The sequence below is a fragment of the Natrix helvetica genome, assembly GCF_964273705.1.
Source record: "Natrix helvetica genome assembly, chromosome: 4".
NCBI classification, from domain to species: domain Eukaryota; kingdom Metazoa; phylum Chordata; class Lepidosauria; order Squamata; family Natricidae; genus Natrix; species Natrix helvetica.
The window spans coordinates 132,722,640-132,785,650 of NC_138550.1; the positions used below are offsets into that span (position 1 = coordinate 132,722,640).

A 63,011-nucleotide genomic window follows, 5' to 3' on the forward strand; every position below is an offset into this window, starting at 1 on the left:
TTCTATTCTATTCTCTGATTTGACTTTTCTAATAAGGAATGGCTATTAAATATGCATAAGCACTGAATTATAAAAAATGCTTCAGATGGTAATAGAAGCAAGTCTGAAAAAAATCACGTTATCCTGTGGTATTTCTATGCAACAAAATAAATAAAAACTGTATTCACATATAGTAGTTTTTCAGTTCTACTAACTCCTTCCTTCTACAGAAGCTACAAATGGAAAGCTGTTAATTGTTTTTACAAAGGTTTTTTTTTTACAAAAATTCTAACCAAGAAGTGAAAGTCACTTTCAATGTAACTTTCACTGTAGCTAGCACACTAATCACAAACAGCAATCAGACAATTTTCTCAGAATGAATCTATCAGGACCATTATAATTGAAGTTCCCTAAATCCTCTAAAAGGACGTTGGTACTTACCTGATACCCCTCTTCTAATAGAGTGGAGATAGCATCCATGTATGGGTTAACACTGTCCGTTCTCTGATTGGACTGAGTCTGATTACTAATTAATTAACCACCCATATAACCCATCCCTGTGAGTCACTCCACCCAGCTTACGACGAAGAACAAAGACACAGACTCCACGTGTTATCCAAACTTCAACTTTAGTAAACCATTCAGTGCAAATGCAAACAAGAAGTTTCATAAGAAATGACATAAACCAACTGAGCAATCATCTCCCCAGGCGAGAATGGAAAACTGTCTCCATATAGGGCGGGGCTGGAGCTATCTCCACTCTATTAGAAGAGGCGTATCAGGTAAGTACCAATGCCCTTTCTCAATAGAGATGGAGATAGCATCCATGTATGGGACATACTGAAGCTAGTCCCCGTTGGGAGGGAAGAGATTGTCGTACTACCTGTCAGCATGTACTGCCTGTAGAACCCTACGGCCAAAGGCAACATCTGCCGAAGCAAATTTGTCCAGTTTATAATTCTGAATGAAGGGCGAGGGGATCGCCCACGCCGCCGCCCCTGCAGATCTCCCCCAGGGAAGCCTGGGTATTCCACGCCGCAGAGGTGGCAGAACTCCTTGTGGAATGGGCCATAATCCCCTGTGGAACTGGCTCCTCGTTGGAAAAATAGGCCGTGGTGATACATTTTCTAACCCTCCTGCCTATGGTAGTGACTGATACCCTCTGCCCCAGGGAGGAAGGTTGGAAAGAGACAGAGAGACGTTCCGTCTTCCTCAAATCCGATGTCCGCTGGATATGTTTGGAGGGCCCGCCGGATATCTAGCATGTGCAACTGCTCCTCTAATAACCTCGATGGCGATGGATAAAAGTCCGGTAATATAATCTCCTGTGCCTGATGGAACCATGAACTGACCTTGGGGCGAAAGGAAGGGTCCAGCCTGAGGACCACCTTATACTCTGTAAACCACCCTGTGTAAAATGTACACAGACCCTCCCTAATTGATAGTGCCTGGAGCTCTGATATCCTCCGAGCAGAGGTGATGGAAACTAAGAACGCTACTTTCAGGGAAAGAAATTGCAGAGGAATAGTACCGAGGTGCTCAAATGGGGGCTTCGTGAGAGCGGTGATAACCTTTGACAAGTCCCATCTGGAGTATCTGTGCACTACAGGTGGCCTTAGATTAGATGCCCCTTTTAAAAACCTCCTAACTGCTGGGTGATGGGATAATGACTGACCTCCTCCCCAAGACAACATGATGAACAAGGCCGCCACTTGCCGCCTAAGAGTATTGGGTGATCACTCCTTGTCCAGACCGTCCTGGGGAAACTCCAGGACCTGGGGAACCAAGGCCGAAACTGGTGTTATCCTATTAGAGCAGCTCTCACAAAATACCCGCCAGGTAGCATTATAAATGTGGTCCGTGGAGGGCTGCCTGGATGCCTGTATAGTGTCTATGATTCTAGCTGAAAATCTGTCAAGCGTCAGATCCTCCCGCTCAAGCACCAGGCGGTCAACTGGAGCCACTGGGGGTCCGGGTGCTCCAGCGACCCCTGGCTGAGGGACGCTTTGTCTGGCAGGATCCTCCAGGGCCTCTCCACAGACAATGTCTGAAGATCTGCAAACCATGGCTGGCGTGGCCAATGCAGGGCAATTAGTATGATCTCCACCCTGGACGAAATGGTCTTGTGCACGACCCTGGACAAAAGTGGAAGTGGTGGGAAGGTGTATTGTAGTCCCTGAGGCCAGGGCCAGCGGAGAGCATCCGTCCCTTTTGCACCTGTTGCAGGGAACCTCGTGAGGAACCAGGGCAGTTGAGCATTGGCTGGAGAGGCGAAGAGGTCAATGATCGGAACCCTGAACCGTCGCTTAATCTCCTGGAAGAGAGAAGGGTGTAATCTCCATTCTGCCTGATCCAGGGTAGAGAGGCTGAGCCAGTCTGCCCTCACATTGTCAATCCCTGAAATGTGCTCAGCGGCGAGGGACAGGTTAACCTCCACCCAGTGATCCAGCTCTTCCGCCTCCCCCATTAATTGTCTCGACCTAATGCCCCCCTGCCTGTTCACATGGCCTTGGCCATAATGTTATCGGTCAGAACCAGTACATGGGTCCCCCGATCAAGTCTACGAAGTGGAGGAGGGCAAGACGGATGGCTCTGAGCTCAATGAGGTTAATACTGAAGATATCTTTCTCCTCCGACCACCTGCCTTGTGGAAAATGTGTGTCAAGGTGGGCGCCTCAACCTTGGAGTCTCACATCAGTTGTGATCGTGATCCAGTCCTTCACCCCAAACTGACACTCTTTTTTGATCGCAGGGGACCTCCACCAACGCAAGGAGTGCCGTACCTCACTGGGCAAGGTAACCCTAGCCAGGGAAGTGCTTCTCCATTCCTTTTGGAAGGGCAGTAGGAGCCATTGTAATTCCCTGGTGTGTAGTGTGGCCCAAGGGACAATCAAGATGGCTGAAACCATCTTCCTCAGCAATTTCCTCCTTTCCCTCTCCACCTGAGACACTAATTGGTCTCTTATCAATTAGATACTGTCTTATCTCCTCAGAGAGGAACACATGGGTCGCCTCCGTGTCAATGCAAGATGCGAGTGGTAGGTACAAAGTGACTCTTGTTCCTGTTGATGGAAAAACCATGGGATTGGAGGATTTGAATAGTGGTGTCGAGGTCCTTCATGGCCTTATCCCTAGAGTGTGACAATATCAAGATGTCATCCAGATAAGACATAATCCTGATGGGCACTGTTCTCAAATGGTCTGTCAGGGCGGCCAGGGAACAAGATCACTGTGGACACGAGCCGGGGCGGCCGGTGTTGGTGTTGGTGGCACTTGTCGTTGCTGCAACCCAGCTGCAATCCCCTGCTTAATGGCCTCCGCAATGAAGGATTGGTGATCTAGTGGCATGGCGGGGGTCAGGTATTCAGGGCGCAGGCCAGCAGCCGTGGGCGTAAATGTGGCCTCCACATGTCTAATAGGTAGGCAAGGCTCCATAGGGACTGGTGGTGCAGATTGCCCCCACAGCCCTGAAGTATTAATAGACAGCATTAGGCTAAACGGGCCAGGGCCAGGATCCAACTGCAGAGGAGGGCTGCAGCCTGATTTGGAAGTGGAGGAATGGTGATGAGGCCTGGTCTTGGTCTGGGGGATAGTCTCTTTGTCTGCTGACGTAAGAGGTCTTTTTAGACTTGGAGTCCTTGCTGGATGATTTAGAGTCCTTATCATGTGGCTTAGTTGTACTGCTGCCCTGGGACAAGGAAGGCAAGGCTGGGAGATCAGGCCCTCCAGCTAACAACAGCAAACCCCTCTGACTGTCTCTCTCTACGCCAGGGAGATGGTATGCCACGCTGCTGTCTGCCATCGGAATGACCGTTATTTTCAAAATGGCGACAGCGCCAAATTTCCCCTTTCAAAATGGCCTCCGGCGCTCTTCCTAGGCTTCTGAGAGCCTCATCAGGCCAATGCAGCCATGCGCACTTTTAATTGCTGCCTGAAAGCCTTCAGGGTGTGAAAACAGTTTAAAGGGAGTCATTTGCCTCCCCGCGGCGTCTGAGTGACTTTCCTCAGAGCTGTGGCGGTTCCTGCAGGCAATCCGGCCGGGAGACGCCAGGGGCAACACTGTCAAAGCACGCTGCGGTCCCTGAAGCCTTCGGAACGCTTATAACGACCCTCCGAGCAAACCGAAAGTCACTTCTGGTTTGCTCGGAGGGTCATTTTAAACGCTCTGAAGGCGTCAGGGAAGCCTCCGGATGGTCCCTGAAGTCTTCGGAATGCTTAAAACGACCCTCCGAGCAAACCGGAAGTCACTTTCGCTTAGCTCAGAGGGTCATTTTAAGCGTTCCAAAGGCTTCAGGGAAGCCTCCGGACGGTCGCTGAAGCCTCGGGGGAGGGAGGCTCTTTTCGCCCTCCCCAGGCTCCTATAAAGCCTCTGGAGTCTGGGGAGGGTGAAAAAAGCATGTAAAAATGGGGGGGTCGCACCTGTTGTGCGCGCATGCGCACTGGGGGTGTCACGCATTGCATTATGGGTGCGTCACACCCGCACACGACCCCCCTGCGCTCTCCACACTTGTGGCACGCGAGCCAAAAAAGGTTCACCATCACTGATATAGATGGTTAATTAATTAGTAATCAGACTCAGTCCAATCAGCAAACAGACAGTGTTAACCCATACATGGATGCTATCTCCATCTCTATTGAGAATATGAGGATTCGTCAGCTTTCCCAGATTTCTCAAGAATTCTCAGCAATGGTAATGTTAACTAAGGAATCTGGAAGTTGAAGTCCAAGCATTTGGAGGGTGCCAGACCTTCAGAGAGTATGTTTCTTTGGTTGTTTATTATTAAACAAATGCATCCAGCCATCCAACTCACGACGAATGATGAAAAGGCAGACCAAAGTCAATTAAAGAAACAGAAAATGTAAGGAATTGACTTTTCCATCTCTCTAAATGAAATAATCCCTTGAACAATTGCCTTAGGAGTGCAGCACCAAAGCCGCTACAATCTGCCACTGGAAGGGAAGCGAATAGCAGCAAGGAGGGAGATAAATCTGGCTGTTCCAATCAGCCAACAAAGAAGCAATTTTTTTTCATTTTGCAATTCTTAGTCTTAGTACTTACACAGTGCTTAGGAATGATTGGCTTCAACAGCAGAATCTTATTTTAGAATGGCAGTTTGGGAAATTTAAATCCAATCCTACATCTAAAGTGGTCCCAACCACTTGCAGCAATCTGCATGTGAATGTACCTAATCATTATTATCTAACATAAAAATAGGAAATCTCACTAAGCCTCAACATTATGCTTTCCTCTTTCAACTCACAAGTGAGGAAATCAAAACTTTTGGTTGGGTTTGGTTTGGTTTTATTGGACTTATATGCCGCCCTTCTCCCAAAGGACTCAGGGCGGCGTACAACATAAAAACATGTATGACAAAAGTTTAAAAAGATTAAATAGGAAATCCAATAACCTTCAATTAACAATTTACATCAAATTTAGGATTAAATTAAAAATTGACAATTTAAAATTAATAAGGCCGGCTTGCTGAAAAAGCCAACTTTTTAGGGCGCCCCGGAAGGACCAGAGGTCGAAGATTATGCGAAGCTCCGTGGGCAGCTCATTCCAAAGGGAAGGTGCTCCCATAGAGAAAGCTCTCCCCCTGGGGGTCGCCAGCCGACACTGTCTGGCCGACGGCACCCTGAGGAGGCCAACTCTGTGGGATCGCACTGGACAGTGGGAGGCTACTGGTGGCAGTAGGTGGTCTCGCAGGTACCCTGGGCCTAAGCCATGGAGCGCTTTAAAGATCATAATTAACACCTTGAATAGAACCCGGAAAACAACTGGCAACCAGTGCAAGCCGCCTAAAAGGGGTGTAACATGGGAGCACCTAGGTACCCCATGACAACCCACGCAGCCGCATTCTGGCCCAGCTGGAGCCTCCGGGTGCTCTTCAAGGGCAGCCCCATGTAGAGAGCATTACAGTAGTCCAGGCGAGATAGGACGAGGGCGTTAGTGACTGTGTACAGGGCATCCCAATCCAGGAAAGGGCGCAACTGGCGTACCAGGTAAAAGGCCCCCCTGGTCACGGCCATAAGATGTTCTTCTAAACTAAGCCGCGTATCCAGGAGGACTCCCAGATTGCGGGCCCCCTCTGAGGGGGCTAAAATTTCTCCCCCAATCATCAAAGATGGTACGTGATGCACAAATCGGAATGACGGGAACCACAGCCACTCAGTCTTGGAGGGATTAAGCTTGAGCCTGTTCGTCCCCACCCAGATCCGCACAGCCTCCAGGGCATCGTTGGGGTGGTTTGGGGTAGAGATGAAAAGTTGGGTATCATCAGCGTATTGATGATACCGTACCCCGAAACCACGGATGATCTCGCCCAGCAGTTTCATATATATGTTGAACAGGAGGGGTGAGAGAACCGACCCCCGGGGCACCCCACACGAGGCGCCTCGGGGTCGATCTCTGCCCTGCAGTCAACACAAACTGCGATCGATCCAAGAGGTAGGAGGATAACCACCGCAAAATGGTGCTCCCCACTCCCAACCCGAGTCGTCGCAATAGGATACCACGGTTGATGGTATCGAAAGCCGCTGAGGTCTAATAAGACCAGGACAGAGGAACAACCCCGTCCCGGGCCCGCCAGAGATCATCACCTAGCTTGACCAATGCCGTCTCCGTGATGTACCCGTGCCTGAAACCCGACTGAAACGGATCCAAGTAGGCAGCTTCATCCAGGTACTGGGGAAGTTGCCGTGCTACTGCACTCTCAACAACCTTCACTACAAAGCAGAGGTTGGAGACCAGACGATAGTTGGCTAAAGAAGCTGGGTCCAGGGAAGACTTCTTAAGGAGGGGCCTCACCACTGCCTCCTTCAAGGTGGTGGGAAAGAACCCATCTCTCAATGAAGCATTGGTAATCGCCTGGAGCCAGCCTCATGTCACCTCCTGGGAAGCCGAAACCAGGAGGGACACGGGTCCAGCACACAAGTGGCAGCACTAAGTCTCCCCATAACCCTGTCCATGGCCTCGGGAGTCACCGGATCAAATTCATCTCAGATAGTCTCCACAAGATTAATCCCCGTCGACTCGCCTAAATCTACCCAGAGTCGAAGCCTGTCCGAATCTGAGCAATTTTGAATTAACCATAGCTTAGGATATCATTCTAAACTGGGTTCACATTAATTATAATTAATTGCAATAAGCCATCTTCAAATCCTAATACCATAATTTGAAATATAATTTCCATTAGAAGTTATTGTTATTGTTTGAATTTTCCCCCCAACAATAGTTAAGATAAATAACACATTGTGTTATAATTTGTAACACAATCTTTCCTGAACCTTGAAATAATATGCTGGAGCAATGGGGCCAGGACAGAATCTAAATTTATTTCATTTATATTTAAATGAAGTTAAAATAGTTATGTATTAAATCTCCAATACATTACAAATATTATTTGGTAACTGCTTTCAGAAATGTCGTAGACCACATCTAAGACTTTGGGAAGAGCACATGTGGACCTGCATCTCAGACTATTCACATCTAAATGAACATAAATTCATCTATTATTAATAAAAATAATTTGAAATCTCGAGACTTAGTTTTAAACTTTATTATTTTGAATCCTTTCTTAGAGTTTTATAGTTATAGGATTAATTTAGAATATAAGAATTTTTCTATGTATTTTGATCTTTCAGAAAGCCTCTTGACAAAATAACAGATTAACAGAGTTGGAAGGGACCTTGGAGGTCTTCTGGTCCAACCCCCTGCTCAAGCAGGAAACCCTATAAATAAAAAGGAGAAGAAAGCAGAAATGATTAAAGAATTATGCATTGCCAAATGTTTCAGTAAACATCTTCCTCAGGGGATATTTAACTTAACAAATGCAGAATAAAATCAGTGTGATAGCAATGCCAAGATAAGATAATATTCCTTTAAAAAAATCAGGCTCAGTGTGAATAGAACAAATATTTCTTTTCAAAGGGATTCTTTGCAATACTGATGAATAGCAAGTACTTTAAAACTTTATCATCTTTATCTGCTTTTGATACTGGTATTTTCAAAAGTAGCATTTGTCCCCAAGATAAACATTCATCACAATGAATGGGCACCTTTGCTTTATTTAATTGAATCAATAATAGTTTCAGGCTTATTGCTATTTTTTCCTAAATTAAATATTCCACATTCAAATACTGTGCAAAATTATGCCCAATAACAACTACTGTGGCCACTTGCCAATAAAATAGACCCAGTTGCCAGAATGCATTCCTTTCTCCATTATGTAGGATGGAAGATTTATGCAAAATGCAGCGGGAGATTCTGGAATATAATCAGTCATTTGTGTTCCATATGGAAGAACAAAAAAAAAATCAAGATCCATTCCTGATTTCACGCCTTGAATCCCTTCTGAGAAGAGAACATTGACTAAACAAAACCTTAATTTAGCAGCATTTTATAAATCATACTGGTTTTCTACTGAAAACAGAGCAAGCAAGTTGCAGTATCTCAAACAGAGATAAAATGAGACAAAGAATGTTACTATCTTATAAAACCAACAATCCACTCTTTTACCAATTGCCTGAATTGGGTATACTGGATAGAAAATGAAATCATGCAAATTTACTTTTCCAACCCTGTCATAATTGTTTTGTCACCAATACAATATTATGTATACATTTAAGGTAGGAATACATAATGACCTAGGAGTTCATCAAAAATCTCTATGTGGCCTAGATTATCTAAACATCAATAGGCATAGATAACAACTATCTTGCTAATAAAAAAGCAGAAAAATAAGAGCTCCTTACTTTACTGCTTTTTGAGCAATTGCTGAGAGTTCAGGATGACTCTCAACTTGTATATATAAGCCTCATGGAGGAAAGTATGATTCCATCCAAGGCCAAAGATGAAAACATCCCAGACCCGGGGGGGGGGGGGGGGGGGGGAAGGATAACCACAGCCAATCAGGGTTCTGTCAAGGTTGCCTATTTCTCTCCATGCAGATCTAAACAGGCTCCAGAAGCAATTGAGAGTTTCATAGCCCAAGGCTGGGATGAACAATGCCCAGGTCATCAGTATAATGATGATACTAGGCTCCACACTGATTGGCAATGGCACCCAACATGTAGGTTCATGTAGGTGTTAAACAGGATCAGTGAGAGCATTAAACCCTGAGGCACGATGCACTGAGGAGCTGCAGATGCAACTTCTCCCCTATGTAAATATCTATTAGGACTAATCACTGAAGAAGGAGGCAAACCACTGGAACATAGAATTTCCAATTCCTAGCTTCTGCAACAGTCAAAAAGACATCAATGGTCAATGGTACTGAAAATAGCTGAGATATCAAGAAGCACAAGGATGGACATACCACCCTCATCCCATCTTCACCAAAGGTCATGAAGAAGTGTGACCAATGTTGTTTCAGTGCAATATCCTAGCCTGAAGTGGATTCAAATAATCTGCTTCCTTCAAGACCCTTTACAAGAACTATCTAACCTTCCCTTTGTAATGTAGATATTTCAACAACCTACATTAACGACAATAACTATCCAGAAGAAAAGAATCCAGCAATGGTCTCTTAAAAAGGAGCTGTACTACCTCCTTCATCAAGCCAGAAGGATCACCTTCTCCCTCAAAGATGTCAATACCACCACATGGACCTAGCCAAAAGACCCAGGAGGACACTGGACCTAACAAATAGGTGACCAAATTCACAGTTCAGTGGAAGGTGTCAACCTCACTGGAAGTCACAGAATCAATTTCAGTCCAGATAAAGCCATAATGCTGTGCATGGGCAACTCAATCAGATCTACCCAGAGTCCAAATCTATATGAATTTACCCACCAGGTAGTATGAATATTCAGCTCTATACCATTATTAAACTGGACTTTTAAATGGATTCACATCCAATTTGTATCTTACAAGTATTTGCATTGAATTTGCATTGACCTGGTAGAACTGTGACTCAGCTGAATCTGGATGGCATGAAGTACTCTCCCCATGTCTATGGCACCACTGACTACATTATCTTTCATCTACTGACTTTGGTTTGGGAGCTACATACCTTACTATGGTAGCACTGTTAACTTTTTCTGAACAATCAGAAACAATCATAATGTAATTTAAATTAGGTGGGTTCAACACTATTGCTTTTGGCTTTCAGAATGGTCCCAGGTAAACCGTATAACGTCTGTACTGAAACACTCTGATTAGGAAATTAGATAAGCTTAATAGTGGTACGGAGCTACTTTCATTTTAAGTTTCACCTTCATGGAAGGACCAGGTGAACAGAGAGGAATGCCTCTGGATTTGTTGCCTTATCTGGCAAAGTGCTGGAAGTGCTTTTTAATCAACTAAGGCTTATTAACTTAAATGAAACAATGAAAATAAATACTTTCCTAGTGTTGCCAAATGCCAACAAATACCACAGAAGGAAATTAAAACAAGCAGGGAGGTGAGTGTCTGTGGCACAGCAGTAAACAGGGATGAATGAAATTTGCCAAATTAGTCTGAACTTCCCTATATAATAAGCAGAGAATAATTGTGTAGATACCAGAAAGGAAATCTAGAATTAATTTATTGTAATTATTTTTAAGGAATCATTTACTTTCAATTTCACATATGCAACAGGATTACTTTAAAAAAAAAAAATCTGGGGATACAGAGATTCTATGATTTACCAGGCACTAAAGTAGAATAGTCTACTGATTGTTCAATATTAACAACTGAACTTACTTTAGGGTTCAGTGCTCTAAAAGCCACCACCAACGCATTTCTGCAAATTTTATAATAATGAATAACCTAAACAGAAGTTACTGTAAAGGGTGCAACAAGTAAATCTCTTATGACGATGTATTTCTCCTTATGTCTATGGAACTAATCTGAATAATTTACATGAAAATTCCTTCCACATTTTTTTCTCTGTTTTGAAGTTGCATTACTTCAAAATTGCTAGCACATAACAATATTTAGTTTACAACTTAAGTTGAAACTCATTCCTATACAAATATTTGTTCATGAGTCATTCCAACTATCTTTAAACATAACAAATTTCTAATCTTATATGTATTTGGCATTTGCTGTAATCTCTACATGTTCAACACAGGAACTATAACTACAAGAGCTAACTTTAACACAAGTAACAGACATTAAAATAAATATATGTATACAATTTATACATAAATGTAAATGCATGGCACTTCAGTATCATATATTTAATATCTGGCATGTTCTTCAGTATTTCTCTTATGTATTTGTATCTCTACTCCCATATTTTCTTCCCACTGAAATCTGAATTATAGGACAGCCCGTATTTTCCTTTTTCGAAATCATCTTCATATGTATTTTTAGTGACTGACTCAACATTAAAATAGCACCAAATTAAATGTAAATACTTAGAAGCATTTGAAAGAAATGGACCAAAAAGAACCAAAGTTATTAAAGTGCATTCTGCTTATTGTCTACTTGACAGAGAGATCTCGTATCTCAATAAACAACCACACTTACCTAACATGCGAATGTACAATGCAGTTTGATCAGAACTGTCATAGGATATTGCTCCACGTCTCTGAAAATTAAAAACATACATTATTTCTATTTTTTAAATAGAATTTAAATTTCTCAATTTCTAATTTAATTTAAAAACCATTGTAAATAAATGTTCCAGTAAAGGACAAAAGTTCAAACTTTAATCATGTTTAACGAAACTAGCCATGGATGGCATACTTTTCTTCACACTCCACTCATCTTAACTCTCTAAAATCAATGATATGTGAATTTTGATAAAGCTCAAGTGATGACTATGGAAAGAATGCAGAAAGACCTTGTAACCAATCAACACACTATATGCAGTTGAAGAGGTTTTTATGTTATATGTCTTGTGTGTTTGTGTCTGTTTTTGAAAATAAAAAAAATATTTTAAAAAAATCAATTATAAAATGACGCTTCTTAGTTAAAAAGTCAATGGCACATATTTTGGCTACATCCAATCATATTTTACAGTGAACTTACCAATCTATCTCTGCACAGAACAAATAATTCACTCAAGGGGTTTTAATTGATAAACATACTAAAACTAGTTTCTTCCTATATCCCTTACTAGAACTAGTTCCTCCCTATATACCCAACTCCTCCAAATGGCTGGTTATTAGTAAGATACCTCCCCTATGATAATTAGTCCATAATAATTCAAGATTGGGAACCTCTGTTTTAGGCAGTAAAAATAACTGGATCTTTTGTCAGTAGTTGAAAAAAAGAATGAAAAAGTGACAGTAATCCACAATGGGGATAAGATAGATGTGTAAATATAAGGAAGGGGAATACTCAGAAAAAATTCCAGTATCAAATGTGAAGGACTAACAAACCGTTTCTGTATTATTACCAAGACAAGTGCATTTAAATGTGTGTAATATTAATTGAGCAGGAGTGCCAGATGACAGATACTTCCCAGTCAGAAAGCACCATTCTAATTATAACAGAAGAGTGTAGAACTTCCATGAACAGATCTGGAAACAGTGGCATGACCATGCCAAAGTCATAAAAGTGTCTGATAATTGACAGTGCCAGTATTGAAAAAAAGCTCACTACTTTCTGAGGATACATACAAACAAAACAGGAAATGTGAAGAAGACATGAAACTGTAAAAGCCTGACTAAACAGAACTTCAGTTGCATACAAAAGTTTAGACACCTTGTACATATTGAAATTATGTATTTCAATAAATCCCTAAATAAAATGAAGCTGTTACAATCTGTATATGGTACAAAGTTAAATGACAAGATATTTATGCCATGTTTCTGTATATTCGAATGTACGGTTACAATTGTTTACAGATTCATAAGAAAAAATAGTGAATATGGCAGGTGCAAAAGTTTAGAGACTTCTTCAGAATTCTGTAATACTATGTAGTTTTCATCAAGCGAAAAATCTCTACTATCTGAAAATGAAAATGGCTTTCTGAGGCAACAAGAGGTACAGCTGCATATGCAGATTTAAATCAAGACTTCCTGTCCCCATTTTATAAACCAGCAGCCCCTTTAAAAGGAGTATTTAGATGTTGTAAAGAAACCAATTTTCTGATGGCCCCTGAAGAAAAAGGATGGATTGGAAAAGTAAGACTTAGAGAACAATGCATAAGTATGTATATATTAGCTAAAACATTTCACATATTCTGAAAAATTTAAATGTTCAGAACTTTGGTTCATGGATATATAAAATATTTTGAATTCAAAGTACTCTGTTCACATTCAAACCAGATTGGTGTGAACCTTTGGGTAGAGTTCCAATCTTACTGAAGTATTTGGAGCTCAAAATAATTTTGTTTCAAGTTCAGAGCAAGATGCCCATTAAAATACACTGAAATATAGGAGAAGAGACAAAAAAGATAACTTATGTGCCCATAGGTAAGACAACAAACAAAACATCTTCAACTGAGTTAATATTATCACCTATTTACATTTTTATAAAATAACCTGTACTATTTCCAAGGATATTGAACCTTAGAATTTATTCACCAGTGAGTTAATGGGCTTTGTAAGGGGGATTTTATACCATCAGTTCTATTTTTGGTATTCTGTAAGGAAACAAATTAGATGACGAATGTTGATAGTATTCATATAGTAATACAACTGTTCATTTAAAAAAAAGTTGGACCTTGCTCACCATAATTTTGCATCATGGATTATGGCTCTATATTAGAGATGTTAATGTTCAATTTTTGCATCTCATTTTCTAAACCTTTATTCTTAAATGCTGGTAGCAGTTATCCCCCCTATGCACTCTGCATGGAGCTACCCTTAAAAGAATATTTGGAAGCTACAGCTAGTACAGAATGCAACTGCACAGACAGTTCTAGGGGCTCCTAGGGCACTTCATGTAACACCACTGTTGCATAAGCTACGCTGGTTGCCAGTGTGCTTTCATGTCCAATTCAGTGTGTTGCTTTGTGACCTTAAAGCCCTTTACTGCACGAGTCCAGGCTACCTGAGCAAGCAATCCAATGGGATTGGCCTAGCCACTCGTTCCTGCAGAAGAGGTATGCTGCAAATCCCGTCAGTGAAGGAATTCTGGCTGGCAGCGTGCAGAATAGAGACTTTTTCTGCCAAGACTCCCACCCTCTGGAACATCATGCCTCTCAAACTGAGATGTGCCCCCACTCTCTTGATCTTTCATACGAACTTCAAAACCTAGCTCTGCCAACTGACCTGGGCGCTCCATGTTGGAGGTGGTTATTACACTAAGATCACACCTCCACATCATAGTACTCTGCTGTTTTAACTTTTTAGTCTCTTATTTAATATTCATTGCTTTAATGTTTTGTACCTTTGTTTTATGATGTTTGTAATCCATCCAAAGTCACTTGACAGTGACCTGGGTGGCATATAAATTTAATAAATAAAATAATACATAAAGTAAGTGAGTACATCTAAAATTATAATTTACTATCAGCAACAGAGGTCTTTCAGTATTTTCTGTGAATTGCTCTACTTAAAAAGTTGTACTAATTGTAACTAAATATTATAAGAAACAACTTAGAATCCTAATAACTGAAATAAAATATATCTTTTATATATTCCATTAGTAATTACATTATCCGAATGGTTTGTCCTTTAGAACTGTCATTTTGTAAAAATACAGTCAGATTATTTACTGAACACTGAGACTTTGTAACAAACATTAAACATTATTCAGTATAAATAATTGTGGAATTATTTATAAATTATAAATTCCTTGTAAGAATGACTGTTTGCAAAAGAAATAGCAATGCCTACAATCATTTAATTTACAAGGTTCAACAATTGTAAGCAAAAGCTATCAATCTTCCTTTCAAAGTTAATACTATTCTGCATAGCAATTTCTTTTGATAATATTCTAGCATATGATTTATAGTATAATAGCTAAACTGCTAAGCAATAAACATACAAATAATTTTTCTTGTATGTATTTTCTATTCCCAAAGGATATAATTAATGGAACATGAATTCCACCGTCAGCCAACTTAATTATGTTAACAACTCAGGTAACCAAATGCATTAGAATCAATTGGAAGTAATTTCTACTATTACATAAAGGTAGAATTTTGATCCAAAGTCCCTTGCTTCAAATCTGATTTTACTACATCAGTTCAATTGCAAGTATATTTAATGTTTGAGATTAAAGGATATTATTGCCTAAAGCCCCAGAACTAATGCCTTAATCTCAATTCAAGAATATCTATGGGGTGGCACAAAACTTCAGCTATATTTTGTTATGGATGAATCCATCAGCACACAAGCAAAACTCTACATCTTTAAAGGGGGTTCTATTTTCCATACACCAAACAACCACATCTTCCTATCCTCAGATTTTGAGAGTACGTGACAGGACTACTTCAGTCAGCATTCTTTCAATACACCATTGACATTATATTCCGCCTATGCGCCTCTGAATTCTTTGAAACAAGCACAAACATATTCCTTCTGAATAATTTGCAATCTTGTATTTCACATAAATTTGGAGAAATTATATTAGTTTCTATCTGTGATATTTTCTTTAGACACAACCCTAATAAATTTAAGTTTGACTCTCTTATCAAACTATTTTTTTTTAATAATCCACATTCTGTAGCATATTTTGTTGTGCTATTAAACTCAAAAAGAAACCAAAGAATAACTGACTTCCTCTTCATTTGCAAATGGTATTAGCCAAGACTATTTCAAAATTTTAAAGGGACTTACACCCTTAGAAGTTTCAATAAAATTATGGTTTGCCCAACTACATGGAATACTAAAAATAAAGCAAAGATGTAACTCTAATTCTGGGCAAATGCCTTAAGATTCAGAGATTTGTTATCATTCACAGAGAAATCTCAGCAGACTGCATCAGGGCAATAACAGATGGGTAACCCAATCCTCAAAACATTTGAAGAGTGCCAAAAATGGCAACAGAATCTATTTTCTCACACTTTACCACCTACCTACATTTGTTATGGTTAAATTTATATGCATCATTCACATTGGACTCATAGTGTATTTACTTTAAAAACCTATGAGACATATTTAAAGTGCCTGAAAAAGGCAGAACGAACAAACATACAAACATAGATACATACATACATACATACATGGCAATATTTTGCAAAATGTTGTAAGGGATGAGCATGATTCAGCTGAAGTGAAAAGCAAGAGACTCCTCACTAAAACCTGAAGCGTTTATAACAGCTTCATTATATCCTAGTAACTCTTGTAACTGCTATAAGTATCAAGGAGAAAAAGACTGAACACCTCCTAAAACACCCCAGCTATCAACCAAATAAGCAATTTCATCCTTTCTAGCCTTATGACCAGGATAAAATTACTGATCGTCTCTAGTCCGTTCTGGGGAGAGGGGGGAAATCAACAAGAACTCATGAATGGCAATCTTGGCGATCTACTACAGAATTACTACCCAGCTACAGGTGACAAAGAAAAAAGCGAGAGTTAACAAAAATAAAAACGGGAGACGAGAGCGATAAGAGGGGCAATTCCTCAGAGTCAAGCGGTGCTCGGGTGCGTCTTTCGCCTGTTCCGAGTTTTGCCAGCTTGCCTGTGCCGCTAACTGAAACCCTCCTCTGCTGCACGTTATCTGGCCTAATCTTCCTACCTCCCGCTTTTGTTCCCTCTCGCCTGACCGAACAGTGCTGGAGGACTCGAAACCTTTGCACGTTGTAGCCTCCGGGGGATTTGGGGGTTTTGCTTTTTTTTTTTTTCAAAGCCATCCCGTTTTCCCACTCGGGATCCCGCATGGATATTCCTGGAGTTTTTTTTTTCTGCCCCTCCTTGCAAGATCTCTCCCGAGGGCCGTTTCCCACCTCCGCCTCGGGGGAAGGAGCGAGAGGGGTCCTCACCTGAGAAAGCTGTCTGGGGTTGGGGCAGCCGAAAAGCGCAGAACTGGAGCTGAAGCTGATGGCCCCCCGGCGACTGAGGACGTGCTGCGGGACCGGCCTGTCCAGAGGCAGCACCGGCAGTTGGTAGCATACTTCCATTGAAACGGGGGCAGCACCGCCGCCGCCTCCACCACCTCCTCGTCTTCTGGGGTGCCAATCCAAGCCAGGCCCGGCTCCGGCAACAAGGCAGGCCCGGCTCACCGCTTTCACCTGCCCCACGCAAACCCCGGGCAGCGCCTACAAACGACTTCTTCCTAACCGTCCGAGCTAGGCTCGGCGAGCTTCGCGCAGGGGAAGCGGAGAAGCAGCTCGAGAGGATGATGATCCGGAAGAAACCAACATCAAGCCCCCACCCACCCACCCCGGCTCGAATTAACCGAGTCCCTCGGTCAGCTCCGCAGCCGGGACGGCGGCATCCCCGCCGCTAGTTCAGGTCGTTTGCAGGCGGGCCACGGCGGCTGCTTGTAACTGCGGCAGTCCCGGCCTGATTTGGAGGACACACAACTCGGCTGCGGCAACGCCGCTATTGTCCAGCACGAGGCGCGGCCCCGCGCACGAGGGGCGGCCCCGCGCACGAGGGGCGGGGCCAGGTGCTGGCTGGAGAGTGATGGCGGTAGTGGCGCCGGAAGCTAACGGAGGCAGGGGAGGGGGGGAGAGCGAGAGAAAGAGCGAGAGAGAAGAGTTTCGCGTGCAGCAACCCGTCCTCCTCGCCCACACGGAGCACGTTCTCCTCCCTCGGTGTCACGCGAGTGCACGCCTCTCCAGAGGAAACCTCGTCCTGGAGCGAGCGGCGGGCGCGACGATCCCCCGGCGGGAACGTCTATACGCCGTGACGTCATTGCCCGGCCTGATGGCCCTTTGTTTTTTGTTTTTGTGTTTTAACCCTTTTCGCTCGCCAAGTTTTATTTTTATTTCTCTTCGGGGAGTTGTGTAAGGAGGAGGTGCCCAATAATCCTATCTCCACTAGGTTGTGAGGTCCGTTGTTTTTCTTTATTTTTAGATCAGGGCAAAGGACATGGAGTACAAAGTGTTTGAAGCCTCCGTAAAACTCTCTATGTTCAAACCTTGACAAACCACCTCTGCCTCTCTGAAGAAGTGGTTCAAGTTACTTCCTTCTTGTCCCCTAACCTGTCCTAGCATGCGTTGGTCTTTAGCGGTCCTGTTCTGAAGCTATGATGCTGGAAACACTACCTATCTATATTTTATCTATATTATATCATATCTATAGATATAGATATAGATATTATATATACAGGGCCACCAAGAAGATTATTAAGTGCTGGAACAAGACTCACATGGGCACCCTCACCTACACAGGGACACATAAATCAATAATGTCATAACTGTACATTTATTAATTACATTCAAACATACTTGCAAATATATTAAAAATTATTTTAATATATATTTAGTAAATATATTTTTAAATATATCCTCCTGTTTTGTCAGTGAAAGGACGCACTGCCCTAAACATCAATAGCACAATTTTTTTCTCCATTTTTTTGAGTGTGTGTGTGTGTAGGTGTAGTTGTGGGTGGATTGACTCATTTATTCACTTACGGTCTATGGTTACAAATTTTTTAATACTGTTTTGGTTACCTACAAAACCTGTTTGTTTAAAAAAAAAGGATTAGCATTGGGAAAGGTGTTGTAAGCTACATAAAATAATGCTCCACAGTAATACCTACAGGTGTTAAAACTGATAATCTGCATACAGTTTTGCATAGAAAAAACTGCTTTACTTCTGGGCTTTTTTTTTTGTCCCGAGGAAAGCAAAAGCAGTCAGATGGGCCTTCAGGACAATGACGCTACTGTGCACCTGCACTGTTGATATAAGACACTAGCTCTTATCCTTTCTTTGGCCACTCTTAGTTGATAATATCTCAAACAGTGGTTTCCTTGTACTTCCTTAACAACCCCCAAGTTACATGAACTAATTTTGACCTCAAAGACTGAAGTGATATACAGAAAGATACCACTGATGAATTCACAAGATTACGCCACTAAATAAAATGCCACTAAATAAATAATGCAAGGCCTATGTCCCTTCAACACCCAAGGTTTACTTTCATGATGAAGAATGAAGGTGTTTCCTCCTGGTTATGCAGTGGAAACTTTCCCATGGAATAAAATGGGACTTGCCCACTATCGAGTTTTATAACTGTTTCTCTTTTCTGGAATACTTGAAGCACATCACATTTTCCCCATACTGAAAAAGCAGTAGTGAAGAAATGATAAAGCAGGAAGGGACACTGGCTGGATTGCCAATTTTTGAACTCCCCTTTTAGTCAGCAGAATGATTTATTTTCCCCAGGAAGCAATGCTGAGGGACACTCACCATGGTGAAAACTGCTCTACAGGGCTGAGGGCAATGGTTTTATGGAAGTGGCTTACAAAATAATTTGGATGAATCAATTCTTTAGTGGGAACCAAATCCCAATATAGGGTTGCAAGTCATATATATATTGCAATGAATTTTACTATAATTAGTCATAATTTTAGTATATTAACTGAAATCAAATGTGACTTTGAAATCATGTCAGCATCCAGTTTACTGCATACCAGTTCTCTTACTATGAATTTATTTTTTGCTTTAATGTACAATAATATTTGACCATATATGAATGAGAAAAGTGTGCTTTAGTAGACGATAAATATGAGAATGTTCTAAAATTGTTAAAAGTATAAGCTTCTTTAGCTAGTTTCAGAAAAGACTGTACAATGAGAAACATTATTGCTGATGCACTGTGAATTATTGAGATAGCCAAAGAATACTAAAAAGAAATCAATATGTGCTACATTGAATATAGAGAGGTCTTTGAGTGTGTCAACTATATCAAGCTGTGAGATATGCTTAAGAAAATGGGAATGCCAAAACAATCTGATTGTGAAGCATATCCACAGGTCAGGAAACCACAATTTGGATAGGACAATGTTCAACAGACTGGTTCAGTCTTTTGCAAGTCAGTAAAGGAGTAAGACATGCCTTCATATTCTCCCCTTATTAATTCAAATGCTGAATATATATTGAGAAAATATGGATTAGAAGATGATATTTTTTTTAAATGGAGAAAAAATAATCAGTAATCTGCACAATATTGACAACATTAGTAACTGAAAATGAAAATAATCTGCTGTAATAGAAACCAAAGAATAGAGTGAAAAAAATGAGATTAAATATAAAGAAGACCAAACTAATGACAACAGGTATACCGACTACCCTTAGAATTGAGAGTGGAAATACTGAATTGGTGATTGTGCCTCTTAAAATCATTAGGATGCACAATCAATCAATCAATATGTTACTGTATAGACTATGACGTAGTCAAGTAGCAATGAAGACATTAGAAAATATATTCAGATGACAAGATGTCTCGATACTTGCAAAGGTCAAAATCAAGCACACATTTGGGGTGGGTGGGTGATATTTTAAGGAAGTGAATGCTGGAGATTGACAAAACTGGACAAATAGGCTTGAAAGTGGATGGATGCTTTTGAAGGTTGGTGTTGGAGAAGACTTCTAAGAATACCAAGAACAGCCAAAAGAACAATTACATGAATCATTGAATAAAAAAGAGTTTTCACTTGAACAAATTAGCAGAATCAAAGTATCATATTTAGTACATATACAAAGATCTAGGTCTCGGATAGGTGGAAGGGAAGAGAAAAGAGGAACTACTAGCAGCAAGAAGGATGGACTCAGTCACAGCAGCATCAGAAGCTCTGAGGATCAGTGGTGGGTTGCAAATATTTTTACTACTGGTTTGGGAACGTGCCCGCACCCGTCTCCCGCTGTCACTACTACCGGTTCAAAGGAGGAGCAACCTATCACTGCTGAGGATCCAGCTGACAACAGATTACCCTATGCAAAATATATCTATGTAGTTGCTAAACCTAGACACCAACTAGATAGCATATAATCATTAGTCAGTGTACTTTTTCCTTTGGTTTTTTTTAAAAGTCACATTAGAGACATAAACACTTTTACAAACATCTTAAGAAAAATCAAGTTATTTTAAATGTCTATGGAGATTTTCAGTCATCTAGGTCTTGGTTGTCCCAAAGGTGCTTTTTCAAGAGGCAACTGGACTTTCTGGTTTTTCTTTGAAGATGTTGCATTTCTCATCCAAGAAGCTTCTTCAGCTCAGAAGCACTTTTGGGTCAAATTATTTTATTAGAAAAACAATCACATTTTTTTTCTTCAGTTATGTATGCAGCATCCATCTTGTTTTTAATTTTTATCGACTGTTTTTATATTCAGTGACATTAATGTACTGATTGATACATAATACTGAATTGCTAGGTTATAGTAACTAGAGACTATATTTCCATCCATGAAAGTTGTTAAGACAGAGCAATAATAAGTTCTTATCTCTAGTTATGCTGCAAGATAAACATTTGGTTCTTTGTTTTATAACCATGATGTTCATATTCTGCCTATATTGCAATAGCGCATATGTAAACAATGTAGTCACATGTTCAAAGCCAGTCCAATGACTCTGAGCCCCCTCAGTTGTTTTAAAAGATCAATCATACTATGCACTTTTTTGTATTAATGCCGATATGAGCATATGAAATATGGTTGTGTGTATGACGTAAACACTTTCCAAACATAACCTATAAATAAAATTCATGTGTGTTGATGGGTGCTAAACAAATGTAAGGGAAAAAGTGTTCTCAGAAGAAAGATAAATAACAGAAAGATTCTAAATTGGCATATCCATTTTATTTTACCTACATCCTGCTTCTGGTGCCAAAAGAAATAACTTAAGAGCCAAAATAGGATAATCACGGGTGTGGAAGGCTTAAAAAGAAAGAGAGTGAAACAGAACTCCAGATTGTTCTTTGTAATTTCAGGACATTGTGACACCTCAGCTGACAAGGCTTTTTTTCTTCATTTTTAATTTTTCTTCTTCATTTCCTTTTCCCTCCATGCCCAGTTGTGCACCTGCTAGGCCATATGCAACTTTTATTTTGTAAAACGGGGAGGTGGGGGAGAGAAATACCACAATCACTCATATAATGTTAATGGTTCATAGTAGGAATTATCTGTGCTCAGCTACTTGTATTACCCAAGTCTAATGGAGGATTATTAAATAAAACTATTGGGCAAATTGTTATCTGTAAGTTTGGACTAGACTACTTACTTAATTAGTCTATATTTTGTTGCTTCCTGGCAAAACCATTTTTCTAACTCTTTGCCATGTATATTTTCAAACGTTTGAATGGTAACATGAACATCCATCATGTAAGTGATTGAAAAAAGCCATTCAATGAATCTAATATACCAATAAGCTAAATCTAAATCAGTGTGTCAATTCCTACAGTTCTGTGACTTGATTTTAAAGCACTTGGACATTAGAATCATGTCATCTAAATATGCTATTTCTTATGGAAGCACTTTTGTTTGATGGACTATTGCTCTTAGTACAACTTTAGTCAATCAGTTAATGTGACTAACTCCCTTAGGTAACAGAAAGGGAAGGATGACAGTAAAACGAGGGGGGGATTGTATTTCATTTTCATTTTGTTTAAGTTAAACAGTACCTTTTTTGTGGAAATTTAAATATTTAGCAATCTACCTAGTGGCTCAATAGGAATAATGCAGATAATTAAGTTCATTAGTCTCTCTGTGTTAATGTTCTGGTTTTCTACACTGTGCTCCTAATCTTTTTGCCCTCTTATTGGAGTTGGCTTTGAAAAAAAAGGGACAATTCTTCCATTTTACCCAAAATCCAAATGAAAACATATATGTATTTGAATGCTTAATCTTTGATCCAATTTTCTTTATTTTACACTAAGTTATAGATACAGTTCCAGTCTTTGCTTCTGATAACTAAATAGGAAGTTCAAAAATACTAAATAGGCCAAACTATGAATTATATATTAGCTACCTGTATCTTTATGGCTCTGGAACTGCATGATTTATCAAGAATAAAGCATTTTCTTTGGAAGTAAGCCAAAGCTCAGATTATTTTTATTGGTTAATGAAGTTGCAATATCAATATCTCATACTATTAGATAGCCACAATTATAGTGCTTTAGTTTTCTAGTTATTTATTGTTACTTTATAATTATTTGATAGACTTTCCTTTTAAATAGTAGTCAGTTATTGTTGCTACTATTGTTAGATCAGGCAATGGAAAGGCAGACACAGGCTAACAATAACAACAGCTCTTTATTAACAAGACAACAAGTGAGAATAATTCAGCAAAGGCTGGATCTGACAGCAGCCCTTTTATACGGAGTTGTCAGACTCTCAGCCAATAGAATCAAACCTCTGTTCCCACCGGAAGAGAAGGACCTTGGTGGAAACCATATCTACTGTTGTAGATACATCTAACACCTATTATTTTGGTGATTGATCAGTCTCTAATCCAAATTCCCTATCCCACATCTCAATCAGCTTTCTCTTCCTATTGTGACAAGCTTAAATGTGGAAAACCTTTCTTAAATGTTCATACTTTTTTCTGATAGTCATAGCAATACACAAATATATAAAATATGGACAAGAAAAATGGCTATATGGCTAGTAAATTTAAAGCAGCATGATAGTCAACAGCATCTGGAAATATAAACAGATAATTATCCAGCAAGCCATCTTAAAATGTTTCCTAAAGGTCATCAGCCATTTCTAGATTGCATATTTTAAGTATTGCTTCATTTTTAGTTTAAGTGAAGTCTTGAAATACCTAGGATCAATTGATGAGGAAACATTACATGGTTAAAGGAGTGAAGTAAGGATGTGGGAATGTGTGAAGAACTGCTTCCTCCTGCCTTGGACAGAAGTGGATAATCAGTCCTCCCCACCGTTCTTAGTAAGTGAATCAGGGAAAGAAGGGGGATCAGCCTTCTTTCTTTTGTTATAAGTGGCAGGATATATAGAGGAAACAGATAAGTTCTTTTTGGTGCTATTTCCCTGATCTCACAAAGTAATTATTACATTTTTCAGAATATAAGATGCTCTGAAGTATAAGACGTACTTAGCTTTTGGGAAGGGAAACAAAAAAAAAAATCTGCCTCTGCCTCCCAGCAATTTGCCTCCTTGCAGAAAACAGCGAACAGCCTGTTTCAGTTTCAGCTTCAGCACAGCCTAATTAGCACAAGCAGCTGATTGTCAGTTGGATTGGCCTTCTGACAATCAGCTGTTTCAGGCTGAAGAGATTGCCATAGCCTATTGCAACCTCCATGTACCCCACTTTTGGCCTCTACATGCTCCATTTTTGCCTGTTCCGGGCAGCGGGGATCGAAATGGGTGGAAAATGGGGTGCGCAGAGGCCAAAAATGGGATGCAGAGGCTAAAAATGGGGCACGCGGAGGTAGCAATAGGCAATGGCAATCCCTGCAGTTTCAACCTAAGTCATGGTGACTTCAGAGATGTTTCCATGTGTTTTTCTTTGCAACAATGCAGCAGCAATTACTCATCTCCTTTTGTCAGGATACTACTTGACTTTCCAGTCTAGTTTACAGTTCTGATTTTTTCTGATGATCCTGCATCTAAGCGGTCCAATGCTACCCAACTTTTTCAACACAAGCAAAGGTCAGCATTTAGCTGGGCTTTAAAATGAGCTGGAGTTATAAAATAATAAATGCATGTTTATGAATACGTCAAAGTCTGACGTCTGGTACAGAAAGGGGGATATGACTCAGAGCAGAGCTCAGTTCCTTGAAATAATTTCTTATTTACTAGTTTGTGAGCATGATTAACTAGCATAGTTACTGGAAGGCATCAAATATTGAGTTAATAGTTGTGTCAAATAATGCAAAACTTTAAAATCGATAGAGTGAAGGAATCTGAAGAGCTGTTGATGTTTACTCAAGATCTAAGTAATTTATTTTTGTTAATTTTGAATTTTATAGCTGAAATTTAAGGAAGGAAGCATCCACAGTGCACTCAGTGGAAAATGCTACTAATAAAGACCAATGTGATTAATGTCTTAATATAATCTAAAATGATTCATTTGCATTTTTATTTTGTATCCTACATATCCTAAGAAATACAATCAATTTGACATTGATAGGATTTATTTGCTCTTTTTTAAAGATTATAATTATAATAGTAAAAACTAATGCAAAATAAAAGAAGGTGTAAGAAGAAAAAATAGGAAAGACATAAGTAGTACAAATTTTGCCATTTTTCCTAGAGGTTCAATAGGCTTAATTTCTAAATAAGCATGCATAAGATTACACCGTAAAATATTTACAATGGGAAACAACTGTATCATAGACATCTCTCAGAAAAATCCAATTAAGATTATTTTCAGAGATTAGTTATGGTTTAAACTACAATTTCGGACCCATGACTGAATAGCCTTTCATCCACAAAAGGCTTAAGATTCAGTGCAGCATTTCTCAAGATTTTTTTCCCTATTTCTATTTCCCCTGTCCCTTCAATTGATCATGTTCTCCAAAATCTGACCCAGAGTAGTGTATTAAAATCCATAGGTTTTTCAGTTTCATCCCTGGATTCCAGACCAAAATAAAACATGTTTGTACATTAAAAAAAACATAAAGAGTTTACCCTACTTAGTAAGAATATTGTAATGTTCTTGAACTTCACTGGTGCAGTATATCTTCAGGTTTCTTTCATCCACATTAACTTACCCTTCTATTAAGAAGTGCAAGAGATATGCAGGAGCTGGAATGTTTATTTTTGTTATTTATTTCTAAGAAGTACTATCCTTTCTTTTCTCCAGGTAGTGTAGTTGAAGAAATAGAATAGAATTATTTATTGGCCAAGTGTGATTGGACACACAAGGAATTTGTCTTTGGTGCATATGTACCAGTGGTGGGTTCCTATCAGTTTGGATCAGTTCAGATGAACTGGTAGTAGTTTGGCGGCCTGGGTCGCTGGAACTGGAAGTGACCCAGGCCTACCATTCCCCCGAACTGGTTTTCCGGGTGCCACCATCTTGTTTTTTGCTTCTGCGCATGTGCAGAGTAATTTTTATTGCATTAATGGTCAAATGCACACACACCGAACCGGCAGTAATGCCAACAGCAACCCACTCCTGCAGTGTACATAAAAGAAAAGATACATTAGTCACTAATCATAAGGTACAACACTTAATGATAGTCATAGGGTACAAATAAGCAATCAAATCATACTAGGAAACAATCAATATAAACCATAAGGATACAAGCAACAAAGTTATAGTCACATTGTCATAAGTGGGAAGAGATGGGTGATAGGAACAATGAGAAGATTAATAGTAATAGTAATGCAGACTTAGTAAATATTGATCATAAGCTCAGTTCATAATTGGAATGTCTCACTATTCCTTAGAACATTTAATTTTATAACAAAATTATTAGATAATTCCACCCAAAAATCTGGCTTATAGTGTTTTTCTGGTCTAATAAATTGCTAGAAAAGTATGGATTTGCTACAGGGCAGTCTATAAAACAAAATTGACAAATCCATGATAAAAAATGACATAGAACAAATAAAAAGATATTGTACAGTACCTAGAATATTTTACAATAATACAATGATACAATGATACAATGATACAATGATACAATAATAGAATAATAGAATAATAGAATAATAGAATATACAATATACAATATACAATATACAATATACAATATACAATATACAATATACAATAATACAATAACACAATAATAATACAACAATACAATAATACAATAATACAATAGTAGAGTTGGAAGGGACCTTGGAGGTCTTCTAGTCCAACCCCCTGCCTAGGCAGGAAACCCTATACCTTTTCAGACATTTTATTCAAAAAAATCTGAAACATCAGAATAGAAAGCAAATTGATGTGTCCGTGGGCTAGAAGAAAATGAGAAAGATAATAACACGATAATTCTGGTGGTGAATGAGATTTATGAGATCTATCCTATTTTTAACTTTCTAACTCTTCTGGTGGAAGAGCTTGTCAAAAATTGCTGCAACATTTCACTGAAAGGCTTCAAGAAATTGGAATTTCACACTGAAAGAATTCTGCTGTGTATTAGTAAACTGAAGTTTACTAATCAGAAACAAGTAAATTAAGTTTCTCCAAACTTTTCTTATTCCTGTTGGATGGTTCTGATAAGATATTTTCATATAAAGTTGCTAAAGAAAGAGAAGACAGAAAACACACAAAAGAATTAAACAATAATTCTTTGAAATTTTCTTAGCTATTCTGTTCCTCTGATGAAGACTGTATAAAGTATGTCTTTAAACATAAAGGTACTATGAAATCATACTGTATTTTACACATCTAAAGTAATCAAAAATCTGACTTCTCAGTAGATCCATATCTTACAAAACTAAAGAGCAGAATATTCTATTAAAAGGCTTCCATTTTGGGGCAATGAATGTGTTTTATTCTCCCAATAACTAACTTTTGAAGATCTTTTTCCTCACAATTTTAAAAATTTAGGAAGAGGTTTTAATTCTGGGAAGACACCTGGATAAAGGAGGAACAAATTAAAAAATTACTAAGTGGTTTTAATTTTGGGAAGACACCTGGATAAAGGAGGAACAAATTAAAAATTTACTAAGTGGTTTTAATTCTGGGAAGACACCTAGATAAAGGAGGAACAAATTAAAATTTTAGTGAGTGGTTTTAATTCTGGAAAGACACCTGGATAATGGAGGAACGAGTCATATATAAGTGTTCATATAACTTTGAGGGATTCTAAATCTTAAGGAAAAATATTATTTGTATTAAATTCAATGTCCTGTCTCTTCTGCAGTAAACTAAAAATAATATAGATGGAGGAATAGTTTCAGTTTCAGAAAGTGTCCCCAAATACTTTCACTTTCAATGATGACATCATACAACCTGTTTAGAGGAATGCTTGTCAGAGAATGAGGATAAGCCTAAACTATATTCATCCTAGAGCTAGAGTCCAGAAGATCAGGAAGCACATATCCATCCACAGATCACCATAAGCCAGAGAATCCATCAAGCACCAGGAGGACCAAAGTCCAGCCAAGCCAAAAGAAATAAGTATACGTTTTTGTGGGTTCAGAATGAAAACTACATAATTTGTTTAAAGAACAGACTTCTTTGGAAAGAATCCTGCTTGCAATAACTTACTTCTGAGGGATTTATGGTTGATAGAACATGATGGAGACCTGAGAACGTTGGCTTTATTCATGATGAAATATTTTCAGGCCATTATTTATCTGTTCAATCATCATTAAATTTCATTTTATACATCAGTTTTTATCCACAGTTAATTGGCATATTTTCACTGTAACTTACAGTTCACTTACAAGCCAGTTACATTTAGATAATATATTTGTTATTATTACAAGTTTTAGATAGATTAAGCTATCTTAAAGGCACCTTCTGTGAAAAGCCAGGGTGATAGAGAAAGAAAACAAAAATGTCTTAATTATATGCATTGCATTATCTGTTATGAGTTGGATTGTCTTTCTCATTTCTTAATGAATGTGATCATAAGGCCATCACACATACACACACATACACAACTACACATCTTGATACTTAAAGTCTCTGCCTGTATCTCTTGATGTCTGTTGCTTTGTTTGTATTAATTAGAATGCTCACACCATGGCCTTATTATACCTCTGCATTTAATAGTCTAATTCTCATGTACTAGATGTGATGCTATCTTCTTGTGTTTGATTCATGCTGCATATTACCTTAAAAAAAATATTAATCTTAGGATGCAAATCAATCTAAAAGAATTTGCTACAGATTGTCACCAGAGGGCGATGCCAGCTCACAGAATGTAGAATTTATTCTAACAATTGGCAGAACATGTTTTAATTTTCTTGAAACATCATTCAAAATACCTCAAACCAGATGTCCAGAAACAATATTTACAGAATTTTAATTGTATTAAAAACTGTTAGAAGAGTATTTAATTCAACTAATACTATGTAAATACTATGCAAATTTTGAGAAAAAGCCAGAAGGCTATAGTGACAATTTGCTGCCCTCAATACTACAACGTTAAATAAATAAATCAGAGTATTAACAAATAACAATCAGAAGGAAACAGACAATTAACAAAACTAAGTTGGGTAGAAATGATAAGATACAGATAGCATTTGATTTCTTACTTGTATATGTCTGACTTTTCAGTTATAAAACTAGAAGGAAAAGTTGACTTAGTTCCTTAGATGAGAACATGCCATTTTATAAGCTTCCTTTATCATTCTACTTTCACATTAACATTTTACAGATAATTTTATCCCACATGTAGGAACAGTCCTTCAGAAGAAAAAAACAATACTAAGGCAGCTGTGTTCTTTTTCATATTCACTGTCATCAGAAATGTAGTAGATCTATTTAACAAACAGGGTTAATAATAACATTTCATACAAACATTGTTCCTTATACAGGACAACTGACTTGTGCGGTCCTGTCCAAACTGCAACCACAAACACATTTTGGCTGTCTGGTTCCATAGATCAAAACCATTTTATTTTTTATTTGCATTTAGGCTACAATATGATGTCCCCGCCGAAATTGGGTGAGAAAGTTTTAAACAAATCAAAACTGAGGGATTTCCTTGGTGACTACATGTGTAGACATTGGTGTTGAAAGTGGTGGCAGTAGACAGGCAAGAAAAGGAGCACACTAGGAAGATCAGGGGACAGGTAGGCCAGTAAGAGATGCCACACAGCAAGACTTTGATGGTGATGGCTCAAAGAAGGTGCTGAAAGGAAGTGGGAGCCAGTAGGCCAGCATATAGGCCCATGATGGCGAACCTGTGGCACGCATGGCATACAGAGCCATTTCTGCGGGTACGCGAGCTGTCACCCCAGCTGAGTTCCACTGTGCATGCGCACGTGCCTCCCACCAGCCAGCTGGTTTTTGGGTCTCTGCTGCGCATGCATGGGGGCGGGTGCACGCAGGGAGTTGCAGGCACATGTGTGGGCGTCACACGTGCATGCACAGAGGACGAAGGGCACGCAGGGGCGAGGCACATGCAGGGGCCATGTGGGCATGCGCAGAGGGCTGGGAGGAGCATGGAGGGGGGTCATATGTATGGGTCAGGGGATTGCACGCGCATTACATTATGGGCATGCACTTGCTTTCAAAATGCCCATGGCCTTTATAAGTTGCTAGTTCTGTCATTTCTGCCTAAGAGATAAATGCTTTAATTGAAATGTTATGTTTGCTAGGTTGCTTTATAACCCTTGAATTGAATGAAATTAATCAGTTAAACTAAGGCTCCATAACTGATTCAGAAGCTAGCAATCCACTTTTTCCTATGAATATAATCTGACATGCTTCATTGCCCATTTCATTAGACACACTAGGTCACTACAAGCCTGTCCCCCCTCACCTCTGGCCATGGGCATTGGCTTTTCCTGGCTTGAGAGATCAGAATCCTGACTTTTGCAGTCATTAATCTTTAATTCACCTTTTCACTAACCCTAGGAAGCCTGACCACTTCTTTCCGTAGTGCCTTTTAAACATTGGTGAAGGAGTTATTCTTTTCAGGGTTAGTCCTGTGCAAGGAAAGAAATGGAGTTAAACTGGGAAAAGAACTGAGGTTCACATTACTAATTCTGTTGCTACTGGAAATATTGCGTATGGACTAGGACCATTTTTGCAGTTTTTATACTTCCCTTATTTCTGAGAATTTGAGCAGCTACAGCCCTGATTAGTCAATACTAATCAGTATTAGTATCATCCAGATGTAGTTCCTGTTTCTGTTTATACAGGGCACCATGGTTGCAGAGCAGCATCCTGTTGTAATCCTTTTGTAATCACACACCAATTTTGGTGGAACTAAGTGCTACAGTGATCACAGTTGTTGTTGTTATGCATGGGTAAGTGACAGCTGCATGTTCTCTATTGCTTTCCACCAATTAGTACTGGATGCTGCCAGTCAGAAGAGCCTTGGCTACTCATTACCAGCAATTCCATTCCCTGACAGCCTTTATTGAACATAAAGCTCACTCAGTCGTTGCCTCCTGGTTCACTCAGTCCCCTCCACACCTTTTATCTCTCAGCCAAGTTAGTTTTGAACATCCGAGTGCAAGGATGCTCCAACAAGGTTAGCTGTAGAACACTGAATCTGTGTAATATTTATTTACTAGCCGATAACCTGGCGTTGCCAGGGTATTTATTTATAAGGGGGGAAATGTCTTTAGATGTGTTGCTTCAAGATCTGAATACCACCCAGAAGCTGTGATTGTTAATCAGTCTGGAAATGAAATCTCTCTCTCTATAAAAATGGCTGTGTGTGTGTGTGTGTGTGTGTGTTCCAGCACAACTCTGGAATGAATCAAGCAATTTCAACCAAACCTGGTACACAGATGACCTACTCTTTGGAAACAAATACTGTGGGGGGTAAGACACCCCTAAAATCCTTAAGGGTGTGTGTTCTGTTACGATAAGCCTGTTGTGCCTTAAAATGACTTCTACTGTACTGCCGTAAATGGCTTCTACTGTGCAGTGCAGTGGAGTTGCCATGGTAATGGCTTCACGGTACTCCATAAGGGAATGGGAGAATGTTGGGGGGAAATCCAACATTAGAAATTACGTTTGGTCCAGACATTTCCCCCCCTATAAATAAATACCCTGGCAATGCCGGGTTATCGGCTAGTAAATAAATATTACACAGATTCAGTGTTCTACAGCTAACCTTGTTTGAGCATCCTTACTGAAATTAAAGCCCAGTTAGAGATCATATCCCATTCATGAGATGTGGAAACATGTCAATAGCATTGTGTTATCTCCTAAATGTTCTGGGCAGAAAGATCTTCTTCCCTATTGTTTGTTTATTTTAAACTTCTAATTTTTAAAGAAAACTTTGTTGCTTATAGATGCTACAAAGAAACACGTATCAATTCTTAAATAAACTCAACAACGCTGATGGAGGCAAAGCAAAGTAAAGCTGAGAATGAAGCATAATAAAACTGGGATGCCATGCTCTCTCTGGTGTCACTTACAATTGTGCTATAGCAACCTGTGCACTCATTAATCTTTAATTCACCTTTTCACTAGCCTACAGAAGGGACAACCAATGGAATATTGGAGCAACAAAAAGTAACCAGATGCCACTGACCTCCATTGGTGAAAGAAGAACAATAAAAACGGCTTCTTTCTATAGAAGCTTTTCAAATGCAGAAGTGTTTAGCTTTCCATTGCATTTTGTCTTTCATTTTTGTCTAATTATTGTTTAAAACTTATTCTTTTATATTTAAAAAATCACCACTATAGAAACTTGCTAATATAGGGCATCAATATATATATAAACTGTAAATATACAAGACTTCTGTTTCAGAAGCAGGTATGTTTTCCCTCTTTTTCTAGAACTCTTTTGTATGTATTTGAAGCAAATAGTAATATGCTTATAAAATGTATTACATCTGGAATTTTGGGGATATTTTAACTGCACCTGTAAATGTTTGCATTTGTTTTAGTACTATATGGACAAATCAAGATACAGTCTACCCAGAAATACAAATAAGATGTTGTTTTAGTAATAAGGCCTAATATTTTGTATATGAGCTCATTTTATTAATTTCCCATTTGATTTTGGTGTGATATAGAATAGCAAATGTAGATTTTTTATTACCTTTGGTATTGCATGTAAGATTAGGAATCTTCGTATATAGTCTTGGGAGTAATGACAGTAATTCTCTTCAGAGTAAACTTAAAATGGATTGGGATACGTGTATAAATAGACTACCACTGAACTTATCATCAAAATGATTTAAACATAGTTGTCACTTCCCAAATTAAATGACATGTATAGCTTTACTGCATTGTTGTCCATAGTTAACAAACTGTGTTTTAATAGACAGACAGTTTCTAACTAGACAAATAACTCTACAGGCTGCTTGAAACCAATAAAACCAGTGTGAGATAAAACTCAGGGCCATGCAAGTTTAACTGGAGAGAAATTCCACAGAAGTTTGGTAGATCTATCTTCCAGGACTGTAGTCTTTCCGTGCAATTCTATGCATTCTTAGCCAGAAGAAACTATTGAATTCACTAAGCCTTATTTTTCTGTACTGCAGATGTACACAATTTCTGACTGCACTCTTAATTTTCTATCATTGTTGTGTTTGGAATAACACCTCTTGATTTCAGAAACTCAGATTATGTTGAAAAATGGGGAGACACATGTTAGCTAAAGCAGTAATTATACAAGTATCATAGATGGTTTTATATAAAGTACAATGAATAATACTGTCTTTAAAAGTATCTATCTGATTTTTACTGTTGTGTGTCATTCTGTTGTAGAACCTGATTCCTCTAATTTCATTGATGGCAACTCTAGCCCCCATGTTACTCAAGTGTTTAGCATATTGCAGATACATTATTCTTAATTAACAGCACACAGTGCAGCCAGCAACTTAATAATTAAGAGACCTGAAATGACCATTAGACTTTACAATAGGAAAAAAACTGATACTCATTTTTCTTAATGATGTCTTTTAATATTTCTCTTGAGACATTAACTTCCTCTGGATAAAATCAGTATCAATAAGTCATGTGCCATTTTATGTTTGTATATTTGTTTCAAAAATACTGTTGAGAAAAGAAATGTAAAATGTAATATATTCATCACTAAAATGGAGAGACTTTTCTCAAGTTATTACGAATATAAGTTGTAATATTTATTGATTTCAAAATACAGTCGTAGATAGCATGACATGAGATTTTACTGTTTGAATTTCACAACAAAAATTGCTTTATTGCAATCTGAACATCTAGAGCAACATAACCCATTAAAAATTTATAAACTGATACATGATTCTGCTTTTCGCTGACTAATACGACAAAGAAAAGGCAAGGCATTGAATTTATATGTAATGATTTACATTGCCCGACTTTTATCTTTAAAATCAATTAATGGGGCAATTCCCTAAAGTGAAACGCAAGGACAACTTTGCAAAGAACTGGTTGTAAGCTTGTGAGATCACATTGTGATCAGCTGCTTCTGGCATCCAGTGCCAATATCCTAAGCAGAAGTGGGTTGCTCCCGATTTGGCCCAGATCAGGCGAACTGGTAGTAGTGGCAGTGGGAGGCTCTATCACCTGCCCGGATGCTTCTGTGCATGCATAGAAGCATTGTGCACATGCGCGAGCATGAGCAGACAGGTAGTAAAAAAAATTAGAAACCCACCAATGATCCTAAGTATATATGGGCTTGATTTTTAAATATAAAATCATAAGCTACATGCTTGTCCCAAGTGCAGGGATAAATAAGTAAATAAGCAAGCACGCAAGCAGCTGTACCTCAGATTATTGCTCAGGTTATATTTCTAAATCAGTAACTTTCCAGTCTTAAAATCAAGACAGTCACACTTCTTTGGCACCACTAATGGGATTCAGCAATTAATTCCTTAAATGTCAGAAATAAATGAGATGAAAGATGAAACTGGGAAATATCTTTCAAACTTTGGAGCAATGCACGGAGGGAAAGGAAGAGCTAACCTTTTCATGCCATAGCAACGGAATGAGTCAGAAACTGGGGCGGAGCTACTGTGTTTATGGAATGGTTCAAAACCAAACCGTTGCCTATATTGCTGCACACATTTAAGAGCCAAGTGGCTTGCCACATTGTACACTGATCATCTATGTTCCACCGGTCATGGCATAAGAAATAGAATATGAGATATGGAGCCCTTTCAGAGCTTCCTTAACCAATAATAAACATTTCTTCTTGGATGTCCTTTTTTTTTCACATTAGAGTTCTTGAAAATGCATTGATAAGATGGCTGAACAAAGACAGAGAAATTTATCTACATCAGGAGAAGCACTCTATGAACTCCTAGGCCTTGAAAAAGGGGTATCCCATGAAGAAATCAAGAAAAGTTACAGGTATTTATGAAAATCTGTACTTGATAAGTACCCACAGGTTTATTTACCCATTCACATTTGTTTATATCTATTCTTTATAGATATAAGACATTATATCAATGCCTTCTTTTACTTCGATCATTTCCAGAGGTGCTCAGATTATTTCGTCTAGTGTTTGAGAGTTGATGCTTAAGGGCTGAATGTGAATTGACTGCTTTGAGGGCTGGACATGCTTAAATGTTTCATTGTAGGACAATGAATTAGTGTCAGTTATGTTTCAAATCAAATCAAAAACAAAATGGCTATTGATGCTATGATAACTCACATTTGTTATGAAAACAGTGTTGCAAATGAAAACATAAACCGTATAAAGTTACAGGAAGAGCAGTTGTAAAAATGATAAACATAGGTGTTAAAAATAGCTGTGCTTTATTTCCTAGACTCACATTATTAAAAAAATATATTTCAAATATGTTTATTACTTTAAAGATTGTAAAAAATCTTAATAACTATTAAACATTTCTTAATTAGGAATAATTAAAATTCATTATATATATATATATATATATATATATATATATATATATATATATATATATATATATATATATATTCATATATATATATGAATTTTAACAATTCCTAATTAAGAAATGTTTAATAGTTAACATGAAATTGTATTAATAATATAAACACATCATTATGTGAAGCTTACGTTAATTCTACAAAGGATTTAAATATATTTTCACCTTAAACATTTCTTAAATTATTTATATTTACCTTAATAAATATATCAAGGTATCAGTCTTCTTAGAATTTGAATGTTATAATGTGTAGGGGGTAAATTTATTATACCAATCTATTGTTTATTAAGAAAGAACCCAAGAATATGGGATTCAAACCATTTAAAAGTTTAAACTTTTAAATGGTTTGAACCTAAAAATATTTTGCACCAAAAATAAACAAACAGATAGAAAGCACTGAGAAGGGTTTAAAAAACCCAAGAATTCTTGAATACCAGTCTGTCAGCTTCAGAATGGCTAGATGTAACATACATATAAGATAAAATCACAGGACACCTCTAAAAGCAAGGTCCACTGTTAAAAGCATGGTACCAAAATATTTTCTTTTCACGGCTTTCAATAAACCAAAGTGGGAGATTGGGTAGTTTACAGTGCAACGCAGTCTGGCAACCAGACCATTGGCTTCGTTTGATTCATCAAATATATCACCACATTAAGCCTAAATGGTTTTTTTTTTAACTGGATGCAGGTGCTGCATTTTAGGAAGGGCATTGATAAAATTGCATGTCCTGATGACAGCAAGCTAGAAGATAAAGATCAGGAAGAGTGGGGATGTGTGTGGAACGCATAGGGCTGCTCCAGGATGCAAATGTTTAAATAGAGACTGAAAAAATTATGTTAGGGATACTGTAACAATGGGTTCCTCCACTGGATGAGGTTATTTCTAGATCACTTCTAACCCTTACTTTCCATGATTCTGTGTACAAGTAATCCATTCCCTCGAGTCACTACAAAGGTTTGTTGGCATAAAACACAACCTGGTGCTATTTCTTAATAATACAACCTCCATAACCCTCTGCTGCATTAAAACAACATATACTTTATCTGTCCAAAAATGAAATCTTATGGCACCTTCAGGGTGCTTTATCTAGGGATTAACTGAGTTTTCTTTCTTCTGGAGCAGTTTCTGAAAATTTAGAGCTCCAATAATGGCTACTGGTTTTCCTTGCTGGCTACCAATCAGATGTATCCTTGAAACTGATAACCATATCTGAATGCTCAATGTTGTTTCTCCATGTGGAAGAGAAGAAAAAGTTTCTCTAATCCCATAAGGGGAGAGTTGTCATGGAAGAATGCAAAATGAACTGAATTTCATTTTGCCCTGTACATGAATAGTGATAATTTACATAACAATCTATGGTAAAACTGACAGTGGTGTTTTATCCATCTTTATTAGCAATTATGGTAAAAACAAAGGCTGCTTCTGAATAAAGTGGAAATATCAAAGGGATTCACACTTAATGGAATTGTTGTAAATACTTGCAAGACAAAATGATGAGTCAGACTCTTGGATTTCATTTAAATGATCCTTTAACTTATGTTAATTTGCTTCATGAATCTAAAAACCTGCTGCTGAAGTAAGCACTTGACAATGCAGTATAATAATCGTAGAATACCTGACTTCAAATTTCCTATTGCTATTAGTTAGCTTGGTGCTTGCCAGAACATAACCATCTATATTTTAAATGTCATAAACGTGGTACCACTACATAATGCTTCTTTTTCATTTTGATACCATTTTATCTGCAAAAGAGTTAACATCTTTTCCAATTAAGACTTGACCTGCTCTGAGTTAGAGAATACTGCTAGGGCACTTTGACCCACAGAGGATGCACAAAGGAAACAACTAATTTGTATAAATGTCCTGTAGCCCAATTACTACTTTTCTACTCCCTACTTCCTCTCAGTAGCACAAGTAACTTGAGTGAACAACTTCTAATGCCCCATGCCAACTCTGAAACTTTTTTTCATAAGCCCCGGATCCCATCCATCTGCCTTGGAGAGTATAGTTTCCTTTTATTTTGAGATGGGGACATGAACAATCTGAAGTACAGATCTAAAATACAAACTTTAAAAATAATCCAATCCCCCCCACCCCCATCTCTACCTACACTGCTCCATAGAAAATGCTGGTCCTTTTGAATGCAAGATATAGTTCCATACACTTTGAGTTATTGCTTTGCCTTCATTGCTCAGAAAACCATTAAATGCTACCCCCTCCCCCAATTATCTAATGGTTGCCCACCACTATATAAAATTAATCAAGAAATGATACAGGAAACCTGTAGATTCATAAACTAATGACAATGTATTTTACAATGAATATGATAATGATTATCACTATTGTATGTACACTGAGAGTGTATGCACCGGAGACAAATTCCTTGTGTGTCTAATAACTCTTGGCCAATAAATACTAATGATGATGATGATGATGATGATGATGATGATGATGATGATGATGATGATGATGATGATGATATTGCTGTTCCTGAAGATGCCAGAGTCGAAGAAAAAGAACTAGAAAAAATAATGAAATATCACAACCTGGCCATCGAAACTACACGGCTATGGATGAAGCATGTAACAGTGATACCCATTGTCATCGGGGCACTTGGCACCATGTCCAAGAATTTTACAAGATACCCCAACAAATTGTAGCTTCCTGCAATAACACCAGTGGAACTGCAAAAAACTGTGCTACTCGGAACATCTTATATTTTAAGAAGGCACTTGGTTGATACCTAGGACGCTGGCAGAAAACCATATCAACCATTAGCACCAGTCACTGGTATTTGTAATACATTTTTGAATGTTCAGTTGGCTGAGATTTAATGAAAATAATAATAATAACAATAATAACAACAACAACAATAATAATAATAACAACAATAATAACAGCAATAACAATAACAACAGCAATAATAATAATAATAATAATAATAATAATAATAATAATAATAATAATAATAATAATAATAATAATAATAATAATAATAATAATAATAAATAAAATAAAATAAAATAAAAATAAAAATAAAAATAAAAATAAAAATAAAAATGAGAAAGGAGGAGGGTTGGGGTCAGGTTGGCAACCTGGCCCCATAAAAACACGTCAACCCATGCAATATGGTGAAAGAAATGACTAAAAATTCTATACCACATCGGTCGTCGCGCGGGTTAACAAGGGCCGCGGCGGATGTTGAGGTTCCTGGGCATCCGTCGACAAGTGGGCTACAAGTGGACCAGCCAACAAAACGACAAAAATATAGCGCAGATGAAAATTGTGCCATAATGGCCTGTTATTACAACTCAAAGCCAAAAAAAAAGAGGCTACTTAAAGCAAATGTATGATTTATGGAAACAACAATATCCAGATTTAAATGTTAGTGAACAACGACTAGCAGATCAAAGGTGATTTATTATTCGGAATAAAGTGTTTAGCGAAGTTGAACTTGAGAAAATTCAGGCAAATTGCAAAACAAAAAAACAACAACATCACAAGAGGAATTAACTGATACTCAAGACACAACTAAAGAAATATTAGTATAACTCCCAGAGGAAGCTGTCGGAGAGGAAATAACAACACTACCACCAGAACCAGTTACCATTGAACCAACTGATGAACCAACTCAAAAACAAAAAGAACTGAAGGACAAGAACATGGAGCATTTTCAGGCTAGTGAGGAAAGGAAACGTTTACCATCATTAAAAACTGTCCCTAAGAAAACTTTGGGTCCTATCATGAAAATGGTTAATGCAGTGCTTTCAACAATTGAATTGGGATCCATCTTGGAAACGAATCAGTTAATGTACAGTGCAGCTGTAATAGTCACTAATGAACTAGGCATTAAAATCAAAGCACCTAAGCAGACAATGGAAAAAGCATCAAAGCCAAAGTGGAAAATCCGATTAGAACAAAAAGTCAAAAAATTAAGGGCAGATGCTAGCAACGTAAAGAACATGCATGAGCAATGGCTTTAAAACAGCAAAATCATAGATCAGCTGATCAAAAGATATAGATTGGATACAAGAAACATCAATGAAGCTGTGGAGATTGTAAAACAGCAGATAACAGCAACAGCTAGAAAAATTGAGAGATATGAGGCACAAATCATCCAATACAAACAAAATCAACAATTTCGATCAGACCAACGGCGTTTTTATCAAAGTCTTAATGTGAATGGTGACACCAAAAGTGAAAAACCAGAAAAGCAGGCCACAGCTGAATTCTGGAAAGGTTTGTGGGAGAATGCAAAGGACTACAATAAGGAAGCAAAGTGGATACATGACTTTGAGAAAAGCATTGGTAACAAACAAATGCAAGTATTAGAAATAACAACTGTGATGATCAAAAATTGAGTAAAAAAAGTAAAGAAATGGACATCACCTGGAAATGACCAATTACATGGTTTCTGGCTCAAATATCTGACCAGTTTACATGCAATATTGGCCAGGCAACTGAATGAAATTTTACAAAATGGTCAAAATGATGAATGGTTGACAAATGGAAAAACATACTTGATTCAGAAAGATGCAACTAAAGGAACAATACCTGAAAACTACAGACCAATAACATGCTTGCCAACAACCTTCAAATTACTCACAGGCATTATTGCAGATAATATTATGGATTATTTGGAAACAAACAACATCTTGCCAGTAGAGCAAAAAGGCAATAAAAGAAGGAGCAGGGGTACAAAAGATCAGCTCCTGATTGATAAAATGATATTAGAAAATTGTAAGAAAAGAAAAACGAACTTGAATATGGTCTGGATTGATTATAAAAAGGCATTCGACTCATTACCACATAGTTGGATCATAAAATGCTTAGAAACAGCTGGCATTAGCAAAAATATTACATCCTTCACTGAAAAGGCGATGAAACAATGGAGAACTGAGTTGGCAGTAGAGAATGAGAACTATGGAATGGTCAATATCAAGCGAGGAATTTTCCAGGGTGATTCACTTTCACCTCTTCTCTTCATCATCGCGATGATCCCGCTATCAGTAATCTTAAAAAAATGAAATTAGGCTACCAAATAGCCAAAGAAGCTGAAAAAATTTCGCATTTATTATATATGGATGATTTGAAACTCTATTGTAAGTCAGAAATAGAAATCCAATCACTGACAAATACAGTCCGAGTATTCAGCACCGATATTTCAATGCAGTTTGGCATGGAAAGATGCGCTACTGTATCCATAAAAAGGGGCAAAATCACTGCGTGTGAGGGAATTGAAATGCCCAATGGCCAACTAATTAAATGCAATGAAAATGAAGCCTACAAATACTTAGGCATTCTGCAGTTGGATAACATCAAACATGGAGAAGTAAAAACTATTGTCAGGAGAGAGTACACCAACAGAGTTAGGAAAATTTTGAAATCTAAATTAAATGGTGGAAATACAATCAAGGCCATAAATACTTAGGCAATACCAGTTATAACATGCACAGCTGGTATAGTTAACTGGACACAAGCTGATTTGGACATTTTGGACCGAAAAACCAGGAAACTAATGACAATGCACTATAGTTTACATCCATGCGGTGACACTGATAGATTATACCTGCCCCGAAAATCAGGTGGCAAAGGATTATTAGTTGAAGAAGAAAAACAGAAATCCAATCACTGACAAACACAGTCCGAGTATTCAGCACCGATATTTCAATGCAGTTTGGCATGAACATAAGCCTGAAAAAGTCATCGAAAATCAGATGGTCAAGGTCCTGTGGGATTTTCGTATACAAACAGACAAAATACTGGTGCATAACACACCAGACATCACACTGGTTGAGAAAAATAAGGTTACAATCATAGACATCGCAATACCAGGTGATAGCAGGGTCGAGGAGAAGGAACATGAAAAAGTCGCGAAATACCAGGACTTAAAAATTGAAATTCAACGATTATGGCACAAACCAGCAGTGGTAATTCCAGTGGTAATCAGCACACTGGGTGCTATTCCAAAAGCACTGGAATTACATTTAAAACAGTTAAAACTTGACAAAATCACCATCAGTCAAATGCAAAAAGCTGCACTGCTTGGATCTGCACATATATTACGAAAATACGTTACGACGTCCTAGGCCCTGGGTGGGGCCCGACTGGTAATCAATGCCAAATCTGCCAAAACACCTGGCCGCTGTGATACAATCGAATAATAATAATAATAATAATAATAATAATAATAATAATAATAATAATAATAATAATCCTTCAAATTCTTCAAATTCTTCAAATTCTGGATTTTGACAATCTAGGGCTTTCCATTCCTGATGTATTTAACAATTTGGAAGGAGCCCAATAGGAATGATTATGTCCATTCAGAAATGGACTAGTGAAGTAGTGTTATCATTGATTTTAAAAACTTCCCAGAGTGATTCTTCTACATAACTAATACCTAGTGCACTTACTCTGAGTGCTTTTTTCATGCCTCTCCTCCCCAACTCAATAAACTCCTTTAGCCTTCCTGTTTCATCCCTTAACTTTCTTGCTGCTTTCTATGTGTCCCACGTTCTGTTAAGCATTCTATCAAGATCAGTACTATGTGATTTTTTAAAAAAAATGTGACAATAATAATATCTAGTTTACAAGTGAACACACTTAAGCTATTTAAGTCTTCTGAGCAACAGTTGTCACTAATTAAATTGCCTAGCTTGGTTGCCTTTGATAACTATGGGCATATTGATATCATCATCATCATCATCATCATCATCATCATCATCATCATCATCAGTGGTAGGATTCAAATAAATTAACAACCGGTTCTTTACCCTAATGATTTCTTCCAACAACCAGTTCACCAAACTTCTCAGAAAGTTAACAACTGGTTCTTCCAAAGTGGTGCAAACTGGCTGAATCCCACCACTAATCATTGTCATCATCATCATTTTAGACATTGTCTATCCATTGCAGGATGATGGCCTCTTCTGCATGTTTCCAACCAATACGGTCTGAGCTTTCTTTTGCCGGTTGGACTTGCAATACTTGGTGATGTTGTCATTCCATCTTGTTTTAGGTCTCTTTCGTGGATGCTTTTTATCAAGTGGGATCCATTCTATGACTGCCTTAGTCCATCTGCCATCAGTTCTTCTTGCTATCTGATCAGTCCATTTCCGTTTTTTTATTCTCTTGATGATATCATATATAAAACATTAGTAATGCCATTAATATAAAAAATAAAACATTTCCCTGCTCAAGTTCTAACTACACAGATAGTCATAGCATGACTACAGAACAATTAACCACATTCAGTCATGACATTGAAAATGCAAGCATTATTGCAATACATTTTTAAACTGCAAGAACCAATCTGAATCTTAAAATACATTTTAAAACTATTTGTATGTGAAGAATCCTTTCAATTCCTGCTGATCTTCCAAGGATGCTTTAATTTTTTTTTTACAAGTTGTCCATATTTTGGTAATATACAGGTAGAACAAATCAGGTGCTTTTCCAACTGTATCTCATTTAATACATTCACTTTATTTTCAAACTTCTGAATATCTAATATCTTTTTAACATAATATCAAACTATGAACACGGTTTTTATGGATTTATTTATACAATGCTATCATGTAAAGACAGTTAATTATGGTGCTCCCACTATAGCTAGCCTCATATATTATGCTAGGCTATAATGCCATTTGTTTGAGTTTGACTTTATACATTATGTAAGCGTTTCTCAACCTTGGGAATTTTAAGGCATGTGGACTTCAACTCCCAGAATTCTCCAGCCAGCCATGGCTGATTGGGGAAGTTTGGAGTTGAAGTCCACATGCCTTAAAGTTCCCATGGTTTGAGAAACACTGCATTATGTGATTTCTCCTCCCACCACCACAAAAAAACCCCACTTCTTGCTAATTTGAAATATAATTTAAACAAACCATGGCTTGGTACAATGTGTGACTCCAATCAGCAAACTGCAAATAAAAATGTTTCTGTGTATGTGTTTCTCTACTGTGTTGGTTTTTTGTTCATCTGAAATTTATTATATAAGATTTTTTTTAGCAAGATAAAATTTACTATTTTAAATTTTTTTTACCATGTTAGTATCTCACTTGTTTTGTTGTGTAGGCTAACAAGGCAAAAACTCTGGATAAAATCTATGGCCCTATTCAGAAATGGACTAGAGAACTAGTGAGATAGCAGTGTAAATGCCATATTTTCTATAAGAAGGAGACTTATAAGAATTTTAATATCAAAAATTACTTTATTTGCATAACTAATTTTCTATACCATTGAAAGTTCTGAAAGTCTGTAGGAACAAGTTGCTACACCCATGCTTTCAACTTGTTTTGGTCTGCAAAAGAATCTTCAAGATATCTGTTATAATGGTGGAAAAATGCATTGGTTCAGACAAAATGAAAGAGCAAAATTATTACGTTTAGAGATGAAATATGTCAATGCTGCTTTTCATAAGGAATAAAATTTCAGAACAGAATTTTGGTTTTATTAATATCATATGTTTAAAAATGTGAACATTTCCTTCTCCAACCTTGGGTTATCTTTACAATGCCAAATAGAATTTCGGAATAAAAGAAAGGGATGGGCTTCTGATTTTATCATGACATAAAATGACAGTATGGACATTAGAAATAAAATAAATAAATGAGCAAAAATGTCAGCTGGAATATTGAACAATTATTTTATGTACAAAGTAACACCATGAGCTATTTTTTCCTCTGTTTACAAGGGATCTAAATCTAACATTAGTTGATTTATACATTCTTCTTAAGAAAGATTTTGTCTTCTTTCTAACGTTCTCTTCATCTCTTTTTTTTGTCCTTCACCTTTTCTATCAAAGGAAATTGGCCCTGAAATATCATCCTGATAAGAACCCAGATAACCCAGAGGCTGCAGAAAAATTTAAAGAAATTAACAATGCTCATGCAATATTAACAGATGTGTCCAAAAGAAATATATATGACCAATATGGATCACTAGGGCTGTACATTGCTGAACAGTTTGGTGAAGAAAATGTTAATACATATTTCATGCTTTCTAGTTGGTGGGCAAAAGTAAGTATTGAACTGCAAACCTGGTAGACTAGAAACTGAAACACAGAGTCATTGGCTTGTTACAATCTGTTTTGGCCTTTCAATTACAGCTTTCACAAAATTTGCACTTAAGCATTGCGGAGTTCTAGATCATTTAATCTAGGAAAGGTTTTAGTCTCAGGAACTTTAATGATATGACCGTTCTAACTCTATACTTCTGGTAAAGTGCTTATTAAATGATATATCCCCATCTCTTTTATTTGCTAATTAAATATGCTGCATACACGTTTAATTGCCTGAAGACATTAATTATATCTGAAGCTAAAGCTCCAGGTTAATTTAGACCAGTGTTTCTCAAACTTGGCGACTTTAAGTCCTGTGGACTTCAACTCCCAGAATCCCCCAGCCAGCATAGCTGGCTGGGGAATTCTGGGAGTTGAAGTCCACAGGACTTAAAGTCGCCAAGTTTGAGAAACACTGATTTAGACTTTCTTCTCAGAAATGACTAAATGAAAATGACTCATTTTTCAAAGAGAAAATTCTTCTTGGTGTGACAACCAGATAATCAGTTATTAAAGTACAAACCTATCCCTATTTTGGGATATATATGGCGTAGTGTATGCGTAAGCAGTAATAATACGCAATACTATTTATCATTATGGTAAGTATCTTGTAAAAGGGCTGGAAAAAGGAAGTAGAAGATTTGAGGAGGCTTTCTGGAACAAAATATAATGGATTGACCCAGGAAAAATGGATCTTGCAATTCAGATGACACTGAAAATCTTACTCATCTTGTTTGTTATGTAATTGTAAAGATTTGGCATTTATACCTATCACACACATTAGCATTTCCAACACAGTATGACCAAACATATTAGGCCTCAGGCATCCAAAAAGTGCCAGATTTCACACCTTATGTGTTATTCTCACTGCTATTTCTAGTTATTAGAGCCTTTGGATAAGATAATATTATTAGTTTAGCTAGAACATCGACACTCAAGGATTGCCATTTTAAATAGGGGTGAATTTATAAAATATTATATTTTTATATTTCATTTCTATGATCTAACTTTATAGTATGGTTCCCCTGGGTATGACTTGCAGCACTTGCACATTCATTTCTGAGCCCTACCAAAAAAAATTACTCAACTGTCTTCACTTCTGCAGATGTTGAGATGCTAAGAACAGGCAGAAAACACATGACTAAATCATCACTTCCTGCAGGAGAGTGCAAAAAAAGGTCATTCAACTAATCCTTGCTCCCCTAAGCAGCACAATACCTGAAATAACAAACTCCTACTCCACACATAAAGGAAGGTTGGGGTTTTTAATTGTCTCCATCCAGGTTTCTGGTATGTATTGGGTGCATTTGAAATCTGTAAAAACAAAAACAGTGATTAAACAGTAATTGTTATGGGGGAATTAAAATTAAAATTCCTCATTCATGATTTGAACATGAAGTTCTATGGAGAGAGAGTACCGATTGTTGCTTGTGTACATATATTCCTACTACACAATACTCTTCTGCCTGAGCTGCTTGAATCTGCAGCTGGGCTGAAAGAGAATTCATCAGGCTCTGCCTTCACTTCATTCTGAGTTGGAAGTAGCTTGAGAATTCATAGCCAGTAGTTGACCATTTTTGTTCAATCTCCAGTCTTCCCTTTTGGGAGAAGATTCTTGAGAAGGTAGCAGGCTTACAACTAAAAAGAAGCTGGAAGCAGCTGATTATTTGTACCCACTGCATTTAAGCTTCAGGCCAAAATATATAATGACACTGATTGTGGTTATGCTTGTAGATGAGCTACGGCAGTCTCAGAATAGGAATAGTGTATCCACCCTGTTCCTTCTTGATCTTTCAATTTCAATATAATTGATCATTATATTCTTTTGAACCAGCTGAGGCAGTAGGGAGAAGGGGGCACAATTGTTGGTGGATCATCTTCCTACATTGTTGGTTTCAGCCAAAATTGGGGGGGGGGATCTAGCCACAGGCCATTGATTTATTCTTCTTTAATATTTACATGAAACCATTGGCCAAGGTCATTCATTAGCAAAGGGTACATCAGTACTCAGCATACATCTCTGTCCTTGGTTGCCCAAGTGATATCATTGAGGTACTTTTCTTATGCCTCTAGGCCATGTAGGTATTGATGGGGAAGAGCCAGCTCTGACTCAATGCTGACAAAACCTTAAGTAGCTGTAAGTCCCCCATATCTGGTGAGTCTTCATCATTAGCGGTAAATGGCATTACGTTCCTCCCACAATCTGTGCACAGTTTGGGGGTCCTGGATGTGTGACTCCTGCTTCAATAAGTGGCAATTGTGATAGGGAGGACCTTTGCACAATTACAACTTGTGCACCAGTTGTAGCAATGTCTAAATTGAGAGGGACTGCTCACAGTATCTCATGTCATAGTCACTCCCAATTATAGACTTCGTAAGTGCATTTGGAAGTTTCATTTGTTATTCAGTGATACATGGGGTACTGGGTGTTGCATGGAACATCACATAACATCACTGCTTTATGAGCTGCATTGGCTCTCAGTAAGTTTCCAAAGGCAATTTAAAGTGCTGGTTGTCATCTTTAAAGCCCCACATGGCATGGAACGAAATCACTTGTTGCTTCTTCCCAACAGTTTTTGTATGCTCACCAAATCAAGGAGAGAATGCTCTGGGTCCCTTCAGTAAAGCAGCGTCATTTGGTGGGCTGAAAGAAGCATGCCTTCTCCCTTATGGAACAGCATCTTCTGTGATTCGGATGGCCTCTCTACCCTGTTGGCAGTAGAGTTACTGTACCTCTTTTTGTCTTTACAGCAACTAATACTCAGAAGTCAATTTCCCCTGAATCTGCAAGTTTTAAAAATTGTTAAGTTTATAGGGTGACCCTTTAATCAAGCACTCCCCCCTCCCTCTCTCTCTTTCTCACACACACACATATAAACCAGGAGCAAGGTCAAGCAAGTCAGTGATGTCAAAGCCATTTACTTTCTTTCAGTCAATGGTCATATAGTTTCTTGGGTATCGACACTTCTTTGGTCAACCCTGAAGACTCCTTTCAAACCTTTGTGGTCAACTCATATATTTCCTAAATCAAGCCAGGAAGGCATTTATTTCTCTATTCTGATTTCTCTCAATATGTTTCTTCCTCTTTTCTGCTTCTCTAAGGGTCTGTTCACCCTTTGTGGTCTTTTGACTGGGTGCTACTGTTGTTGCTGCCTGTGCTGCTGTTTCAATTGCTGTTGTGGAAAATGCAAGCCCAAGCCCCCGGCAGAAGAGCAAGAGTTCTGCATGTCTCCTGAAGATCTGGAAGAGCAAATCAAGACAGACATGGAAAAAGGTATCTGTGATTGTACAGTCACGGATTATTTAACCAAAAAAAGAAAACCCACTCTTATTTTCTCAAAAAAATACTCAAGGGCTTTATTCCAGCTGCTCAGTTTTGGGGATCTTAATTTGAGAAAGGACATTCTATACAAAGAAGTGTTAATTAAATTCCCCTCAAACTGCAGTGGAGGTTACTTTAAATGCTCAGCAGGTGGTAATTGATTAATATCCTGATTTTTTTTCATGTGATTAGTTAATTTCTAGAGTAGACGATACAACTACTGGATTATAGAGCACTGAAATGAGAAGAATATTATTATTTTCAGTGTAAAATGAAGCAGAGTGAAGAAGTATAGCAATGGAAAGGAAGAGTCTGGTTTACATAAAATGTTTAGCCATATGCCACCCAGAATCGTGTGATAGCAAAATGGACGGTAAATAAATTTAATAAATAAATAAGGGCTATAAACATATACAGTATATTTTTGAATGTGTGTCCATTACGTGTGTGTGTGTTTAAGAGATTTATAGACCACGCAAGTCTGGTACAACTCTGCAGCTCACAAATGCAACATTAATAAAAAAAGTGAAAACAAAGAATTATGTCATCAAGAGAAAGTTTGGAAAAATCAACGTTCATTTAATATCACACAGGCATCTATCATCCTCTCTGATGCAGAACCAAGTTTTAAAGGTTCATTTAAATAGGACTAAGTTGGGGACAGAATGACTCAGGGGGGGGGGGATATTTTTCCAGAAGGCAGGCATCATGACATGTGTGTGTGTGTGTGTGTGTGTGTGTGTGTGTGTGTGTAATATATGCAAATCTGCCAAAATCTTAGTAGAAGTAAATATATGAAATAATTAAATAATAATAATTTGACTAGCTTCCCACATAGAGAAATCAGCTATTAAATGATACAAATTAAATGGTTGATTTCTTCCTGCTAGGCAAACAAGACTAGAAAGCCACTAACCAGACTCGAGGAGAGGACTTGACGGCTAGAAAGGCATACTAAAAGTTTTCTTCCTGTGTCAAATTTTCCTTCTTTGACTCACTGAGCATAAGCTCAGCAATGAGTGGGAGGTTTTATCTCGGCAGCAATTCTCAGACTTGTATTGGGTTTTATATATTATGTTGTTTGAGGCTGTTTGACATACAGGTAGCCCTTGTTTAGTGACCAAATTAGGATCAGCAACTTGATGTTAAGTGAAGCAGTGCTAAACGGAATTGCATTATGATCTTATTTCAGCTTTACTTTATGTTGTCTCCCCAGTTCTTATTCTTGCTCCACACATTATTTTCCTGGCTATTTAATAATTGGGTCCCATTTTACTGCCTTCTTACTTATAAAGTTAAACGTATAGTAGTAACTACCAGTTTTAAAATGCGCGGAAACATTTTTATAATACTGAATTTTACTTTGCAGCTGTACTGCACAAAGGAAACAGGAGATTCAGGATTGTTTCAAATGACAAAGCAGAGCAGAAAATTGATAAATTAATAATGTTTCTTTTATAATGCTAATGTGAGGTTTAGAAGGAAGAGAATTAGATGAAAAATATGATAAATAGAACATTGCATTTAAAACAAAATCCTGTTCACAAATAGATTCTGAAATCAGCAATGAATCTTTTTTAAAAGGGTAATATTTTAGATACCTGATTTCTAACCCAGCAAAAGACAAAAAGCCCTTTAAAAAAAAATTCACTCTCTGATTAGCATTTCCATCAAGTGAACCTCAGAATTTCTGTATTGGTAGTCCTTGACTCACAACCACAATTGAGCCCAATATTTCTGTTGTTAAGCAAGACAGTTGTTAAGTGAGTTGTGGCCCATTTTATGATTACATGATTCCAGGACACTGCAACCATCTTTTTTCGGTGCTGTTATAACCAGGAGTGGGCTGCTGCATGGGTTCGGACGATCCTCTAGCTAAGGATCTGTCCAGTTTGGGGAAACCACAAATCCCACCCCCGGCTGACCCCACCATCCCGCCTTCCCAGGAGTCTCCACACGGTCTGTTTGGTATGCCAGGTATGTACAGGGCCCACTTGGAGGCTCGGGGAGGGCAAAAAATGGGCATCCTGGAAGTTCCGGAAGGAAAGCCTCCAGAGCCTGGGGTGGTCGAACCCCTGTCCCGCTGTGGTGCAGAAGGCCAACTAGGCCACGCCCACCATGGCCACACCCACCCAGCAACAGGGCAGAGAACCCGTTGCTAAAAATTTTGAAGCCCACCCCTGGTTATAACTTAGAATGGCCATTAAATAATGGTTGTAAGTCGAGGCCTTCCTGAACTATACCACATACTCTAATACATTTGGAACCTGGGGGGGGGGGACACCTATATGCAAATCTATTCAAATGTCAAACTATTGAGTTAAGCATGGTGAAAACGTTGGTGATTTTTATTCTGGAGAATCAATTTTGTCAACTCTTGTGAATGTATAATAGCCAATATGCTTTGAGGAGAGACGTGTCATTTCAATTGAAAAAACAATTGAAAGAAAATGAATTTTATCCAGTGCAAATGTATGGTAGCTGAAACAATAATCTTGATTGAAATATTGAACTCTTTGCAAGGCAGTTGAAAATCTGTTCTTTATCATAGGATTATTTCTTGAATGTGCAAACTGTCCACTGACAATATGCATCAATGTTTTATGCATGTATATACTTCTAAAGAATTTTAAATGCCTCACATGGCATCTAAGTTAAAACAAATGAAGTCCAGATGGCAATTTTATTTTATTTCTAAATCTTCCTAGGCTAGAGCTGAGAAACATAGGATTTCAAGGAGACTGGCATAATATTTCTGGGATGATAAAGGCAACAGTTGGTAGGAAAATGAAGTAAAATGGAAACAGCCAGGATTTTGGAAAATGTCAAGAGAATCTGTCACTGTTTTTAAACCACATTAAATATATTTTGCGGGTCAAAGTACAATTTTCCTGTTTCCCAAACAAAACTGGAATCTGTGCCATTGTTGTTTGGCAAAGGAATTTAATAATACTAGTTAGACTGGAGCACATCATAAATACCTATTCCACTCCTAAATATCCAAGTTCAAATCCTTCTGAATTCCCAGGAATAGCTTTCTTTTAGATAGGAATACTTTTTACCAAGTGATTCAAACCATAATTGTGAAATCCCTTGAATTTAGTGCTCTCAAACCTTGCCTATTCTGCTTAGTTCTGTACTGTTATTTTAAATAACAGTACTTCATCTTCTGTGAAAATAAGCATATAGCCAATTTGGAGGTAGTGCAATTATGTAATGATATTTAGTAGGCTGAAAGATTTTCCTATACTGCAGAGCAGAGATGGTATTCAGCCGGTTTTCTCCGGTTCAGGGGAAACGGTAGCGGTGGCTGCGGGAGATTCCGCCCACCCACCCAGATGTGCAAGTACTGCACATGCGCAGAAGGCGGTGCGCAGACGCAGCACCTGTGAGCGCTCACTTTTGCAAACCGGTAGGGAAGGTAGATGAATCCCACTGCTGCTGTAGAACATAGGATTTTGAAAGAGGATCAGATTGTGTTAATTGAGTTAGGTAGGAACAAAGAAAGTACATAAGGAATTAAAGAGAAGTCTATGCTGGAAATGGGAATGGACAGGAAACAAGGAAGTGATCTTTCATAGAAAAATAAGAATTCTTGCTCTGAAGCTTTTCACTCTTAAAACTAGATATATTTTCACAATAATATGTAATTAAAGTACTTTTGAACAGAGAAATGTAATCATCTGCTTAGATCTTTTTAGTAAGACTTCAACATGGATGATTTAAGGGGAAACTGGATAAAGAATGATTTTCTCCAACTTGGTGCCCTCCGCAAAATGTGTTAAACCCTGGATAAATATGGTAACTACGGATAAAGGGGGGTATAGTCCAATGTATTTGGAAGGCAGTAGTAGCATTTTATATAGGAATAGTTGCGTATTGTCAAATAGGAAGTAATTTCTCACTAGCTATAATTGTTAACAAGAAATTAGAATGGAAGACTTTGAGATATTTAATTCCTGATTCTTGCTGTTTTAGATGGGGAAGCTCCAGTTCTGCTTCAGCCAATAAATGCAACTGAGAAAACCCAGCTTATTGGTGACAGTCATCGTAGCTATCGCACAGAATAAATCAGCAGCTTTCAGAATTTGAAGGATTATAAATGACAAGTTCTAGATTGTAAAGTATCATCAGAACATGAAAGACATTGGGACACTATGCACACCATGTACCATAGAGAAGATGCTCTACCATATTATTGTTTCCAAAACTGTGTTGTTGCATGCATGAATACTACAAGCATAGTAGGGACAAACTATTTTTAAAATAAATGTACTTCCAATATTGCTAGAAATATATGACATACAACATGGTATTCTCAAAGTATGTAAGAAAGTCGCTAATATTCTGGGTACTTGCATGTAGTCTCTAGTGAATTTAAAATCATTAAAGTTGTTATAGTACTGCTTCTTCTCAAGTCCTAGAAGTATTTAAAATGATGTGACATTCTTACTCTGCAGTGTTACAATTATTTTCATCTTAGTGTGGTTCTTCACCTATATAATTTTTCTTAAATGTAAGACTGCTTTTCTTACTATTCCTTCAGTAGATTGTTTCCCCCAGAGAATACATGTATAAAACAATATGTAATGTTAATAGGTCTGTTTTGTCCATGGAGGATTATTGCACAGGTCTGCTACTATCTTGGAAATGCAGAAAACTCAAGAGTTGGGGAATAAATTAATTTGCATTTGGGTATGCTGTAGGTATAAATAATTGAAAAGTTACTATATCCCTCTTCAGCAACTGAAATGCCCATGACTTTACTTTTGTTCAATGAATATGTGATTCATTTATACATCAGATTTCGATTTGACATATTCAAGTTTCCTTTTCTACAAAATACTCTACAACCAGAAATCTATTCTTCAACAGTTTTAAACTTATTTACTTACCACAGATATGTCTGATAATTGAAAACCAATATAATTTGTATACCACATCTGGGCTTCTGATACCATCTTGTAATCTAACTCTTAGAATTATATTTAAAGGTTAAATGATATATATTTTCAGATAAATGCAGGTAGATGTAAACTTTAAAGCAATATTTTGTGCATGCAGTTTGGATTTAACTTCTGTGCATCAATTATTATTGTTATGCTTTTGCTTAATCAAGGAAAGATTAACAATGGCTGGAAATCTGTTCCCAGTCTTTGGAATGCTACATCTTTTTTTATAAGGACAGTGAAGCAAACTGTTAACAATATGAATTTGTACAGAAATAGTAAGACCAACTCGAAACATCCTACTCCATGGAAAGTGAATTCAGACAACCTCATTTTATAAAACTTACATTGTGTATACATAGAAACAGTCTTGAGAATGGTTTAACTGAAAGATTTCAAGCAGAGCTCAGTTTTGTAGTAAAGACTATGTTGTACAGCATGGGATGTGAACTGAGTGGTGCTTATGGAAAAGAACAACTTTTCCAGTTGATGAATGCAAATCCAATCATGGCTATTGCCCTGTGGGATGCATATTTACTGAGAAATAAAATCTTAATGCATTTCTTGGATTTTACATCCAAACAATCATGGACAGAATTAAGCTAGAAAGTTAATAATTTGAATGAATGACAGAAAAATATAGCAGCAAAAAAGCCAGGATATCAAAGACTAGTCTAGTGATGTCTAAATAAACATATAGACCTACAATCTGTACAAGAACAAATGTATTCTATTTTAGATAACCTAAAGTCCTACAATATTCATTAGCCATTTGACAACATAGCATTTGCTTTTCATTACATGGATAGTAGGACAAGGAATATAAACGAATCCTGTAAAATGAAAAATGTACAGTAATATAATCTTGATTACATGTGTAGATATCGTTGGCAGTCAATTCAAGATGTACTTTGTATACTGCATTTCACCTTGTGCTGACCAATATATTACTTGAATAAAAATTCCATGTGCGATCTATGTATCCACTTTTTTCATGAAAATAATCTTGTTTTTCTAATTTCCAGAACAGGATCATTTTCTTCCTCTTCTTCTTCTTCTTCTTCTTCTTCTTCTTCTTCTTCTTCTTCTTCTTCTTCTTCTTCTTCTTCTTCTTCTTCTTCTTCTTCTACTACTACTACTACTTCTACTACTACTACTACTACTACTACTACTTTGTCCTTTTAAATTGGTTATTTTGGCTTAAGATATAATTTGGGATTGAAGTGGCGCCTGGAAGACTATTCTCCTAAGAAGCCATATACCCAGGATAAAAACAGAAAATGATTTAATGGAATAATTTGAAATGATTGAAATATTGAATACAATTAACTCCATATGTATTTACTAATTTCCCATTTATCACGTTAATTTCGGGTTCTGCTAAATCCTTGTTCAGTCTGTCCCACTCCTCCTCTCATTGTTGCCTTTTGTGTTGCTCCTATCCTTGTGTGGAGCAATTGCCCAGCCTCTCCAATGCAGGGGTTAATCAGGTTTTCTTTCATTCTCTGCCAAACGGAGCCCTTTTTCCACTCTATCAGTTCTTCTTGCTTTCAGTATCTCCCTTTTTCAGTTCTTTAAAACGAAAACACGGCTCTTTTGTCTGCAATAAAAGGGTGCACAACAAGATATTTTGCTTTAAACGTTTGTTCATTTCATTACATATATTTCTTATAAATGGTTCCCCCCCCCCTCCTCCAGATTTCTGTTCTTCATCTTCCTTTTCTAGGTCCCTCGACTTGGGGATGTGGGTGTGTGGGGCGCACAAGTGCATCTTCCTCAGGCTTGTCTGCAATCCTCACAACTGATGTATGGGCAGGAGCCACCAAAGTACAGGTGGGTCATAATATTAGTTAGACGCTTAGCAAAATGCTCCTTATCTAAACATTGCATTTTCCTTCAATTCCTGAAGTAACAAAAACGCTCCAACTTAAGCTCTCTTTTTCCACCATGGATGTTTTTGTTTCCTTTGTAGAAAGTTATGAACGCAGCTTTAAACTGCACTGGCTTGAGCAGAGATTTGTGCCACAGCAATGAACTCTTCTGCATGGCACGGATGTAGGGGCTGCTTTGACAGATTATCGCCGTCACCCCAAAGATACGTGAAGGATCATGCAAGAACAACATCCAGCAGAGAAAGGGATAGAAAGAAGAAATAAATCTAAAGCTACTTAGAATTGCCCATTAGAATTTTCGTTTTGTTTATTATTACAGTTGGGCTTTAAGTCACACACACACACACACACACACACACACACACACAAGTTTGTGAGTTCTGCGTAGTGGTGGTGCTGGTGCTACTACTATAAATTTAGCAGTTCGCAGTTTTCCTGAGAAGCTCCTTCTCAAATGAAACACTAAGCTTAGTTTCGCTTTGTTAAACTAATGGCAGCAAAAGTGACTTATTTATTCCTAACGCCTTTTTGCTTCCCACCGAAATCATCAGCAAATCCAAAACAAGAGCTTAAATGTTTGTTTCCTCTCAAAGCATGAATGGCAACTTCAGAAATAGTGACCAAGAATAAATTATAAAATAGAACAAAAAGCCTCCTTCGAGCCGGAATCGAACCAGCGACCTAAGGATTTCAGTACGAATTAACTCTACAGTCCTCCGCTCTACCAGCTGAGCTATCGAAGGGATACGTTCAGTTCCTTTTTGCTACTGACTGTACAGAGCGTCAGTAGAGTTTGCTTGTTGCATTGAGAAAGCCGGTGAGATCGCAAGATGGCGCTGAAGATCGCGTGCTTCGAAAATGTTCTGGCTTCTTGGGTGAAATCAGTGGCTTGGTGTTTCTGCGACTCCATAATGGGAGAAGCGGGTCCGCAGACAACTAGGAAAGCGCGAAGGGCCCCGGTCTGTGGGATTGATGAGAGAAAGGGACAAAAAAGCGAAGCGTTATTTTAATACATATTTTTAAAGGAGATAAATCCACTAGAATCGAAGAACTTATATGAGCTCAAAGCGAAATGGCTGGCTTGGATATCCTACGTTTCATATCTGTTTCAGGGTCTTTTCAAAATAATTAGCAGCTAAAGTGTCTAAACAGAAAACAGAAAATTACAAGTTAATTTATTTTATGCAATGGAAAACAATCTGATTTGAGATATACCGTTTGTACATGTAAAATAAAGTAATTCAGGAGTCGACTCCTGGAAAGAGAAAAATCTAGACCCAGTGCATTGTGTTGCTAATGATATGTCAAGTTTATTCTGAACTAGATTCGAAAGCTGCCTTACCAGGTTTGAAGAAAAAAATTCATGGACATTGTTTAATATATATATACATTAACATTAAAGGGCTCGCGCCTTTGCAAAATAAAGCCTCCGAGCCAGGCAGGAGTCGAACCTACAATCTTCTGATCCGTAGTCAGACGCGTTATCCATTGCGCCACTGGCCCTCCGTGAGAAATTGTTCCTTGTAAAAATTTAAAATAATAAAAATGTATTGGTTCACTGAGTTTTTAGATTCGACTTGAGTTTCTTCCATATATCAGGTTACACTGATTGCTGTAAAAATTGATTCAGGAATACTTCTATGCTCTATTTATTTTCTGCAAATGCGGTTACAATGATGTGGAAATAGTTAATACAAAGTCCACTCTATTTTGGCAGCTTATATCTCTCTTTCGAAACAGCCTTTTCGTTCCTTCGATAGCTCAGCTGGTAGAGCGGAGGACTGTAGAGTTACTCGTGTTGAAATCCTTAGGTCGCTGGTTCGATTCCGGCTCGAAGGAGGCTTTTTGATTTTTTTTCTTTCCTATGCACAATGTTATTGGTGGGATATATACCTATTGAATAATGCGTTTTGAAACCAATTTAAATTTCATACGTTTTAATGGATGAAGTAAATAACATTTTCATGTGAAATAAATCTTCGCATCTGCCATCCAACTGGACTAATGAAGAACTATGTCAGATGCCCAGTTAGAGAAAGAAGGAAAATAAGGGATGTCTTTTCTAAACATTCAATCAGAAACTCTCAGCATGTTAATACTTTACCTGATTAATCAAAGATATATTGCAGCCTTCATCCTGCGCTGTTGCTTTTATCATAAATGTAAAAAATGTCTAAAGTGTAAAAAAAAAAAGGAATGAAACATACACAGGTGGAGGAAAATCAGTCTATAGGTTGAGTTTGTAACCTTAATTGCTATGGTGAGTGTTGGAATAGAATTAGGATCATAGATCCGGGAGAAGTACAGGGATATTCACACATACCTGTGCCTCACCCTTCAGTGACACACACACATGCATCCCTTCAGAGTAACAAAGTTAACAGGAAACCTTGTCGATTTTCTCCAGCTTACAGTCCCTCTTAACAAAAGCTTAATATTTGTCTTAGAATGAAAGGTGCTATTACTCTCTCACACACACATTATTGTAATTGGGGCCAGAGAGATAGTCTTTATCTGAGAATAATCAGATACATTAAAGACATTCTTGTATAGATAGTCCTCACATACCAACTGCAATTGGGGACCAGCAACTCCATGAATAACCGGCATGTAGAGTGAAAGGCCACATGATCAAGCCTCACTTATGTCAATTTCTTCATTCCAACTGCTGTCACTAAGCAAATCACCCACGATCATTAAATGCAATGTCACATAACAGTGATTGGCAGCCTCCTGCCACCTTCCACATTGACTTTGCTTGTCAGAGGCTGGCAATGAAGATCACAAAAGAGGATGACATGACTGGAATGCTGCCACTGTCATACATAAGCACTAGTTGCCAAGCACCTGAATCACAATCATGACTGCAGGGACACTGCAACAGCCACAATGTAAAAGGCCAGTTCTAAGCCTCATTTTTCAGCACTGTGGTAGCTTTGAGGGGTCGTTGAACAAGTGTCGATAAGCAAGGATTACCAGGATTTAACTTGGCCACCTTGCTTTGTAAAGGCTTGTGGCAGGTGCTTTTGTCAAGTAATCCATGCCTCTTTCATGGAATTTTAGGAGAAGTGTAGGTTTACATATAGCTCTGATTCCCCATATAGCCCAATATTCCCCATATTTCCAGCAGTTGTCTTTTTTATTTATTGTGGGAAAAATAGCTAAGGACAAAAATGTATATGGAGATTCTCAGTCATCCAGGTCACGATTGTCCCAAAGGTGATTTCTTTTTCTGGTTTTTCTTTGAAGATGTTTCACTTCTCATCCAAGAAGCTTCTTCAGCTCTGACAGTGCAGTGAGCCATGTGCAGATCTGCAGATCAAACAAAACAACCACTTCATAAACACATGGCACAACATAGAACAAGTCCATTAGAACTAGATTCAGCAGTCCATCTGCATCTAAAAGACAAAGGCCAGTCTTTTGAAGATAGCAAAGTCCACATTTTCGACAGAAAAGACTGCTGATTTGAAAGAGGGGCCAAAGAGGCCATCTATTTCAAACTTGAACAGCTCTCTCTCAACAGGGAGAGAGGGATATGGCATCATCTATCTCCAATCTACAACACAATCCTTTCAACAGTTCCAAGAAGGCTCCACAACCATTTGCATTACTCATGTGACTCTGACAATACAGATAAATCTCCAGTGGCCTCAACAACTCTCCAAAAGAATGCAAATGACCAGCTGTCTACAAGCAGTATAAATCCTTCTATTCCCCACCATCCAGTCAGAACTGAAGAAGCTTCTTGGATGAGAAGCGAAATGTCTTCAAAGAAAAAACAGAAAGTCTAGTTGCCTCTTGGGAAAAAAAGACATCTTTGGGACTAAGGATAAAGAGTGTCCTTTGATTAGTAGTATTTTAATGAGGGCACATTCAAACAACCAGTTTAATAACCAGTTTAACTTCAGTCCGTGGGTTAGCACGAAAATGATGCTTTCCATTCAGTTCTATCCAGTTATGGGCAATTACATGGCCCAGCTCTCTCCATATTTGGTTTTTGGGAAGTTTTTTTAACTATTGACCATTCCAAGCATAACTGCTTTAGTTGTTGATGCTCTAGATTTCTGTACTCGATTCATGTTCATCTTTGTTGTATGACCCAGTGCAATTCAACACTTTAATTCTAGACTGCATTCACTGCTTTTATCAATCTATGATCTTACGAAGGGAAATTCTTTGCATGCATTCAGTCTCTTCACCATAAATTGTTGTTTTAATATTTCCATTCTTCACAATGATCATGAAAGCTTGATCTTTTTGATGTTCAGTAAGAGGCCAAATTCCCACTTCCTTCTTTAATCCTTTGAACCAGATGTTTCTGGCCTTCTTTTGTTTCTGAAAGGAGAGTTGTGTCATCAGCACGTCCAAAGACTGTTTGTGTTCCTTCCCCCAATCTTTTCTCCAATTTTTGATGCTTCAAGTTCCAGCTTTCTCATTATTATTTCCGCATACAGGTTGAATAAGAAAAGTGAAATAATGCAACCTTGTCACACTCCTTTCTCTAACTTTAACTAATCAGTATCTCCATATAGTGTTCTCACAGTGCCTTCTTGTTCTGTGTACGGTGACTGCATCAACTTATCTAGATGTGCTGGCACTCCTAGATCTTCTAGGATTCTCCACAGGTTCTCATGAGCAACACAATCAAAGGCTTTCTTTTAGCTAATACGGCAGATATAGAAGTATTTTTGATATTCTTGAAATCTTTCCATGATCCAACACACATTTGCAGTGGGATCACAAAGGGCCATTACCCCATCTGGAGTCACCTTGAACATCTGGTACTTCCCTTTCAATGGACAGTGCCTGTTGTTGTTGTTGTTGTTGTTGTACAATCTTAATACCATGCTAACATGAGGGATGAAGGCAATTGTACAATACTTGGAGCAATCCATGAAGTGGCCTTTTTGGCAATGGAATGAACACTGATCATTTCCAATCCTGTATTAGTTTCCCATATTTTCTGTCAGAAGCCTATGATGGTTATAGGCCTCAGCCATTTTGCAGGGATAGTATTAACACCTGGGGCCTTGTGGTTTGGCAGTTGGCTCACTGCCCACACACATTCTTCCTGAGGGATGGTTTGATTTTATTTCTTCTTCTCTTTCCCCATCAATCTGAGGAGGCTGAACCTCTTTGTTGCTGCCATACAGTTCTTCTCTATATTCTCACTAACGTATGCCAGCATAAATTGCTCAATCTCAGTAGCTGGTCTCTACTCTGCCTTTTTAAAGGTGTATTGACTGGTGGGTTCCATGTTAGTAGGGAAAAAAAACATCTACCATCCACTTTCCCTAAGGTGGACCGATGCTATGATTGGGGCTAAGGCTGTGCAAAGAGGCAAGTTTTCCCAGGTGGTTAGTCTCACATCTGAAGCAAGTACAGAGGTGCAGCATTTGTATGATTATGTCATTACACACATGCCATCATTTATTCCCCCCCCCCACTCCCCGCCTTTGTTCCCCACAGTCACCCATGTGTGTTCTATGACTAAATTTCTCAAAGGTTATTACAGAAATGTAATGTAATATGCAGGCATGAATAATATTTTACACGCATAAAAACAACCTGAAGATTATGTCAGAAGATGGTTCATCTAGTTCAACGTTATGCCTCTAGCAATGACACAACACATAAATCTGGACAGCTTATCCGGAAGGTATAACAGGGCCTGCCAAATCTCCCATGCCATTCATTCTCACATCTGATCAAGTGATATTGCCGGTAGCTATGAAGGCTCAGTTATCATGGCTGTGCATTTGTTTAGTGTATAATGTGATCATATCCTCCATTTGATTGGCTACGTTGGTTCATTGACATTCCTAGTGCTCAATGAACAAACATAGCCAAATAGTCAGGTTACCTATTCAGGAACCTGACAATTTGATTTTAATAAAACCACACAAGTTCTGAAAATGTTAAAACAGAAATGTTAAGACAGGTTAGAGGCAAAGGACCTCTGTGGTCCTATTGTTTATTGATAATAATATTGTTTGTTGCAGAATTTGGCAAATGCATTAACTGAATGTTCTATTGTTTAAAATAATAAAATAATTTATTTAATCTATATTAACCAAACACACTGGTGCTACTATGTAGTCATCAAAATTCACATAATTAAATACAACATAGTCGTAAAAATCCCATTAATTTTGCTCATCCTCCTAGGTCTGGGTCCGTGATGATAAACCTATAACATGCGTGCCAGAGGTGGCACACAGAGCCCTCTCTTCTGGCACTCGCGCAGGCGCCCCAGGTCAGATCTCCGTGGCGTTTCTTTCGTGAGCTTGTTTAACTGCTAACAACAAAACAGAAGCTCATGGAATAAAAAGATCTTACCTCTTGCTGCACTCCCGATGTTGGGATGCCTCCCCCAGTCAGCTGGTCTTTCGTGCATGTCTGTGCATGCACACATTTGCACATGTCCATGCAAGCATGCGTTCATGCATGTTTGCACATCTGTGCATTCACGCATGTGCGAACCTTTCCATTTGAGCATACGCATGCACGCAGTTTGGGGTCTCGGTGTCTAAAAGGTTCACATCTAGGTCATGCTTCATATCCTTTCCATTAAATCAATATTTCTCAACCTGAGCAACTTCAAGATCTGTGGACTCAACTCCCAGAATTCTCCCGTCAGAACTTATGGGAATTCTGGGAGTTGAGGTCCACCCATTTTAAAGTTGCTCAGGTTTGGTTTTGGTTTTTTAGAAAAAGATCACATTAAACAATGTCGTCTTCTTGGCTCATGGGTTTCTGCCTTCTCTTGGCAGAGCCTGTCCTCTAGAACATCAGCCCTTCAGGGAATTGGGTCACCTGGATCCTATCAGCTTTTTGTGGGGCTCCTAGGTTTTCTTAGGAATTTGGACAACCTCAGCTATGAACGGGATTTGGGGGTTGAAATGTATCATTTATCTTGGGCATCATAGACTATTGTTTTTAAATGTTGAGTTTTTAATCTTATGGCATCCAGAGTCATTTCTGTGAGATTGGCAGCCATATAGATTCTATACATAAATATAGAGTAAATAAGTAAAATACAATTATTTTTATTTTAATTTCTGAATATTAGCGTTTTAATATTAGCATTTTCTTTAAATTCGCCATTTTACTACTATCCTGAATTTATCAAGAAGTAAGTCTAGAAGGGCTTACTTTCAATTCTGTGTAAGTTTTGTGCTGGCACTTTTTCTGAATATTCAAAATAATGCATTACATCAGTTATCATTTTTCTCATACAATAAAAAATGCTAAGTACGAAGCAAATATAAAACTTTTGCAGAGTACAGTTTGTTACAGTAAAGCATGGTAGATATTTGGCCTAAAGTTATGATGCAAACTGCTCTTACACTTCTGTGATGAAGTATTAGCAAATAACAGCACAGATGGCTTTGCCCTAAGATTAGGCCTCATATGCCAGACGTGATCAGGAAAACTGTCATTTTAAAAATAACTTTCAAAAAAGTGCCAAGTGTTGAGTGATGCATATGTCTAATAAACAGCTAGAAACATAGCAATGCCCAGGGCTGGAACTTAGTCCTGGAAGTGAAATATGGCATGGAATTATCACCTAGATTCAGCCAACAATGGCAGCATGCCATTACCATTTTTCTAAGTAACCAGGGATAAGCCTCCAATTTTGGGGTGTATGGGTATGTGGAGAAAGAGAGAGAGAGATGAAAGAGAGATGGAGAGAAAGAGAGAGAGAAGTCAAACATGTAAGTATGTATGTACCAAAAATATCATCAAAGCTTACGTACATAGAATATTGATAAAGAGTTGTATTGAATGAGATTGATGCTTGTTAGTTTCAGCTTTCTATCCTGCTGTTCATATCAAAACTCTCCAAATGAATTTGCAAACAGTAATAATAACAAGAATCAATGTGTAGATAAAAATGCCAGTTAATCTAAACATCTGGCTGACTGTGAGACCAACCACAATAATAATTGTGTGGCAATTGCTGCAATCCCACAGCATCCAGTTGAAAACAAGCTCTTTCCACTTGAGCAGAATGGCTCAACAGCAGAGAAACAAAATATCAGCTCCTAATTGACAAGATGATTTTGGAAAACTGCAAAAGAAGAAAGTCTAACTTGAACATAGCTCGGATTAATTAAAGGAAGGCACTTGACTCCCTACCTCATGATGCTGTCTCTGCCCTCTCACGATGCCTGGAGGTTGTAGGATCTAGATGAGGGATAACAGACTTAGACTGCATCCTGGCAAGACTGGGGGGCTTTGGGTGCATGGAGCCTCAGGATCTGAATGTTTGTCATTTTTAGTTCTGGATGGGGTGGCACTACCCTGTTCAGACCCAGTTTGCAACCTAGAGTTTCTCCTGGACTCACCTTGTCCTGCTCAGAGACCAGGAGAGCTTTTCCACCTGGAACATGACTTCATGGGCTCAGTTTCTCAAGCCCTAGTGACCTCTTGCCTAGACTATTGCAATGGACTATCGCCTGGACTACAGTACATGGAGCTATACTTGAAGTCCATTTGGATGCTTAGGCTAGGAACAGGAGCAGTCTTTGGGGCCCCTAGAATGGTCTATAGTATATCTCTGGTCTGCAAACTTCACTGCCTACCAGTGTCCTTCCAATTG

General features: G+C 38.1%; 2 protein-coding genes across 5 annotated transcripts in view; one reads left to right on the forward strand and one right to left on the reverse strand.

The window, feature by feature from the left end:
- The window catches only part of PDE7A (phosphodiesterase 7A), a 559,958-nt gene extending 542,387 nt beyond the window's left edge, over positions 1–17,571 (reverse strand). For 3 of the 4 annotated variants that reach the window (XR_014175326.1, XR_014175327.1, XM_081952405.1), the window contains exons 1-2: positions 16,791–17,571; positions 11,435–11,495 (exon numbers count right to left, since the gene is read on the reverse strand). Coding sequence is in view for 2 of the 4 variants with exons in the window: in XM_081952405.1 (XP_081808531.1) it covers positions 11,435–11,495; positions 16,791–16,928 (199 nt within the window). In the remaining 2 variants the exon portion in view is untranslated. The remainder of the gene's footprint in view (positions 1–11,434; positions 11,496–16,790) is intronic. The other variant, XM_081952406.1, reaches the window with a different exon arrangement.
- A 16,934-nt stretch (positions 17,572–34,505) lies between these two features.
- DNAJC5B (DnaJ heat shock protein family (Hsp40) member C5 beta) lies at positions 34,506–51,632 on the forward strand (the record flags this gene model as incomplete). The annotated part of the gene is made up of 4 exons (XM_081949914.1): positions 34,506–34,612; positions 43,986–44,199; positions 47,343–47,514; positions 51,541–51,632. 4 exons carry the CDS (start codon positions 34,506–34,508, stop codon positions 51,630–51,632), a joined length of 585 nt encoding a protein of 194 aa, XP_081806040.1.
- Positions 51,633–63,011: the final 11,379 nt, after the last annotated feature.